This window comes from Vipera ursinii, assembly GCF_947247035.1.
Source record: "Vipera ursinii genome assembly, chromosome: 3".
Taxonomy (NCBI): domain Eukaryota; kingdom Metazoa; phylum Chordata; class Lepidosauria; order Squamata; family Viperidae; genus Vipera; species Vipera ursinii.
In genome coordinates, this window is record NC_139516.1 from 26,745,936 (window position 1) to 26,806,883 (window position 60,948).

Genomic DNA, 60,948 nt, shown 5'->3' on the forward strand with positions numbered 1-60,948 from the left:
TTACAATGTGTAAAGGTATTGGTGTGATTCAGTATTATTGCAAAGTATGATCATCCCGTTTTCTATACTAATAAAAGGTATTTAAAAATGGGGGGGAAAACCCCATAAAGATTCGATAGTATAGTCCATTCAGAAAATTAAGCAGCATATAAGTGAGTGAATGAATGAATGAATGAATGAATAAATAAATAAATAAATAAATAAATAGATCTCTACACACCAGGGAGCTCCAGATAAACTGCTCAACATCCATCTAATTATTGGGATTCGTCAGTTTATCCTTGACAGGCAAAGAGCTGCCAATGATGGATCTCCAATGGCATGCTATACCTGGCTTATACTGCAGCATGAAGCAGCTGTACAAGTCAAAGCAATGGCCAAATATATGTAACTAAGCATTCAAACCTTTTAATTGTTATGGTACAATTAGCTATTACACATTTGAAGAATCATTCATGTGATTCTCTGTGTGTGTGTGTGTGTGTATATGTGAGAATGAATGAATGAATGAATCAAGTAGATAGAAGGGGAGAAAGTTTGGTTTATATGAAAAGGGGCAATGCAGAGACATGAAAGAAAATATTTCAAAAAGTTCCACTCTAATTCTAACTAGGTGGAATCTACCTTTAGTTTTCAAGACTCTTTTTTTAACCCAGATCATCCTTAAAGATACATTCCTGAAATCTGTATTCTTGTTCCTTTCTTTGCCAGCTAGATAATTTCTCTGTCATTTCTCCATTTGTTTATGTCTCCATTTCCTCCTCCACCAGTGTGTGTGTGTGTGTGTGTGTGTGTGTGTGTGTGTGTGTGTGTAGATTCTCAGTGATCCAGGTCATGGTTATCCCAAAGATGCTTTTTCAAGAGGCAACTGGACTTTCTAATTTTTCTTTGAAGACAGCTCTTCCTTTTCTTCAGCTCTGTGACTGAGTTGATTCTGCAAACAATTGGCCTGAGTAGTGTTCCTTCTTTGTGGATTTTGAGCTGAAGAAGCTGCTTGAATGAGAAGCAAAACATCTTCAAAGAAAAACAAGAAAGTCCAGTTGCCTCGTGAAAAACCATCTTTGGGGTATGTGTGTGTGTTTGTATGTTTATGTTGCATAGCATGGATGTTTAGCCATCTAATGAAATGGGCTGAACTCCATGAAAATGTACATCATAATAAACTGAATATTTAAACTAGTTATGCAATAATCCAGAATTTTAAGCTACATCAAATTTGCAAGTCAATTCAACATTCTTAATATTAGAAATAAATGATAGTACAAAAGTGTGATACTCATGGTTGAAACTAAGGTTAATGTCTTTTCTAACTAGTTGACACCGACAAGAAGAAATATTTCAGTAAAGCATTAAAGTAATTCTTAGTGTCCTCATTAGTTGTTTTTTTGGGGGGGAGGAATTTACCTCTAGGATATCTCAGAGCCATCCATTCCTTGATGAATTTGGAGTGAGGGGATAGATTCACCAGAGAACATTTATTCTGCTACTTAACAAAGGCTTGAAGAGCTGAGAAACTTAATGCTATTTTTATGTCATTTTTCTGACATAGGCTTCTACGCCATACCCTAGCCTTCTTTTGAAACATTTGCCAGATGACACAAAGGGTTGTTGAATTAATCACACAATTTTCTGAATCTAGGCTTGTGCATTGAAGGAGAAGAAATCAACCAATGATTGCTAGACTGTGTTATTCCTGTCTAAGACCCCTTGGAAAGAACAAGAACTGCCCAGGAGCATGGATTGCATTCCACATGAAAAATTAGCCCCTTAACCTTAAACGTGTTAAGTGCAGACATGCATCTTGCATGTGCATGTAAATATAGAAAGTCTCTCTTTGGCTCCCTCTGTTTGTAGCTGGAGCTCAATAAGATAAATGTCCCCCTCTCAAAGACAAGATACCTATACTACAAATCACCACTCTCTTTCCTCTGCACCTTCCCTTCCCTCTAACCCTCCTCTATTACTCATCCCCTGGAAGAAAATGCAAAGAGTAATAATAATTAGACAAGTACAAATAGCCAGACAGCGATATGGATGGCATGTCCCACTAAATAAAGGGCCGTTACCATACCAACAGGCAGGCAGAGTGCTGATCTAACAGTGTTTGTTGGCGCTGAGGCAGTGGCACATCATCCGTTATCCGACAACTTAGGTCTGAGATACGAAACATTGTCCCATTCCATGTGCCCCTTCAGCATAAGGCACAGAAAACTACAGGGACAGAGAAAAGGACTGCCAAGATATATAAATAAATACCACTGATAGCAGATTTTCTTAGAACCATTTAGTCCAGTCAGGCCTGGAAACATGGGATGCTTAGAAGAACCTGCTTCATGTTAATATGGAAGAACAAAATACTAAAGAGCAACCAAGTAAAAAAGTTAGCTGATAAACAAAATGATATTTTATTGCCTGACTTGTTTTTAAATTGCTTAAAAATAAAGGTTTCTATAAGGTATAAAATGCAGAGCCAATCTTTTTTTTTAAAGAATTCTGCAAACTCATTAAATTAAATTCAAAATGCAAGCTAACATGTCAAGACAACATATTGTTACATCTCATCTTTGTTCATTTTCTTTTTTCTTTTCCTTGTTTAACTCACAAAACAGTGCCATAAATAGAAGACATAAAAAGGCTGAACCTGGGAACAATAATGCAGCATCTGAATTAACTATGGACTTTTGCTGAACTTAAATGGCATATTACAGAACAATTAGCTATAATGACAAGAACGGTTAGTTACCTGCCCTATTTAAAATGTTGCTGGTTCAGTAAAAAAATGTACTGATCTCCCCCCAATGCCACTTTCTGAAGGAAATTGGGAACACTAGAAATGGGCAAGGATCGAAGTACAGAAGGAACAAGGTGACAAGGAGCCAAAAAGGCCAATGCAGTGAATCTATCTCTTTACTCAAATTCATCAAGGAATTGACAGCTCTGAGTTATCCTAGAAGTAATTCCACCACCCCAGAAAATAATGAAGACATTAAGACTAATTTTAATAGTTTACTGTAATATTTCTTGTAGTGTGTCAACTAGTTGAAAAAGTAGTTAACTTTAGGTTTAACAATCACTCCTTTGTGCTATCGTGTGCATACTCTTTTTTAAAAATTATAAATACATTTTTATTTTTCAGCAATAGCATTGTTTTTGTATTGCTTAGGTCTGAGGTCTAAAATTACCTTGTTGCGCTTATACTGTCTTGCATCTTCGTTCCAACCATACTGAATCACTAATCCAAACCGGTCGACTGGGTAGCACTGCATTAAATACAGATTCATACATTACATAGAATCAGGGACAACAAAGAGGGTCCAGATGTCGTAGGACTTCTCTCTTTACAGTCTAGTCTGGAAAAAACTAAATTAAGGCATGACTCTTAAGAGCTGTGATTACAAGTATTTATTAGAAGAAAGGTTAAGTTACAATCCAAAAATTGTACAAGGTATTCTTTCCAGTGTCATCTTTATATAGACAATGTATGCCGGCAAATCCTGAGTCTGTCTTTTCCTGGGGTTTTTTGTCTGTTTGTTTGTTTGTTTTTGAGATGGCAAGAAGGTTGCCTCATATGTGAAGAGAAAGTATGTGGATGTCCTCAATGTTCGGATAGCTACTTTTCCTTTTGTCACTTGGAAAAACGACTAACTTTCACACATGAATGTAATCACAACAGAGATATGCCCTCTTTCAATCCTGATTGCTACTAGAAAATTGTAACATTCGGGCTGATTTTATATAGGTGCTTAATGCTGTTCCAGAAAGAGATTGGCTCAGAGACCAATCCCGTAAAAGAACTGTTCTCCTTCTTCACCTACCATCTCCCCCAGCCTCAGCATCTGGGACACACAGAGGGTAAAAGAATGGAGTGAATGTAGGAGAGTGATGAGTAAACCTGCAATCCTAGCCATCTGTCAACCATTGCCAAGTGCTATGAGTGGCAGATGATTTTCTGCCAGTTGGAATGTGAAGAAGACGGTCTTCCCTACATAGGAAAAGAGCATAAATCAGAACAGAACAATTTAAACTGGTAAACATCTAAAGTGCTATAGAACATTTTAACTGAGTCCTTTATGAGCTTCCATATAAAAGTATACCTCACTTCCTGGCATCTAATAAGATTAGTAAATGCAATCAAAAGATATTTTTTTTAAAAAAAATCTACTCAACTTGTGCACAGAGAGAAAATTGGGGGCATATGCTAAAATATTGATGATTGTGAGCATGCATTATTAACTTTATTATTAACAATTAACTTATATTGCTGCTGATTATAAGCATCTATGACTAGTAGGATGTTCTGATGAAGCTAGATATCTAGAAGGACAATATAGGCAGGTGATACTAATGTTGGGATTTGCTGGCTGTCCAACATACCTCTCATAACATTCCTCCCTCCCCACTGCAAATAATATTTTCTCCTCTGTTGGTATCTGATGCCACACCTGCATGGTATAAATGTCTTGTGAGGGTAGAATTTAGCAACATTTATGTGAGTGGAAAATGATGTGTAGGGACTTCTTCGTTCTGCAGTGCAACCTTATCTGACTCAAGCTTTGGAAGCAGATAGGATTGCAGAATAACAGAATATTGTCAGAGTTTGCAGATTGTATTTCCACATTTCCTGTCCGCTGAGTCAGGGCATCTTAACTGTGATAAAGAAAAAAAAATAGGTCTTCAATAAATGGTGGCCTTAATAAATAATGACTATAAAGCCAATTGTAAGGGAATCCAGAAAAAGGTGAGAAATAAGATGATGTTGCTTTCAGTTAATGTGCCTGAAAAACAGATGCTGCAAACTAGACTTGTGCAAATTACTTTTGGCCACCACTTGGCTTTTTACATTTCTGTTGAACAGAATAACAGAGTTGGAAGGGAGACCCTATACCATTCCAGACAAATGGCTATCAGTCTCTTTTTAAAAACCTCCAGTGATGAAGCGCCCACAACATCTGAAGGCAATTCATTCCACTGGTTAATTGTTCTCACTGTCAGGAAATTTCTCCCTAGTTCTAGGTTGGTCCTCTCTTTGATTAGTTTCCATCCATTGTTTATTGCCTTGCTTGGTGCTTTGGAAAATAGGTTGATCCCCACTTTGTGGCAGTCCCTTAAATATTGGAACACTGCTTTCCTAGATTCACTGATGGTTGTTAGGATTCATAATTTAAATAAGATTATGCATACTTAAATGAAGAATTGTAAAGTGAGAGCTCCTGGGTTCCTGACTTATTTTGTTACACTTTTTCTGAAAGTAAAGCTGGTAGCTTTACTACCAGCTGTATGTCTGGGTTAGCCCCAAGTAAGCATCAATGAGTAGTTCCTGCCTATGCCAACAATACAAGAATGAAAAGAAGCACTGACACATTAGTAATACATGAAGAAATCAAACTGGGACAGTTACAAGTCTACCAGCGTATTTTGAAATAAAGGCCTTAGATTTCAGGTCACTTAAATGGCAATTGCTCCAAGAAGGAGGAAAAACATTATCTGTCAAGCTCAAATAAATCTTCTGTCCACTTGACCTGTCAAATGGAGGTGGGAGGATGAAGGAACAGGACTGTTCCTGTGCAGTAGACAAGCTCACTTAATTGCTAATAAAACATAGTAAAGTCAAAGGGTATTTTAACCCTATGCAAACAACTTTAAAATATATATGCTTAAATTCTGTAATTCATTAACTTAAAAATTAATGGAAGGAAAAGCTTTCTGTTCTGTTTTCTCCTCCCTAACTTTGTATAAGCCAATACTTCAACCAGCAGAGTTGTTCCTGATCTTTGTCTGAGATACAGCCAAATTCTTAAGGAATGTTTTAGTAACAGAACAAGAAACTCAGAATAAGATTCTCAGAAGCAGGACTTTTTTTGTCATAGAACGCACCGGAACAGAGTTCTGGCACCTTTTTTTGAAGGATTTTCCAAGTTTTAAAAGTAACTTTTGAAAATTTGATGTTTGGTCCACATGGACCTGAATCGCCCTGTCGAGCGTAGCAGGTCGGCGGCAAAATCATTAAAACTGTGCACGTGGGCTATGTGTGCTGTGTGTGTGTCATGTACGATGCATGCATACTTCATCCACACTGGTTGTGATGGCGCTGCTCAGCTTGTGGCACTATTTGGCTTGTGATTGGTCGTGTGGTCGTGTGCTGAATGCTTAGTGCAGGCAACAACCGTTATCTTTCGTTACACAATTGACATGTGTGGGTGTGTATAAGGTGATTGACTACGTGCAAAAGGTTAATAATTTCTTTATTTTAAAAAAAATCATTGAATTGAAAATCTATTTTAAATTTTTAGTGTAAAAGTGTGACCCCAAATTTTAAAATAAAAAAAAATACTAATTACTTCTCAAGCACCGGTTCTGCTAAGAACTGAATATATAATTTTTAAAATAAATGATTAACAAGATGTGAATTCCAGCACCTTTTTTCTTACAAAAAAAGCACTGCTCAGAGGATAGATTGTATATCCTATAAGGCACAGAAGTCCTTGTAAATGCAACATTGAACACCATACAGCAGAATATTTAGCATTTAGGCTTTAAAGATTTAAATGTTGCAGGCATATAAGTGTTATCCTTATAAACAGAATATCTAATAATTTCATTAGAAGTTGTTTGGGTTCACAAAGAGGTTTGAAGAGTGAAGCTTCTAAGAAGATAATAATTGGAAATAAATGCCAAGATATTTGAAAGCCTTCAGCTACTAAGTTTGATAGTTATTGATCTTCCAGATATGGGAGTAGTTAGCATACCACTTTGTGAAATAAGACTATCTTGGTTTTTGTGTGGTGTGGTTGATTTCTAGCAGTAGGATTTTATTACATATTAATGTAAATATCAACTTAAATGCAATTATTGTAAGACCTAAACCTGATATGGGTCATTTTTTGCTTCACCTAGCATCCTGCCTAAATTCCATTGTTGAGGACAACCTCATTCTCTAGGTTGCTTATTCAAGGGCTTACTTACTCAGGAATAGGGGAAGACTTCTCTGAACTTCCTCTAGAACCCAATTCATAACAGCATTTCAGCTATGCGAATATTTGTATAATTATTTACAGAAAACAAAGCCATTTAATCTTTAAAATAGCTGCTGATTTCAGTTGCTGGCCTCACTGCATTTTCACAGAAAATGTCATCCTTGGTTTTCCATCTTGATATTGTAATGTGCAACTATCCAGAGATGGGTTACTCTCATGTAAACAATTAATACTGATGGTGCCATCAGACAAGGACTTCAGTGCAGAATTGGTAGGAATACCTCTAAATGCAGCAGGGATGGCTTACCCCACTTTGACAAAAATAACATTCCCATAAGAACACCTTCCTTAACCATTGCCCAGCAATTATTTCTGTAATTACAGAGTTCTGGAGCTATGAAAACACTTTCACACAGGTAACACCTTACTCGTTGCAACTGCTTCCATTTCTCCAAAATGCCGTCCAACTTTGAAAGCTAGGAAATAACACAGCTCCATGTGACAGGTGCTCTTCTGTGGTCAGACTACAAGTAGTCCTTGACTTACAACAGTTGATTTCGTGACCATTTGAAGTTACAAAGTGATTTATGACCGTATTTTACACTTATGACCATTGCAGTGTCCCGAAGGTCACGTGATCAAAATTCAGACACTTGGCAACTGATTCACATTTATGACAGTTGCAGTGTCCCAGTCATACAGTGTCCCAGTAACACCAGCTGCCTGCAATTAGTGCAGGTTCGAGTCCCACCAGGCTCAAGGTTGACTCAGCCTTCCATCCTTCCGAGGTAGGTAAAATGAGGACCCAGATTGTTGGGGGCAATTAAGCTGACTTTGTAATAATGCCGCTTGGGGGGTGTGTGTGAAAGCCCTAATAAGCAGGCATATACATAGAATGAAGGCTACTGCTAAGCTTGTAAGCCGCCCTGAGTCTTCGGAGAAGGGCGGGATATAAATGGAATTAAAATAAAATAAATAAATAAATATGCTTGCCTTTTGCCATCTTCTGACCAGCAAAGTCAATGGGGCAGCCAGATTCACTTTAACAGTGGTGTTGCTAACTTAACAACTGCAGTGATTCACTCAACAACTACGGCAAGAAAGGCAAGAAATCTTTCACTTAGTGTCCGAAATTTTGAGCTCAACTGTAGTAATAAGTCGAGAACTACCTGTTCTAGGAAGAAGGGTCCTTCTTACATTTGTGGACGCTTGGTTGTTTTTCATTTTGATACCCATAGATTTCTACACCCACACAAAGTCCTTTCACAGCTTTGCATTTAACCAGACAAAAAGAGACAGTTAACAGGATGGAACTCCCTCCCCTGACTTCGCTTCCCCCCCCCCCACAAAGACCTTCACAAACCAGCTCAATCTGCTTTCACAGACTTCTTGTTGATACGTCTCACTTTATTGGTGAGTTTGGCCTTGGGTGTCTCAGCTGTTTGATCAATATTGCAGAGGGTCAGTGATATTTTCTCCCTTTTAGTGGCTTGCTGTCTTTAACTTTGTCACCTGATGAACAGCACTACCCCTGCAACGCTTATCTTGTATCGATTTTCTCAGCTCTCCTTCTGCATTTCCAGCTGTCTCACCATTTCCTTTCCTGTCACCAGATGCCCATTTGATATGAACTTATCCTCTTCTATACAAACTCCTTGTTTTACAGGGACTTTCCCTAGCACCACCACCACAAACACCCAATTGTCAAAAAAACAATTTCCTCTTTTGGGAAGGAGGCTGGCTCCTTGATGTCCTTCACCATTTATTATTGGGATTTTTGCTTTTCTCCTTGTCCTCATCATTATCACTGCAATTTCAAAAGCAATAAAATGCTGCAAATTGAGGCTTTTCTTCTGTAGTTTCATTAACCCGTCCTTGGATAAACCGCTTGTAGGGAACTGAGAGCCTGTATTCTGCAGAGGATAAAATACATGCTAAGGTATATCAGAAATCCTGCTTTAGCAGCAGTTCCTATAACCAGTTTCCAAAAGGAGAAGCAAAAAGTACAGTCATACAACAATAATCACTACTAGGAGGTTTTTAATTCTCTTATGTATAAATGAATCAGGGTATTTTCACATAATACAGGTAAAACTCGAAAAATTAGAATATCGTGCAAAAGTTCATTTATTTCAGTAATGCAACTTAAAAGGGGAAACTAATATATGAGATAGACTCATTACATGCAAAGCAAGATAGTTCAAGCCGTGATTTGTCATAATTGTGATGATTATGGCGTACAGCTCATGAAAACCCCAAATCCACAATCTCAGAAAATTAGAATATTGTGAAAAGGTGCAATATTCTGGGCTCAAGTGTCCCACTCTAATCAGCTAATTAAGTCATAACACCTGCAAAGGGTTCCTGAGCCTTTAAATGGTCTCTCAGTCTGGTTCAGTAGGAATCACAATCATGGGGAAGACTGCTGACCTGACAGTTGTGCAGAAAACCATCACTGACACCCTCCATAAGGAGGGAAAGCCTCAAAAGGTAATTGCAAAAGACGTTGGATGTTCCCAAAGTGCTGTATTAAAGCACATTAATAGAAAGTTATGTGGAAGGGAAAAGTGTGGAAGAAAAAGGTGCACAAGCAGCAGGGATGACCGCAGCCTGGAGAGGATTGTCAGGAAAAGGCCATTCAAAAGTGTTGGGGACTTTCTCAAGGAGTGGACTGAGCCTGGAGTCAGTGCATCAAAAGCCACCACACACAGACGGATCCTGGACATGGGCTTCAAATGTCGTATTCCTCTTGTCAAGCCGCTCCTGAACAACAAACAACATCAGAAGCGTCTTACCTGGGCTAAAGAAAAACAGACCTGGTCTGTTGCTCAGTGGTCCAAAGTCCTCTTTTCTGATGAGAGCAACTTTTGCATCTCATTTGGAAACCAAGGACCCAGAATCTGGAGGAAGAATGGAGAGGCACACACTGCAAGATGCTTGAAGTCCAGTGTGAAGTTTCCACAGTCTGTGTTGATTTGGGGAGCCATGTCAACTGCTGGTGTTGGTCCACTGTGCTTCATTAAGTCCAGGGTGAACGCAGCCATCTACCAGGAGATTTTGGAGCACTTCATGCTGCCTTCCGCAGACGAGCTGTATAGGGATGCTGACTTCATTTTCCAGCAGGACTTGGCACCTGCCCACACTGCCAAAAGCACCAAAATCTGGTTCAATGACCGTGGGATTACTGTGCTTTATTGGCCAGCAAACTCGCCTGACCTGAACCCCATAGAGAATCTATGGGGCATTGCCAAGAAAAAGATGAGAGACATGAGACCGAACAATGCAGAAGAGCTGAAGGCCACTATTGAAGCATCCTGGTCTTCCATAACACCTCAGCAGTGCCACAGGCTGACAGCTTCCATGCCACGCCACATTGAGGCAGTAATTGCTGTAAAAGGGGCCCAAACCAAGTACTGAGAACATATGCATGCTTATACTTTTCAGAGGTCCGCTATTGTTCTATGTACACTCCTTGTTTTATTGATTGCATGTAATATTCTAATTTTCTGAGATTGTGGATTTGGGGTTTTCATGAGCTGTACGCCATAATCATCACAATTATGACAAATCATGGCTTGAACTATTTTGCTTTGCATGTAATGAATCTACCTCATATATTAGAAAATAGAAAAAAGTGTAAGAGGAAAGAAAGAAAAAGCAGGAATATTATAAAAAAGATATACCTTCCTCATACTGTAAGCATAAACAAATTTAATGGCTCTTCACCCCAAAAAAAGTTACAATCTTATTTCTTCAACCCATATTCTATCTCTTATCTATAAGCAAATCTATAAAACTTCAAAAGAAAACCACAAAAAACCATAAACATCAGGAGAATGTCCAGAAAGGGTTGTCAGAAATAACAACATATAACCAAGTTTATATTTCTGCATTTTACTTCTAAGAAGCCTAATTTTTAGTTCATTATAATATTATTATTAAATTTATATGCTACTCATCTCATTGTCAGGTGATTGCTGTAGGATTTGATTTCTCTACCTTTCTTCTTTGTCCCTGGGCATTGAATTGTTCAAGACTACAACAAGCCTCTTTTCTAAATCCAATAGAAAAAAATTATCTGGTTCACTCTCATGAATTACAATTAGTATTTCCCTTTTAAATTTTAAAACTCAGCTAGTTTCTTTTTTATATTTAAGTGAAGCATCCTATTCTAAGCCATTCTCTTGGTCTGTCAGTTGTAAGTTCACTTTCAATACCATGTCTGACTTGTCAGATAAAATTTGTTCTACATTTCTCATTTCTTCAATAATCTCTTTTGCACATAGTCTATTCATAAAAATAGACATCATCACTGATATCGCTGATATTTTCTAATTCCGTTCCTTATTCTCCTTCAATATTTTATTCTGATAACATTTCCTCTACCTAAAATCCACTAGTAGCCAGTTTTTGAAATCATGAAATTGCTTGTCTTTGTTATGTCTTGTAAAAAAACAAAACAGAATTTACTTTCCACAAGGAACTGTTTGTTCTTAAATATAAATAATTAAGAAGAAAATATTTTCTTTATTAATTATAAAGAAATTCCAAAATCTTATTTTAACAGTTTTAATATTTCAGTTTTATCTGACCATTAATCTATTATAACTTTCTAAGCACAAAATGTTAGCTTTTTGCTCTTTATTTCAGATTCTTTACATTCTTAAGCTCATAATTAGAGTTTCTTTTTGTTCAGGATTAAAGGCAGTTGGCATTTTCAAACTTGTTGTTCCAAAGGAATCCAATAGTTATACTTAATGAGCAAGTTTTGAAAGCGGTTAGAAAGTGAGTCTACTCACTTCCCTATTGTTCTTTGCTTCAGTCATCAACTACAATTCTCCAAACCTCCCCCAGAAATCAAGGAATGCCACAATTTGTGAGTGTGGCTAATGAAAGAGATGATGGAAGTTATAGTTTAAAACATCTGGAGAACATCATTTCGCCTATTCCTATTAGAGGGTAAGGTGCATTAGGCAGTAAGAATGGAGAATCTGCTGCGGACTTATCTTCTTTCAACAAACACCTTCATGATGAAATGGACAGCATTGTATTGACTCATCCAAGCTCACTGCTAGTATTTCTGAAGTCTGGCTGGGGAATTCTGGGAGTTGAAGTCCATTCTTCAAGTGTAGTACACTGCCCAGCAGTTCATTTAGCTTTGCTTTTCCATTGTAGGAACAATATTTAACCTTTCCTCTATTTCAGATAAGCCAGCTCATTCTGCTGGCTTATCTGAACATCCTTCCTTTTTCTGTAATAGTCTCTCTAGATTCTCACCATTATCACAACAGGAAATGTGGCTCATCAAACGTATTTCCTTCTCCTGTTGTATACTCATTTGTTTATATTATTGTCATGTTTACACTTATTACAGTGGGCTGTCCCAACCAAGATCTACCAATTAAATTATACAAATGTCAAAAGTAAACTAATTACGATGTGCTAGAGCAGGGGTAGGCAACCTCGGCTCTTTCATGACTCGTGGACTTCAACTCCCAGAATTCCTGAGTCAGCTATGCTGACTCAGGAATTCTGGGAGTTGAAGTCCATGAGTCATAAAAGAGCCAAGGTTGCCTACCCCTGTGGTAGAGGGACCTACTTCATAGGAATGTTGTAGTATTTAACTGAGGTGAGGTAAACAGAATATGCGTATTATTTTGGGTCTCGTCAAATTGATTTAGTAATTTAATTATTAAACATGTTATAGGCCTCTGGAAACATCCATGAGAGCTATTTTTATTAATTTTTTTTAATGTGCATTCATATAGAAAATGTACTATTTGTGGATAGCATAAGTACGGTAATAAATTGGGCTGTACTCTATTGATAATATATATATTCAGTATAAATGTTGTGCTTACTTTTATACATTTTACTTTCAAATATTAAAAATAGTGGGATATTTCTGGCAGTGCAATATATTGAGTATTTTTTCCCTTCCTGCTTTTATCCGAGTTTCAATTTTTTCTTTCCACGCAACCAGGCATAGAGCTGTGCTGTTAAAACCTATGATTTAACATACGTGGACTCTTTTATTCATCTAACAAGTTTATTCCTTTGTCAGGTACTGCCTCATATCAAAGGATTTAACTGAGGTGGGCACGCAGGGAATTTATTGCTGTAACAGGTTTATTCTCACAGCCTTTAATCATTTATGCAGACGCCCTTCCGTTTTGCAACTCCGAGTACACAAATGGGCAAAAGGTGAGAGATCGTGGGGCCACACTGCCCCCTTGTGGTCCAAAGCAGCGCCTGATAGCCAGAACATTAATCATAGCAGCAGGAGTGTAAAATTCAATTTTACCTCTCCATTCATTCTGAGATGAGTTGAAGGCCGGCCTTGTACATATAAACCGCACTTTACTTTATCAGAGTGCTGGTAACAAATGGTGTGTCTTCTTCAGGGAGTTTAACCATCAAAAAACAGTGCACCATTTAATTCCCCTCACACCTAGGGTCAGAGCAGGAGCTCTTGGCATCAGCAAATGCTTCAGTCCTCAGCTGTGCAGTAAACTATGTTTTAGAGATTGTTCCTCAATATGAAATGATCAGCCCATTTATCTGCTAAAGGAGCCCATCTCTTTGTTCAGCCTCCCAATATTTTTTTCTGCTGACCTGATCTGGACAATAAACCAGACCCGTCTTAAGATATTCTCTGTTCAATTTGTTATTTGAGTCTCTCCAAGCCCAGCAGTCTCCGTCAGCATCCAGATTTCCAATTTTCTTTTTCAGCCAGTTTGCCTAGGTTCTTGCCTGCAAGACCAAGAGGAGTCATGCTATCCCCCCCTCCCCCCCCAAAACAGGAAGATTAACTGCAAGAACGAGACCTTCAACCCAGATGAACTGAGAACAAATTGGCACTGTTCTCAAGTAATGTTGAGGTGAAATTTTCAACTCCAAGTAAAAGAGTCAAGGGAGAAGCAATGGCAGATCTTCCAAAGAGCCTTTACATTACATGTGGGGACAGCTGTAGGTCATTTTGCTCTCTCTTTGTAATTTTATGCTACATGCTAGAACTCTTCCTAAAAAGCAGAAGTCTCTGCCTTAAAATAATGCTGCCATCATTCTAAAGAGGTTTCTGGAGAGACATAGGAAATAGGAAATCTCCTATGGCTTCTTGTACTGACAACATGCCATTTTTATTAAGTGCTGTGAAGAACACCTGTCAAAATCCTCCCAACTGCCATCCAGAAAAAAATATGAAGGTTTACAGCATATTTTTTTGCTCAAGTTTTCTTTCCTTCTTTCCTTTCGTTTTTTCTTTCTTTCTCTTCCTTCTTTCCTTTTTCTTTCTTTCTCCACCTATCTTATATCGAACTCTGGGTGGCACTCAGTCAACAATTAAAACAACAATAAAGCAAAATAATACATATATTTATTAAAATCATAAACATTTAAAATCTGGCACCAAAGTTAAACTTCCACTTATTAAATCCTCTTATCCACTTCACCGTGTCCTAGCACTTGGGGGGAAAAGAAGTGCTATTTGACTAGGAGGGTAGAAGCCTGCCAAACTTCAAGGGGAAGCGTGCTCCATAAGGCAGAGGCTGCAACCGAAAGGGTACAGCTGCTACACTTCCTAAATCCCATAAGGTGGCAATATTTAAGGCAGGGGTAGGCAAACTCGGCTCATTTATGACTCATGGACTTCAACTCCCAGAATTGCTGACTCAGGAATTCTGGGAGTTGAAGTCCATGAGTCATAAAAGAGCCGAGGTTGCCTACCCCTGATTTAAGGGAAGGTACTAGGAGCATAGTCACCCCTCTGATCTGATAGGGAGAGCCTTTAAATTTACAGCCAAGTAATTAGCTGGTTAAAAAGAGAATTCCTAATTTGACATTGGCATCAAGATAGTGGAAACAAAGGAGGTTAGCAACATATCACTTTGATCTACTGATCAATGAAGTTGTAATACACTGGGCTGTGCATTGATTCAGTTTCTAATCTTGAAAACACTAAGTCCCATCAACCTTCAGGTCCTTTTATTATTTATTTAGTATATTCACATACCATTTCCTTTTGCCTTGCCATACCATGCCAAGCAGTTTACAGTCAGCAATTTTAACAATGGCTTAACAAATAAGCCGTAGGTTAAAATACAGTATAAATTTACATTCAATTTAAAAAGTAAAAAAAAAAACTACATACCAAACATTTTTATAGATGACCTGGGTGGGAAGGAGAACATTAACAATTACCTAAAAGATGTAATTGTAAAAATAGCAGGAGGGTGAGCATTCCAAGTATCTCCAGGGTAACTAATGGTGATGTAAGATGAAGCTCAAAATTTGAAGTCTTGGATTAATAGGTAAAATATTAAATAGCTAGAATCCACACAGAGAAAAAAAGGAACTATACAAATCAAGCAGACTATATATGGAAATTCAGCATTCACAATAATAAATCAAGATGGCATCATAGGAATTGTGCACATAAAAGAGCTCTGCCGATTGTAGACATAAACAGCAATGCTACATCTGCCTGGGCCATTGATTTCTGGCAATCTAACTTTAATGATGAATAATCAAGGATCCATGGTTAATACATTTAAATGTAAGCATGTAGTCTGCAATGTGTACAACAGGAACAGAAATCAAGGAAGGCAGAGTCTCCTCTGAATAGGCTAATCTGAACAAAATATTTTCCTATTGCTTTTCAAAGCACTTGATAGAGGAAGCTGACAGATAAATCAGTGCAGAAGTATATAATTACTGGCCACTTCTCAAATCACAAAATTTCTACAAAAACATTGTGCAAGAATTGCAGGTAGATTGCATCTGATGATTGTGCACATGGATATAATTTACCATTTGTATACAAATGCAATTCAGCCTTGGTTTTCTTAAGGACAATGATTATAACACGCCATCATTAAATGTCTACATACAAATTCCTTATTAGAAACAGGACCTGCAACAAAATATTGTAATGAAATTTTCTTTTATCAAGGTTTTAATAGATCAGGAACTTATTCTATTCTCTCTGCTCCTCTACTTGTACAGAATGGAATAAATTATCCTGGTTAGCTGAAACTCTGAGTTTGTATCTCAACAAAAGTTGCATATCTCAACAGCCAATCAATATTTTGAAATCCTGTCATCTAACTTTTAAAGCTAATTTATATCTCATTACTAAAAGTGCTCATTTAAAATTTGGAATCCATATTGTTGGCATGTCACATCTATATTGGTAGCAAAGCACCCTTCCCATTGTATTTTTTTTCCAATTAACAGTAAGTGTAACTCCCAAGAAGCAGGCAGCATTCCTACTTTTAAAGTCTCCTTACTCTATTCCTCTAACTGCAGTTGTTTATCAATTTTGAAGCAGGGCTATTTGTGGCATTAGTGAAGGACAGAGCTCTTCAAGCTTTCAAAGAAAATAGTGGTACCAGTCAGTGATATCTTTCATAACTGTTCCAGACTATTAGCATTGGAGATCTACTACACCAGTACTGCCCTGCAGGTAAGACTAATATTACGGTACCTATAGTCACTTTATGGTTATAGACAGGACTCTTGTTGCCTGGCTAAGAGCAATGCTATAAAACCAGCCATGTTTTTGTAATGGTGTTTTTGTGTGTATGTGTGATTTTTTAATCTTTCATTCCTAATCTGACTTGAAAATTCCAGCTACCTATAATTCATAGTTTATTTATTTATTTATTTATTTAGTTGCATTTGTATACTGCCCTTTCCCTGAGGACTCAGGGCGGTTTACAGGGAATTAAAAATCAAAACATACAAAAGTTAAAACCAGTTAAAAAGTTGTACCTTTCCTTAAAGTGGGAAGCTATAGGTAGTCCCAGTTCTCCTTTCCATTTCCCAAAATAGCCTAGACTGGCCTGGAAAAAAGCCTCTACACCAAGGGTGTCAAACTGCTGGCCCATGGGCCAGATACCTCATGCCAAAACCCTGCCCACTCTATTGCTGGCAATGGGAAAAAAGTCGCGATACATCACATGACGCCGCAGGTTTGACACCCATGCTCTACACTGTGCCACACATGGGTTCTGTATCAACATGGGCATCACTAAACACTACTAAAGGTAAAAGCCTCTAGATATCTGCACATGTCCAACAGGTTTGAGCTACGGTACTTCATTTTCCCAAGAATCAAGGCCAGCTCTTCAGCTCTTGTGAGTTCAGATTTAATTCTGAGATCATAATTCATATCAGAATGATAAGCAGACTGCAGATTAGGCCCCATTCAAGAGTTGTGAGACATACTTATTTTATCCTGTTCCTAAAGATAAAATGACAGTAATTGACAGATTAATTAAGGCATTGAACTGGCACTGGGAAGAATATTTAAGATTATTATTCTTAAACATGATCCCTTGATGTTCCCAAGGGAACATCCCAAGAACCTTGTCCTGACAAATGAAATATATGTAGGTGAGGTTGTGATCCCTTGGCATCTGATCACAGTACTCAACTTTCCTAATATCAAAGGTTTCTAAGTGACAATTCTTCTTTTAAAAAGAAAAAAAATAAATTAACCCCAATTCTGGTGCTATTTTGACATCACTAGAACTATGCAAAATAATTCACTTGTTTTGATGGACATAATTTAGAACATCCCTTATCTAAATCAAATTTAATAAAGAACAAATTTTATCATGACCTTTACCTAGCTCTGTCTTTGGTTACCAAACTGCAGATTTTATTCTTTCCAAAGCAACAGAAGGCGAGAAAGAAATTATGTGAAGTACACTGAATAAACTCTCCATGAGCAGGATAACTTTCTCAAAACAGAATGGAATGAGACCAGTTTGGTGTAGCAAAAGAAAGACTTGAGATTTGGAAGCCAGAAGAAGACTGAGGTAAAAAAAATGATCTGGATCAAGCCAAGGGCTGCAGAGAATAACACTCCAGGAAGAATTTCCCAAGTGCACCTCTATGGGAGAGGCAACTTGGATAAGCAGCTCAAAATGTTTCCAGCTGCCCCATTTTAAGCCTCTCATCATGTGACTAAAGTGGAGCAAATGCAACCAGCCCTATGCTTTCTAGTGCACACATGCACACCCCCCCCAATGAGAAGCAATATAAACTGAAAGTAGAATACATTTGCAGGCAGATCTAATATGCTACTTAGTTGTGCGGGAAAAATAGATGCCCCCCAGGACCATGCTGGTAAATACGTTGGAAAGAATTCCAGAAGCCTTGCCCTGTGCACTTTCTCTATTTTGTCTCTTGGATGGTCATTTTCCCTTAAGAAAAATGGTTTTGTTTCATTTCTATTACAAACCCAATAAAAGGCCAATGTATGGAATCTTCTCTCTCTCTCTCTCTCTCTCTCTCTCTGTGTGTGTGTGTGTAACACTGTTCAATGACAGAATAAAGGCAGAGAGAGAGGGTGTGCATGTCTGTGCAGCTCTTCATGTAATTCAGAGCACTGAAGGGTGGGGACAGAAATGTTGAGTTTATCTGCAACTTCTTAAAACAACTCTCTCATTTCTTTGGATCACAAGTACACCACAAACATAGTACAGAATTTCATTTTTCATGATAGAGAATTGGGTTTAAGGGGCAGACTATGTAAGTCTACATCAACATTCATCTAATATCATAGTAATCAACCTCAAATTATTTATTTATACTTACATTCAACTAGCTCTCCATAAAACTCATATCAAAATATAGATTTAATATTTATGATGTGATTATCAATTCTTAGTGACCACATAGACTTTCTCTATGATGAACTGGCCTTCATCTTATCTTTTAGGTCTTCTGCTAATGATACTTAGTCCACCGAACTTCCTTCCCCCAAAGTCTTGCTATGCTGCCTCATCATGGTGGAGAATTTCTGGGACGGATAACAAGAAATATTGGGAATATATACGTGTATATATTTCCAGTAGGATCACCCAAGGTCTACTGTCACTTCAATGACTGTCACTACTTCATCCTATTTATTCTGCATGGCAGAAGGCAATGGTAAGCCACTCCTGCATTTTTACCAAGAAGCCCACAGAGATAGAAAATACAAAATGATACTTCATTACCAAGAGGAACAACATTTCAAGAGTTATGGAAGACAGCTTTATTTTGTTTTTCTAAACTGTTTCAAGAAGACAAAGCAACATGAAAATTTACACACTTTGTATCCAGGACTTTACAAACTCTTTAAAGGAAGAGCTTTTTAGAGACTCATTTGGAGCATTAACACCATTCTTAATATCACATAGTGCGCAAAAAAATGAAAAATAAGCCTATGGAACTCACAAACAGGAGAGGGAGAGAAACCATGAATCCATAAATTGGAATTAAATTTTGTTAAGTTGCACATACAGCACAAAGACATTGTATGGATCACACATCGATGGATCAAGCTTCTCTGCAGACTTGTGAAAAGCAGAATGGAAAGAGGAGTTTGACAAAGTGACTCAGGATGCACATCCATATTCTGTGTAAAAATAATGCCACAATTTATGTGTATTTTCAAAAGAATAAAAAAGAAGAGAACAAGTCATACAACCAACTTAGGTTCTGGAAAGAAAGACAAATCCGTATCTCCAAAGTACATATATCTAAAATAAAGATTTCAAAATAAATATCAACATACTGAAGCAAAGAAGGAAATTACAAAAGAAAAACAGTCAATGCCCACTTTCAGCAGCGTACTCTAGACAAGCCATCCTTCCTCTCTGAGGAAAACAATCCCAGCACAACTGCAAAGTTCAGAATGTTTTATTTAAAAAAAAAATGTATGTCAAAAGATTTTTTTTTAAGATTCACTGAAAGTAATTTTTATCATTTGTTATATTTCACTATAAACAACACTGTCAAATGGATCTCAAGTTAACTGTAAAATGGAAACAGTACTCCATTTCTTGGGGGGAATTTAATTTCTTGAATTTGTTCTAATTGGCTGTTTCCCTAATATCTTTCCCTCCCCCAAGCTACAGTCATTTCCCCAAAAGTTCTTATTTACTGTACAAGGAGCATGCAACAGAAACCTATGGAGGTAGAACACTAGCAATTCTGTAGTGCCCTGTGTCCTGTTCCAAGGAAACCTTATATTCAACTGAGCCTCAGTTGGGGAAAAAGAGAATATCTTTTGGATGTGGTCCTTCTGGCTCTCTTAAAGTTGGATTCTTTATCCTCATTGCTATAATCAGCAATATCTGAATTTCAGCAGACTGGCATTGGATATAAACCACATGCCAAGAACCACAGATTTTTGTTAACTATAATACCAAAACTTTGAGAATGTGCAGATATTGCCTCCAAGTTCCTTATTTCTTAATTTTGAAATGAAAGGAAACAACAAACAATGTTGTTGTTGTTGTTAGTTGCGAAGTCGTGTCCGACCCATCGCGACCCTATGGACAATGTTCCTCCAGGCCTTCCTGTCCTCTACCATCTTCTGGAGTCCATTTAAGCTCACGCCTACTGCTTCAGGAGCTTCATTTAGTGACAATCTTGACATTACAGTTGTAAAGGAAGCTAATTGGAAAATCATGACCATTGTAAGAGAGAAAATGCAAGAAAGAACAAATGTAAAAACTGGTAAAAGATTAGAAATCTATTGCTTTACAAGAAAAAAGGCAGGGGGAAAAATCACAGCAGTTAGGCACAATCACAGTTTCAAGGTTTTCATTTCTACCCATTAAGGTACGTCGAGGCTTTGCTTGTGTTTCCAAATCTGCCTAATATTAGCAGGTAGTTCCAGGATGATCAAGTTTCTCACAGTGGTCTGAAGGATCCTGAGCATCTCTCTGAGGGCACTGTATCTGCCTCCTCCCTTTTCTGCTTCAAGAGTATAATGTATCCATGTATTGCAAATTTCCTTGAATTGCATCTCTCTCCTTTTGCACTGATAATTTTTCTACTTTATTTCAAAATGAGCATAATGCCCTGATGAACAGAAGTGGTCATCACAACTAGACTGCTGGATAAGATGTCCACAATACAAGCTCTATTTAAGTGTTACAATGTATTGGTCATGCATACATCCCTACAGAATCCTGGCAAGCAGGCATTTCAACATGAACAGTTGACATGAGGTCAGGTTGCTAATCAACTAATTGTTGGAAGGACAGTTGTACATTTTCAAATTGGCAACAATTTCAGCATCGCACATGTTGAATTCCAACAGCCAGAGAGAGTCAGTGGTCATCTACTTTAGCTCTTTTGGCTTTCAGGGAAAGATGCTGTAATGAAAAAAGATAGTATCTTTCAAAATTTATAATCCCATCAATGGTCTAATGAACTAACTCTTCATCAAGGAGTTAATTAAAACTGACAGCCTACTAGCATCAAATTGAACGTTGCTTTTGCAGCTCTTCTAAAACTCCACTTTGCCATTTGGCCAAAAGCATTAAAATGTACAACCATTTGCCAATATAGAAATACAGGTAGTCTTCAACTTATAACCACAATTGAGCCCAAAATTTCTGTTGCTAAGCGAGATGGTTGTTATATAACATTTGTCCCATTTTATGACTTTTCTTGCCACAGTTGTAAAGTGAATCACTGCAATTGTTAGTAACATGATTGCTATGTGAATCTGGCTTTCTCACTGACTTTGCTTGTCAGAAGTCACAAAACGTGATCTCATGGTTCTGGGATACTGCAACGGTCATAAATATGAGTCAGCTGCCAAGCATCTGAATTTGGATCATGTGACCATGGACGTGTTACAATGATTATAAGTCTTAAAAATGGTCATAAGTCAGTCATTAAACAAATTTTGGTAAGTCGAGGACTACCTGTAATTGCTGTTTTAAGGTTGTAAAAATGCTGGTGCCTGGTAATAAAAAATAAATAAAATGAGGAAAACACACCTTGTAAAGTTGCAGACTTTTGTAATTCCTTCATCAATAGAATTTATATTATAATGAAGCATTCCACTGTTAATCAGATGGAGTAATACAGTCATTCCAAGTAGAGTTGCACACCGTACTCACTGCTCTCTTGATGTGACCGATGGTGGTATAGAATAATTCACAGAGCTAACTTTTTTCTCCTTTCTACTTGTCTTCTAAAGAAAATATATGCCTTGCTTGCTGATACTCAGCTGACATCATCTCTCTTTTACATTTAAAAATCTAAGTGATCAACCTATTCATATAACACCATTTTGTTATCAATGGTCCCTCTCTCTTCTAAAGATTTGCTAGTTCATACTGCTTGCTGAAATAAGACTCAATTGTAATTAATGGCATTTCAAGAATAACGTGGGCTTTCATTTTGTGTTGACTATTTTGAAACACAGCTGCTCCTTATTTAACAACTATCTCATTTAGCAACCAATTTAAACTTTGAAGTATATTATAATCTAACAAGCACTTTAAAGGTGAAATACAAAACACAAGAAAATATAATAAGAGCTGCCAATGCAGCAGTGGTACCGTTTGGAGTCCATGCCGAGCCCGTACCGTTCCTTGCTGATAGAAATGAGGGGCCAGTTCCAATAACCAAGCAGATTTAATAGCTGTAACATCTCGCATGTAATACTTTGAAGTCTGTATAACTTCATTGTACACTACCCTAAAGATAAATGATAAAACAAAAATAAACAATATAGTGTATGAGACTTGACACCTGAGCTCATTAATGAGTTAATTATCTTCCAATATTTTACCCTGAGCATAACTTCTTGGCATGACATGGCATGGCAATAAGATTCACAGACACACTTTGGCCAGATTAGAATCTTAACTGCAGACAAGCACAAAGCCACATGAACAACAAACAGGTGAATTTTAATTACAATGCAAAGATTTTATGGATTTTTATATATTTTCATTTAAATTCAAGGCTTTTTCCTCCCACTCATTCATGCATCAAAGTCTGGTGGTTTTCTTACTACAATAAAGGCAAAGGTAAAGGTTCCCCCGCACATGCATGCTAGTCGTTTCCGACTCTAGGGGCCGGTGCTCATCTCTATTTCAAAGCCGAAGAGCCAGCGCTTGTCCGAGGACATGTGGCTGGCATGACTAGACACCAAAGGTGCAAGGAACGCTGTTACCTTCCCACCGTAGTGGTCCCTATTTTTCTACTTGCATTTTTACGTGCTTTCAAACTGCTAGGTTGGCAGAAGCTGGGACGAGTAACAGGCGCTCCCTTTGCTACGCGGCACTTGGGATTTGACCCGCCAAACTGCCGACCTTCTGATTGACAAGCTCAGCGTCCTAAACCACTGAGCCACCGCATCCCTCTTACTACAATAGGTTTCTCCAATTTAGGAAAGAGAATAACAGTTTGGAAATATTATAAACACAGAACTTCTACACATTCTTCCTTGCTCAGACAAAATATTAGCCAATTTCTTCATGAATCAAAGGACAGCTAGCAAGAGAATCAAGAAAAGTCCATCCTAACAAACTCTTCAGTAACCTAAACATTATAGACACACCAAATAATCAGCAAATATGATTAAATATAATGTATGCCTTCCATGAAGGCAAACTTCTAACATCTTCTAGCAGTCAATGCAAACAATTCCAAAAGCAATCACTATGAAGTCTGTAGTCAAAAATCAATGAGTAGTATCGGACAGCATTCACTCAAAATGAAATCATTCCATTTTGCATCTTGTAAATTAAAATATCTTTTAAATTACAATCTTTCAAATCTAATATTGGCTCTCCATAAATTACAATATCAAAATCATAGAAATAAAAAACGTAACTTACCAACGAGGAGGCTTCTCTGCATACAGCACTGAAGTGGGATGGATATAAAGTTCATGATCATCGCGAATAGTCCTTGAAATAACATTATTTCAGAAATATATTTATCAAAGCAACATGTCAACGTTTATGTACAGTACCATACAAGCCATTATCAATTTCCTCAAATACTGGTATGATCAGCACATTACTAATCAGCAACATTTCAGCTTTCCCAGCCTTCTATTGAATATTTTGAAATTTCCTGTTCATTTTTCAAATGACGATTTTGTCAAGAAAAACATCAAATGAATTCACTATCAGGATGACCAGTTTGCCAAAATGGAGCAAGCATACTAGAGACCAATTATTCCAACTGATGCCTATCAAAAAGAATTTTATGAACTCAAATAATAATTTTCTATATCATGTAAGTATTATGATATTTTATCGAGTATAATCTTGAACAAACTTCTTCATTTCAATTGTGACTAGCCTATGCTTCATTGGCTAGCTAAATGAAAGCAGTAGTATTTCTATTGGTTTTGGAAGAATTTGCTAGAATGAATACTTTGTGCTTATATCTTTTTGTAACTGCTTACTTTTTAATCACTACACTCTGTGTTTTATAGTAACGATGCCAACCATCTGCTAGGTAAAAATACATTTACCTGTAACACCCAGTAGAATGAAATCTGGCTGCATTAGCAAAAAATCCAGAAACAATACATCTTAGAACAGGGTCTGGATCACCTATAAGGAGGAGATGGATTTGTCATTTTACAGTGAGCAGGTATCAGAGATAGGTATCTTGGCATCCTCCAGATATTTTGACTTTCAAATCATAGCATCCAAGCATGGGATTACCGGAGCTGCCCTCCAAAATATACCGAGAGGCAAGGTTATCTTTTTCAATAGACCTGAAAGGCTCAAGTTAAAAAAGAAAAATAATAGCCAATAATTACAAATTAGTGGTGGAAGAAAAGAAGAGTAAGTTCTTCTCAAAAATACATATTCCTGACACAAATATGAGTTATAAGAGACAACACCTATAAATAAAGAAATGAGTACTATTACAGGCTAAACAAAACAGAAAAATTCCATTCTGCAGATCAAACATTAAAAGTACACAGGAAACACGTTGCTAAATTAGGCAGTTCATACCTTCACTAGATTTTTTTGGCACTTTGAACTTGACAAGAAGTTTTTTCAGCTGCTCCCTTACAACTGTGGCTCTTACAAGACCTTTATAATTCAGAAAGTGTTCCTGACACCACTGAGAACTTTTGTTGTGCTACAAATAAAAGGAAAAGATGAATCACACTAACAATATTTTTGTCAAAGTGTTAGTTAACACTTACTTCATATGCAATTTTGTTTCCTTAATGTCATGAGAATGAGAATGAAGATATACACAAACCTTCCCACTCTACACTACAATCTCAAAACCTTATGATCTTTTTCCAAATTAAAAGCAGTGCAATTTGAAAAATAGGTTCTACTATTTTGCTAAATCAGATAATAAAAGGCTTTAAACCCACAATATCCTTTTTGTAAATCTCACAAACTGAAACGTATTATTACAGTTTATCTCAGGGGTGTCAAACTCAATTTCATTGAGGGCCGCATCAGCACTGCGGTTGCCCTCGGGGGCCAGGTGGGCATGGCCTACTAGGTAGGTGTGGCTGGAATGTGTGTGGCCTACTAGGTGGGCATGGCCAGCTCTACATCGTTCGTTTCAAGGGTGCCTATGGGGGCCTGGGCAGGAGTGGGACAGATCTGAGGGTCTCTGGCAGAAGGAAATGGGACTGGGACAAGTGCCAAGGCATGGTCCACTGGAGGAGCCTCACTATTCCTCTCAGGCTATGCGGGGGGCTGGATGGTGGCGCAGAGATCAAATGCCCAGCCCCTCAAGCGCCCACGGCACTAAGCCCAGCCCCACTTCCCCAAGGGGGTGCCCAGCTGCAGTTACCTCCTCTTCAAGGCTGCTGCTGCTGTGCTTGCTCTCCTTAGCCAGGTTGCTCATGAGGGAGGCCCACTCCCTCTCCATGTGAGGAGACCTGGCTTTGTATCCAAAGCTTCCTTAGCAATAGGATGGGAGACACCCCCCCCAGGATAAGCCAGGGGGAAGGGGCAAGGGGATGGTGAAAGGGCATTAGGGCAGGACTAAGGCAGGACTTCCCTCAGACCTTCTCTCCTTCCTTCCTTCCTTCCTTCCTTCCTTCCTTCCTTCCTTCCTTCCTTCCTTCCTTCCTTCCTTCCTAGAACAGAGTGATGGGAAAATATTTGAGATGAGGGAGGGAATACAACAGGCAAGAAACGCAGCTGGGGAAGTGTCATCCTTCGTGAGGAATGAAGAAATGCACCATCGCCTGGAAGTGGCCAGCACATGGCCCTTGCCTACTTCACATATTCAGCTTGGTGGACTCTGGGGAAGGGGATGCCATGAGCAGCATGAGAGTTGATGTTATCTGGGCAATACTGCCCAGCCCCAGTCTACCTGGTTTTAGCAGGCAGCGGGGTGCTCTCCTCACAGTGCCGAGAGGCTGAGCCGGGTGGCATGAATCTGAAGAGAAGCGCAATGCTGCCCAGCCTCTTGCCTGCCCGAAGTAGACAGGGCCATGTGCTGGCCACTTCCAGGCGATGGTGCATTTCTTCATTCCTCACAAAGGATGATACCTCCCCAGGGTGTACCCAGGGGGCAGTGCCAACACGGCAGAGGCCGGTCCCTCGCTGTTTCCAGATGGCCTTGTAGAGCTAAGCCTAAATGTATTTCAGCATAGATGACCACCATGAAATTGTAACTAGCTCCTGGCCAGCCTGGGCTGGGGCCAAGGTAGCGGGGGCCGTTCCCTCACAGTTTCCAGGGTGGCTTCGCGGGCCACAAGAAACCACTTCGCGGGCCTCATCCGGCCCCCGGGCCTTGTGTTTGACATGTCTGGTTTATCTGCATCTTAAATCTTAATTTCTACTGAGAAAGCTATTGCACATGGCAGAATTCTGCAATAAAGACATTAACACTGACAAACAGACATACTTGAAAGATAAGTACAGTAAATATGCTCCAAGTTACACAACACAAATAAAGAGTAAGAATCTCAGCTTTAATTTTAAATATTACATGTTCCTATCTCTTGCTGTAAAAGAGATGATTGTTAAAGAAGTATGTCTACTAAACACACAACATGCTGTTAAATCTCTAAAATCACAATACTTTGGGGTTTTCAGTTATCTGTGCTGAGCTTCTTGCCTTCATTACAACTAAAATGGACTTTATAAACTTTAGAAAACTCATCCAATATTAATTATTGCAAATGATATTTTGGTATATATTGACATCAGTTGTAATCATGGCTGGAAAAGCCCAAAGATCATTTTGTATATTAGTTTAGCTGCTTACTTTTATAAAAGCTTCATAGACATTAAGCATCGTGAGATGGTCACCCTCCTCAACAGCAAATTTTCTATGTTCTCTAATCTGAAAAGGAGAAATCTTTTATATAGCAAACAACAGGAGCAGGAATAATTTTCTGCTAATTTTCAAGAACAGTACAATCCTAATAGGTTAAATCTGCACTTAAAAGTTTCAACTAACCCATGAACGCAATAGTCTTTTGTTCAAACAGTATTTCAATAGGTATAAGTACTCAGAAGTAAAAGCATATCAAAAACTACATCATTAAAACACAAGTCACACGTAATGTTTTTCATTAGATAGTTAATAAGGAGGCACAAAATATGAATGAAAACAAGGTAGTGAAGTGTACAAGTCAATTCAAACAGTCTAGAAGTGTTTCAGAGTTATGTCAGTGGGTGTAGACCAGCACTTACAGCTTGAACTTTTTTGTTTGGAGGAACTGTGAAGATATTTTGGATTTGCATCATGGATGCAATGCTCAGAATCTCTTGGGAGCAACCAAAATTTCCTGCAAAATGATTTAAGGAAAAATGGGGTGAGGAAAAGAAAATTCATTGTCATGGAGCAATGCTTCATTTGTTACATCTTTCCAATTAAAACAGCTATAACAGAATTATATCTGCTATACTGCTTTCTCCCTATGCCCAGCTCACTTTCATAACCCAGATGTCTATCATGCATCTACATCTAATAATACAGCAAATTATTTATTTTTAATGATAAATGCACATTAAACATTTTAATTACAAATTAAGAGGAATTAACAGTACAATTTATAATAGAATGTATTACCTGATTCTAGGAGCATCTTTGCAAACATGGGATTTAAAGGGAACTCTGCTATTCTAATTCCCAGAGGTTCGGTGAGACGACAATATTTATCCAGTCCTGCAGGAGAAAAAAATCAATGATACAGAATGTAAATACTGGTAATTCAGGATACCTTAAATGTAAAATGTTAAGAGTATAGAAAGACGTTATTGGCTGCATTATTTTCCAGAGCTAAAACCATATTCCTGGAAACTTTGCATTATATGAGTTGCTATATATTTAGCCTACCATTCGTATAATAAAAATGTAATCAGTTATGAAGGTTGAAATCTGCATATCTTTTTTTACAGAGAAATATAGTATCTCCTATTATTTTTATAGTCTGATATCTTAAAAGAATTTCTTAACAATAACCTTGTTGTATAAAATGTACTGCATCTTTATAATTATATTTTTTATTGAAAAGTTTTACAAAGTTTAAGAAACATATAAATTGAACCCCCCTCCCCATCACCCCTCCCCACTTCCCTCGCCCCCCGACTTCCCAAAGCAGAATACAGAATATTATGTATAACAATCTTATACAAACATATGCTAAATATGTTAAAACATTAACAAACCTTCCACTCTTTAACTCCCTTATAACAAAACTATAATAACTATAATAACACATCTTTTTAATTGCTAGAGATTATTCATAAGCTATTTGAAACTTTTCAGACCTGATCTAAAGATAGAAGCACATATACAGAATATATAAATATTACGACTATAAGTTCAAAATCCATATGAAAAATGCAATGACAACCAGAGGATTCTTCTAAAGTGCATTAAGTTATTAGTAAACAAATTTTGCAGCTTACTAAGGATTTTGTCAATCTTTCTAAATACTATAAACTATTCATTGGAAACATGTTTTTTTCTGTGCATAACTAAGCCTTTATGGAAGTACCTATTTTCAAAGCCAACGAATGAGAGCCCACTAGTTCAGATGCCATCACAAAAACAGAAAGCTAAGAATATAAAAGGCTCAATAAGATTGTAGTATCAGATCCAAAAACATAAATGCAGCACTGATAATCCAGCAAACAGCAGCCCTTTGAGCCAACTGAGCTGAATGAATGGGTGTTGCAATTGCTAAGGAAGAATAGGTTTAATTTCTGTAAGGAAGCTCCATTTCTTCTTTTACAATACCTATTTTACTACTCATATAGTTTATGTAAAGTAGTGTTTCTCAATCTCAACAACTTTAAGATGGGTGGACTTCAACTCCCAGAATTTCCCAACCTGCATACTGGGGAATTCTGGGAGTTAGTCTATTCATCTTAAAGTTGCTGAAATTGAAAAATATTGAAATAAAGTAATTTAAATTCTCAGGATCTGTTACCAAGGTATATTTTACTTCAATTTATTCCAGGCAAGGGTTCTGTTTTTTAGCCATCTTTCATTTTAGTACCCTGAACCTACTTAACAATCAATACATAAATATCTAAAAATGAGATTAATTGTCCAAAATGTATTACTCCTATAAATGATGGGTAGCATTCATTTGCAAAAAAATGTACAAGAAGCTCTGCAATGCATATTATACTAACTAAAAGCCATAAATATTCAATCTCAACATTTGGTCTGGAAAAAAAAAGAACGATTTACAGATCTTAAAAAAAAAATTGGCACACATTTGACACAGAACAAGTAAATCTTCAGAGTGTTCTGCATCAAAGGCAAAAATGTTTTTGTTCTTATAACTCTGGTACATTAAAAGCAATTGGTTAACTGATAAATAATACATAGGTGTAAAGGCAATAATGTGCATATCTTTCACCTACTCTAAAATTAAAAACAAACAAAGACACCATCTTACCTCCTAAGGCATACAACAGCTCCAGAGCTTGCACCATTGATTGAGCTGGTGGAGGCTAGAGAAAAAAACAGTAATATAATTTGCTCTATTTGTTATAGAAAGATATTTTCAATTTAGAAACCTGACTTTCTATGAATTTGAGAAGGAATCAGTAGTCTCTTATTGTAATCTACTTGGCTTCAAAAAGATTGACACAGATTAAAGAAGAGTTCAATTTGTGATTTATAAAACAATATTTGGGGGAAAAACCATGTCTTGGATCTGTGCTGGGAAGCTATTTTAAAGAGCTAATTCAGCCATTGTGAAGTCCTTCTTCCAACTTCCCATCAAATAACACCATTTAAGAGAGGGGAGCATGCTCACCCTATATAACCTAGTAAGACATGCTTCAGGAAGAATTATCTTCCTGATATCTTCAGAAAGAATTGGTCCCCAAAATAACCTGTCCCTGTGCTATATAGGGCTTTAAAAGTGCTTCAGAACCTTGAATTGCACCTGGATAGCAATTGGGAGCCAATGCAACTGACACAGCATTGATGTAACTTGGGTGAACTGTGGGGCACCCAAAACTGTGTGTGCCACTGCATTCTGGGTCAGTTGCAACTTCTGGATGGTCTTCAATGGCAGCCCCACATAGAGCATTGGAGCAATCCAAACAGGAAGTGATTAAGGCATGAGTGATTATGAACAAGGCCTCCCAATCCAGGAATGGCCTATTAGTGTACAAAATAAATTTATGCAAAGGCCGTCCTGACCACGGCTGCCACTTTCCACAGGAGTCAGGCATCCAGGAAGATACCTACACTAGATGACTTTATGAAATAAGTGAAACTATCACCAACCACTGATGCCATTTGTTCACTCAAACCTCTTTAATATTTAGAGAACCCAGCTGAAGCTTTGATAGCATTCAGATAAGCAAACATTTATAAAATCTGAAGAGAAATATTTTTTCATAGAATTCAAAATGTGTGTCTACTTACCTTCACATAATTTTAAATCCTGTTTAATGCAACCCACCTTGTAACCATGCAGTTTCTCTATTTGTAGAGCACTGCACCAAACACAAAAGAACTGGACATAGCTATGCTGGAGGCAAGGTTTTTGTGCAAACCTTACCGTAGTTATACTTGTACATGTAGTCTGAAGCAAAGTAATATTAAACTAATATATGAAAAGCAGGAAATGAAAACAGCTTTTGGGATCTACGCTGTTTTTGATTCATGCAATAACACACTGCAAAGTAAGTTGAGTGGCTGATCCAAAGGCCCTCAGTGAGCTTGACTGTGGGTCTTTATGGCCCAAGTCTAACATCCTTATCACTTTACATCACTCGTTTTCATACTGTGCTATACTTAGGGTTTACCATAACCCTTAGAGATACAGGTAGTCCTCGACTTACAACAGTTCTCTTAGTGACCATTCAAAATTACAACGGCAATAAAAGTGACTTATGACCATTTTTCACATTTATGATCATTGCAGCATCCCCATGGTCATGTGATTTACATTTATTTATTTTATTTTTATTTTATTTTATTAAATTTCTATACCGCCCTTCTCCCGAAGGACTCAGGGCGGTGTACAGGGCAATAAAATGCAACATACAAAAGTTAAAAGAAAATTAAATTAATTAGCCCTAACAATAGTTAAAATAAACCCAAACCCTTAGTCCAGGCCGGCCTATTCAAACAACCAAGTCTTCAGGTCACAGCGGAAAGAGCGAAGGTTGGGAGCCGTCCGGAGCTCAACAGGCAGTTGATTCCAAAGGGCTGGCGCACCCACAGAGAATGCTCTCCCCCTGGAGGCCGCCAGCCGGCAATCCCTGACCGACGGCACCCTGAGGAGGCCTTCTCTGTGGGAGCGCACAGGACGAAGGGAAGTTGACACCGGCAGCAGGAGCTCCCGTAGGTAATCCGGACCCATGCCATTTAGGGCTTTATAGGTCATCACCAGCACCATGAATCTCACCCGGAGGGCAACTGGAAGCCAATGCAGCTCGCAGAGGAGAGGTGTTACATGGGAGTATCGGGAAACCCCCATCACAACTCGCACGGCCGCATTCTGTACCAGTTGAAGACTCCGAGTGGTCCTCAAGGGCAGCCCCATGTAGAGAGCATTGCAGTAGTCTATCTGAGAGGTCACGAGCGCATGAGTGACTGTATGCAGGGCATCCCAGTCCAGATAGGGCCGCAACTGGCGCACCAGGCGAACCTGGGCAAAAGCCCCCCCTGGCCACAGCTCCTACATGGTCTTCCAAACTGAGCTGTGACTCAAGGAGGACACCCAAGTTGCGAGCCCTATCTACGGGCGGTAACACCTCACCCCCCATAGTTAAAGATGGAATAAACTGAATTTCCCAAGATGCCGGTACGTACAACCACTCAGTCTTGTCAGGATTAAGCTGAAGCCTGTTCCTCCCCATCCATAATTGACAACTTACATTCATTATGGTTGCAGTGTCCCAAGGTCATGTGATCACCTTCTGCGATCTTCTGACAAGCAAAGTCAATGTGGAAACAAGATTCACTTCACAACCGTGTTACTAATTTAGCAATTGCAGTGATTCACTTAACAAATGTGGCAAGAAAAGAAGACCATATAGGAGCCGTGACCAGGGGGGCTTTTGCCCAGGTTCGCCTGGTGCACCAGTTGCGACCCTATCTGGACCGAGATGCCCTACGCACAGTCACTCACGCGGTCGTGACCTCCCGTTTACACTACTACAACGCTCTCTACATGGGGCTGCCCTTGAGGACCACTCGGAGGCTTCAGCTGGTGCAGAATGCGGCCACGCGAGTTGTGATGGGGGTTTCCCGATACTCCCATGTAACACCTCTACTCTGCGAGCTGCATTGGCTCCCAGTTGCCCTCCGAGTGAGATTCAAGGTGCTGGTGATGACCTATAAAGCCCTAAATGGTGAGGGTCCAGAATATCTGAGGGAACACCTGCTGCCGGCATCAAGCTCCCTTCGTCCAGTGCGCTCCCACAGGGAGGGTCTTCTCAGGATACCACCAGTAAGAGATTGCCAGCGGACAACACCCAGGGATAGGGCCTTCTCAGTGGGTGCGCCTGCCCTTTGGAACCAGCTGCCAGTGGAGCTGAGGACTGCCCCCGACCTCCGTTCATTCCGCCGGGACCTGAAGACCTGGCTCTTTGAGCTCTCTGGCCCAGGCTGAGAATTTTAATTTTAATTTTAATTTTAACTGGGGTTTTATTTGTTCAGGGACGGATATAATTTTTTAAACTGTTTTTAACTTTTGTATTTTTTGTTTTAATCACCCTGTAAATCGCACTGAGTCCTTCGGGAAAGGGCGGTATATAAATATAATAAAATAAATAAATAAATAAAAGTCATAAAATGGGGCAAAACTCACTTAACAAATTTCTCACTGAGCAATACAAATTTTGGGCTCAATTGTGGTCATAAGTTAAGGACTACCTATATTATAAAAGGATAGCAGATCCTGTTTCTTATGATAATATGATAAAATATTAAATATTAAATAAGGTTCTTTTACTTACTGAGAGGAAGGGAAACCTAAGTACGTTGTCAATTCCTAATGCTTTAAGCTGCAATATAACTGGTGCCAGGTTACTGCGTTGCATTTCAGGAATGGTGGACTGTGGCAACTTCTCAAAGTCTTCCTCTATGGAGAAAATAAAGTTCTTTGTGATTAAGTTTTAAACATGAATCCTGTCCCATTATAAGATTCCACAACTCAATAATGCATGTTAAGTTCAAGTGTTCCAACTGAAAACAAAGCTGTGCAAATCTTTTAAAACTGGTGCTTTAGAATGCACAGAAACACATACAAAGCAGCTCTTTTTGAATCATTAAAGCATTTACATATTTTTTTCATACTTGTGCACTGCTATCTCCACATACTGAATGCAGGCAAAATCTTCATCTGTAATATAATTTTACAGAGCTGGAAGAATATGGTAAGAAATTATTCGAGGGGGGGGGTGTTTGCTGGTCTTCAAGTCAATGTTAATTCCTGGTGTCTGCCTGAAGAAGTTCCTGCAGGGTTTTTTTTTTTTTTTTTACAAGAAATGGTTTGCCACTGCCTAGGGCTGAGAGTGAGTGACTGGTTCAGGGTCAAACAACTGACTTTGTGCCTAAGGCAGGACTAGAACTCGGATCCTCCAGTTTCTTGCCTGATGTCTTAACTACTGCACCAAATTGGCTCTCAAGGAAGATTTATCTGGCTACAAAGAAATGTTTCCCTGGAGCATTCCATAGTACAAACTCTTGTGCAGCATTATGAAGATATGAAGGATTTCAAAAGAAGTAAATTACAGGAAAATCTGCTTCCATAACATACTGAGGAACATAGTAAGGAAGTGAGATTAAAAATTAACCATAAAATTCTATTTTGGGGTGGGAAGGTGGATTATCAACAAAATTCCCTCTTACAGAATTGTGAAATATTTTTTAACCATCTGCATAAGGAACAGTTTATTAAGTTTATTCTTTACTTATAAAATCTTCTCACAGACAATGAAGCTGAATTTATTATTATAATTCTAAGTTACAGGGCTCAATTGTGAAACTATTGACAATAGAGTAAAAACTCCACTAATAAGCGCTCGCCACCTGTGTAAAGTCTGTAACATTTTCCTGAGCGATTCCGACCAGCACGACCAGCTCTCTGATTAGCCGAGGCCTTCGAGATTGGGACAACCACAAGACATTCAATGGCTGTTTTGGGATTATATGCACGAAGCTTCACAAAGCCACAGTCAACGACAAATGAAATGCCATTGATTGTGACAGAGGTTTCTGCAATGTTAGTAGCCACTATCACCTGAAAGGACCAAAAAAAAATTAGTCCCCACCTCATAAACAACTAGGTAAGCTTGAGAAAATAACAACTGTGGCTTTTTTAGAAGATTGCTTTAAAATCCACAATATCATTAACACAACTAGAAATGTAAGAAATTATTTATTTATTTATTTGGATTTGTATAAGGTATGTAACAGCAATAGCCATTTCAAAATACTGAAAACTTTTCAGTAAAGCATTATTTTGTACATTAAATCTGTACAAACTGCAGATTACTAATGGATTTTTAAAGACAGAATAAATAGTCTAGCAGTTAGATGGAAAGCTACACTTCTACTTTCCTTCTTAAAAAATAAAATTAAGAACAAATGTTCTTTCATCTGACATTGAACAGGAAAGTTCATAATTAAGTAGGTTAAAATAGGGGGGAGAGCAAGGAAAAGGGACTGATGCAGATGAAGTGGTCATATTCTTAACAATATGCCACTGTAGCCAATCTGTCTGGTTTGCATTCAGCATTTGTAACAGCCAAATTATGGTCTGGAATGTCCTAGATGATGATACATTTTTGAACATGATATAAAGTATAATAATCTCTATATTTTTCAATGGTAATATAAAGCATCTCTATGCATATCCTATCCTAATAAATTAACTATGAAATTTCTACACACAAATACGCACACAGCAACCTTACCCAGCTTGGCACCTTCCAATGTACTGATACTGGAATGTTCTATAATTTCTGTCCAGAATGCTTATACTGGAAATACTGGGAGGTGCAGCCTCAATACAAGCAACAGGCTTGGCAAAGCTATTTAGGAACAATAAGTACATTACTTTACCTTTCTCACATTATGAGGCATCCTTTCAAAAATTTTCATCTGCTCACTAGCAGGCAATCCAGCATACATAGGAAGAACGCGCAGGTGCTTCTTCATGCCTGTGCGAGCGATGATTCGAGCTTGTTCTATCAACATAGAAACAACTGTTTCTACTTCTTCCTAGAAAAGCAGTTGAGTGATTGACAGATTAAATTATATTTATTGTACCTTCAAGAGCATATCATGGGGCTGAACTATTCTTAAAGGAGACATCTAATAGCTTCTCATAAAAAATTTGTTCCCTGTTCATGATCTTAAAAAGGCCAGTTAATTGTGTTAATAGGATGCCAAACATCAAAGTGATTTTCTTCCAATATGCCACAATACTTTGTAGTCCAATAGTACAGAGAACAGAATGGGAAAATTCATACTAGAGCCTTGTTACAATTATCTGGCTGTTTTAGATGACTTCATACAAAACAGATAAACAGAAAAGGAAGTATAAATTAAGGCCACACTTGGAATACTGCATCCAGTTTTGGTCACCACAATGTAAAAAAGATGTTGAGACTTTAGAAAGAGTGCAGAGAACAGCAACAAAGATGATTAGGGGACTGGAGGCTAAAACATATAAGGAACGGTTGCTGGAATTGGGTATGTCTAGTTTAATGAAGAGAAAGACTAGGGGTAACATGATAGCAGTGTTTCTTTTCATTTTTAGTTTAAATATAATTTTCCTGCAGTTTAATGGAAAGTATATATTTGTGGCCTTCGAAATCAGGTAAACTTTCTTTTTCAAGCTTCTTTAGATTTTTGCCACCTTTATTTAGATGTGCACAAATGTTTCAGTAGATGGCTGTCTTTTTTATTCTCATTTGTCAGAAAAATAGTTCACAGCGGTAGAATATGCCTTATCTCTTATTTTTCATCTCATTCCAAATTATGATTTCTGGTCTTTTGCACAAAACAATCCCCAAATTTTCATTTATTTGATACATCATACATACTTCAGGACATTTTAATAGTGCTATTCTGTTCCTCAGTAATAAAGGCATATGTCACTAACATGTGAAAACAGCTGCTAGGGCTTATTCCATCTATTAAAAGTGTGGACAACTTCATGAACTTCACATGCTACTCTTTTGGAACAACAGAAATGGCCTCTTCAAATGCTCTGAAATAAGCTGGCAGGCAGTGTTTACATACCTAGCAGGTTAGGTAAGTAGAATTTTCCTCTGAACTAATAACGTGACAATTATGTGTTGTCATAAATCAATCTAAATGCAAAGGAATATATTTCCTCATATAATAGAAACTGCTAAAAGTGAGTTCACCCAATTGATTGTTAAAATATCTTTTTGTGTGAAGCAGGCCTATAATATTCATAATTATATTTCTAATTATTAAACACATTTTAACTATGCATTAAGCACATTCCAATTGCTCTCCTCATTCCCAGTCCATGTTATATCATATCCTACAATTTTTTCAGATATAAAAATATGTGGTAACGTCACATACGTCTTCACTTTAGATCCCCACTTCTACTGTATATGCTGTTGCCTTGATCCATTAAAGCTAGAAGTGAAGAACTTGCTTAAGTTTCAAAAAGCAATAAACACCATGAGTAAAGATTAGAAGTATAAATTTATTTTATTTATTCAATTTCTGTAGCCACCCATCTCGGACAAGTGATTCTGGGTAGCAAGCAATCATAAAATATTCATGCACAAACCATTCTGTGCATAAAACAGCTGGTACTGAATTGGCACACGTATTTCTTGTGCTTTGTTCCACACACATTTAAATAGGGTTGCTTTTGTTCCAGGAAGAAATGTTGAGGGAGAGTTTGGGAAACTGCTAAAGACATTGGCAAATAAGATTATATGAAAAGAAAAAGACTACAGAGGGCAGACTCGTGCAAGATACCAAGAAGGAAAAAGAATGAACAACACACATCAGCCTTACTCAATTCAATCTGTTTCATCTAAACCGGTGTCCCTCAACTTTATCAACTTTAAAAAGTGTGGACTTCAACTGGCTTGGGAATTCTAGAACTTGAAACACATGCCTCTTAAAGTTGCTGAGGTTGAGATACACTTATCCAAACCAGAACAGCTTAAAATTTTCTACATATGTTTCCGCTGACTGATGGCCATTTCAAAACAGTTTGGCAAAATCTTTGAAAATGCCTTGCTTTATTCCAGGTTCAGAACTAAACTGGTTTCCTGTATCATGCACATCTCCATATTATCTGATACCCACTGGAAGCCAAAGGGAAGTTCTGGAGAACTGAAACTTAATTTATTGCACCCTAGGCAGGGAAGAAATATTCATAGATTACTCACTCTTCTAAATTATTATTCTAAAATAGGCAAATAAAAGAAAATGCCTAAATATTTACATTTGATATTTGCACTACCTCAAGTGTGTATGTGCCTCTCATGTGCATACACACATACATACACTTTCCTTGTCTCATATCCTCCTGATATAACCACAAATCACAACATTCTAGGCCAATAGAGTCTAATACTATAATTCACTAGCCTCCTCTCAGAATCACTAGATTCTGGCAATCTTAATATAACCAATATTTTAAGCTAGATGTGATCAGCAATTTTGCATGAAATAAAGTCAACATGTTATCTTATATCAAACCAATACTTTCAAGAAGGCAAAGTTTATTTTGCATCTACCTGGCCAGTTAAAAATGCCAGTATATCTCCATCACCTTCTGAATTATGAATTTTCATGACCGTTTCCACAGTTGACTTCACATAATCTGGAACAGGACTGTTAGGGGAAAGGGAAAAAAACATAATAAATTTCTCAATAAAGGGAAATACAATTTCTACTTATCACCAGGATTAAAGGAAATACAAATAGATTTGATCCTTTGAGCAGGATCAAAAAATTAACTCTAACTATTCTTTTCAGTTTTCTTCATAAAACATTTAATACTACTATACATTCTATAATTCAATTTATATGCACATGCTTAAAATGTTATTTCACACTGGTGGGGAAAAACAGTTCAACAAAAAGTAAATATCCTTTAGCATATTATTACAAATCTAATCTTTAAACAATGCAAAATCAATATACGCTCAAATACAGCATATGTGAGTAATCTATATCGAGTTTCAAAATCTGGTTCTAATGGCCTTCAGTAACTATTAGTCCACAAGCCACTTTTATACTTTCAACAAGAAAGCAGGAATTAAAACTGCTGTTATCTTATGTAGGGAATCTTACCCAACCATACGTCTGTATCATAGAATTGGAATGGGCAGGATCATACAAGGAAATATTTTAAAAATATTTGAAATAGAATGTGGTGGAAAATCTAGATTCCAGTGCCTAATATGTGTCATTCCACATAGCATTCAAAGTAAAAAAGAACTCACTAAATTACAGTATATTTGTATATGCATATCAATTTACAAAGCTAATGAAATAAGCACTAACCAACAGAATGTATTACCTCAAACAGAAATAATACATTTGCTTCAAGAAGGCTGCAGAATATGTTTTATCTATGATAGATTAATATGGCTACTCTTCCAGAACTTTTTATCACAGTTAACTTGAACACTTCTCACTTTAGTCAGTTGTAAAAGTAGCGATGTTACAAGAACATAAAGGGACAAGCAAAAGATTATCCACCTATGACATCCACATTTCTTGCTCAGCACCAAGTGCAAAAGCAAGCATGCGGATGCATAGGTAAAGAACAAGCCCACTTCTGCCACCGGACCTTTCCATCTCCTTCTGTGGAGGAGGAGGGAGGGCATGAAGGTGCTGCCAAGCTTGCCCATAGCCCTTCTGTGGAGGGGGAAGGGGAGAATTAAGGTTCCAGGGGAGGAAAAGCATGAAGATTCCACCGAGCCCCCGTAGCACTTGTCTGAAGTCTGCTCCAGCTGGCCGGTGCAGAAGGGGACGGGGGAAGGTTCCTGAAGCCCTCCTCCACTCAAGTCTGCGCCTGCTGCTCACAAAATAGGAGAGAGATACAGTCAATTGGAAAACAGGATTTAGGTTTATATCCTAAATGTGTTGGTAACAAAGCCCAAGAATACCTAAAGGATCCATTTAATCGTCCTTTCTCAACCAGACTTCTCTTCTAACCACCACTTAAGCATTAAACAGGAACCGACCTCTGAATGTAGAAGACATCCACAGGAAACGTCCTTCCTTCCACAGTGAGGATCATGCTGGTATCTTTGCTTGGATCACTGCTCTCATTTTGGTTAAAGAAATCCCTAAATTTCTAAAGGACAGTAAAATGATCACCATCGACACCAGCTAAAGGAAACACACTTATCAAATACTGGAAATCCAAGGACAAATATATAAGTATAAAATAAAAACATGGATTTTTTGTGCAAACCAAATCCTTCTAGCAGCATATTTTCAAAATAACATCAAATAGTTAATAAAGCATATATAACTCGCATATATGATCTATCTATCTATCTATCTATCTATCTATCTATCTATCTATCTATCTATCTATCTGCAATCTTAGTAACATTTTAAATTTCATTTTTGGTAAATTTAAAAATAACAATTTGTTTATAAAAATGTAGTTACCAGTTACAATTACAATTAACTGGAAGCAAATTTATACGTATATATAAATTTTATGAGATATTATTTGCATACTTGACACATATTAAATATGCAGTTAAGCTACTTTCTACATTCTATGTAGACACATAATGTATTATAAAACACAAGCATATAAAATACTAACCATATGAAATACAACTCAAATTTTTCAAATTAGCAGTGTGGTCTGTATTTCTTTTTTAGATTTACTCAGTCCAATAATTAATGTTCTGAAGACATTTACTGTGATTAATAACAGAAATTTATTTACTACTTACATTACTAATGGATAATTATTTTCCATCAATTATCACTGGCAAACAAAAATTGCAGCCTTTTAATTTTTAATGAGTAGAAAAATTAGACAGAACTGAAAGAACATAAAAGCAGCCATTTATTCAATAACTCACTCACACACAAAGGATCTAATTTATATTAAAGTAAACTAAAATGCAATTTTGCAGGTTTTCTGAAAAGGAATTCTTGTGCGCAGTTCAGCCAAGTAGAGATAACTCAAATCTTTAAGCTTTATACAAGATAACCATTGCCAATTAAATACTTTTGAGGTTAATTGTGGCTTTCAGTACCTAGCTAGGAGAAAAAAGTCATCCACACATTTTTTTTTTACTGAGAAACATGACGTCCATCGTACAAAGCTTATTTTTTCCCCCCTGGGCTGGCATAATGCTTTGACTACATTTCCAAAACAAAGATCACTGGGAAATGGATCTTGTTATGGCAAACACTTTTTATCAATCGTATTTATAGAACTATGGTTTTTTTAAAGAAAAAAATACTATGTTTGGAAAGAAGAGTTGTGAGCGCTGGAGGAAGATCTCCATCCCTCTTTCTATTACCAGGGAAGCAGGGAAGAGGGGAAGAATTCAGACAGTGATTTGGAATGGGAATGACTAGAAATGAATGGAATGCTCCCAAATCAAAATAGTGTGTCTTCTCAAATGACTTTATCAACTGTGAACTAAAATCCAAATTCAGAACAAATTTTCCAAGTGCATCAAATGGTCCATTTATTTTCATAAGCTTAAAATAGTTTCTATTACAAAATTAATCATTTGAACAAAATCACTGCTTTTAAACAATCACCATTTACTCTGGTGGGGCTTAAGCTCACAGCATTATGTTTATAGAAGACTATGCCTTTGTACTCAAATATACTGATGAAACCGTTACACTTGGCATCCTAGAGGATAGATCGCAACTCAATATATATATATTGCCTTGTCTTTCTAACATACTTTTCTGGAGCGTCACCTACCTCAGCATCCAGTGTAGCAGATGCTATAATCAAGCGAAGATCTCCTCGTTTTTTCTGAACCTATAGTGAAAAATATTAAAGATTGTTCAAATATCATAAAAATCTAAAATTAACATTGATGTGAACTACTGGCACTATATTTTACATTTACATATTAATATTATAAGTTAATATATTCTCATTTTCTCATAGAAGGTTCCATTCAGCTAAACTTCTGAGAAGAGCATGTTTTCATGCATTAGTTTTTAATGCCATAGATTCTCCTCTTCTGAACGATCAATTAAATATCTCAATTTAACCCTAGAAGTATGTACCGTATTTTCCGGCGTATAAGACGACTGGGCGTATAAGACGACCCCCAACTTTTGAGATGATTTTCATGGGTTAAAGTCTTATATGCCGGAAAATACGGGTAAGTAGGAAGTCAGGGCTGCTTCTCAATTAGGTGAAGGTTTATCAAGAGCTTTTGGCCTCGAGTTCAGCTTTGCTCTGCCTCGCCTAAACCTCGTCTCCTCTCGCCTTGGCGCCCCCTTCTACTTCAGCCACACACGCTGGCTGTTTCGGCCAGGAGCGACGAGCATTGTGGCCCAACACTTTGGGGAGGCACCAGGTCTGAAAGAATGCAGTTCTTTCCATAGGTTAGTTAATGAACAGGGCGGCGGAGTGGGGGAGGAAAGAAACGGGCTCAGCCCTGCGCTGCAAGTTTACGATTCACACACACAACCTCCCCAAGGCCGCCTTCTACTTCAGGGCGGAGGGGCGACCCCGGGCTGCTGAAGCCCCAGCGCCAGCTTTCCACTGCAGTCTGCCTGTCGCAATTCCCCAGCTGTGCTTTCCTGGGCGGGTGTTGCTGTAGGTTTGCCGCGGCACCACACCCTGAAGTCAAACTCCCAGGGTCAGGTCAGGTCGGCCTCCGCCTGGCTTCCCGCACTCCCTTGAGCTCTTGTGCTCGCGGAACGCCAGCGTCTCGGCACACGCTTAACTTCCGCTCCCTTCCAAAAAAAAAGGGCTGCTGCCATAGGACGCCGGTAAGCTGGAGCCTCAGCCTCGGTTGGGCTGGTCGATTTATTTATGAGGAGGCCGTCTTTCGCCATTCTCGAGCGCTGGATTTGTCCGTTTCCACTAACGTCTCTGCTCCCGAGGATTTACTATTTTCCGGCATATAAGGCGACTCGGCGTATAAGACGACCCCCAACTTTTGAGAAGATTTTCATGCGTTAAAAAGTCATCTTATACGCCGGAAAATACAGTAATCTTTACAATAACCCTCATCCTTGATATATCTTGCCCAAAAATTACTAAGCAACATTACACAGTGAAACAGGATACACTATGCTATTTTCTCCATAGCACTCATATTCTTGAAGAGAATGATGCTGGAAAATGATAACAACATACCAGAAGGGAAGTACACACAGCTCTCCAAATACAGAACTATATTCCACAGCATCTCCATTGGCCATGCTGGGTGGATTTACTGGGAACAGTAGTTCAGCGACTTCTATTAGGACCACAAATTCTCATTCTTAATGTAGATTGAATATAAGGACCTTAAAAATGATTGGAACTGACAAGGTATAAGCAAGATTGCAGGCCAACAGCAACATAGTAATTGTAAATATTTGCTTTGTTCCCAACTCAATGGTTGCAAAAGGAGGTATTAAAAATATATAGTCAGAATTCTAACCTTTTTTAATAAGCCAATAGCAATATCTGTATATAAAGTCCTTTCGTGAGCTTCATCCAACATGATGACACTAAACAAAAGCCAAAATATTTTTTTTAAATATCCCAATCATGAAATTTTCATCACAATATTAAACATGCTTGGTAGCACAAGTTAATAAATATAATTCATGATTTAATAGCCACAGTTAATATATTATGGAAATCATATAACCAAACTGATGTTACACACTTGTGACTCCCTAACTTTAAAAACTTCAAGTTGCAATAAAGCATAATGAATTATACATAAATTCTCAGAAATACAACTCAAAATAATTAATAGAAGGTCAAGAATAGCTTTTTATCTAAACCATGTCCTTTGAACAAAATATTCAAGAATTGCAATCTGAAATACTTTTCTTGGGCTACATCTAGCTATTTTATTCCACTGGCAAAATCTGGTCAATTAACCAAATGGATACTTAATTTCCATCTGACCTACTAAATAACATGAACCTTCAAAACATATTTGGAGCACACAGAAGGACAGAAAAATAGAAGATGTTCTTGTTCTGGGAGTTAATGTTTACTTATATAATAGATTATTTTAATACAAATGAATAAATATGTGGTATGTATTGTAGCAAAACTCAGAAAGACAAATAAAAACAGAAGGAATGAAAAAAACAATCTGCTTAATATTCTAATATCTCTTATGAACTCTATGTTTGTATTTGTGTGTGTACAGATAGTTGGTAGATAAGTATGTCGACAGTGAGTCAGTCAGTATCATTATAGTATCTGATTTATTGAAATGAAGAAAACCCAGAATAAAAAAACCCCTAGAATACGAGATTACTCCCCATTTACAGTCTATATTCAACAAAAATAAGAAAATAAAGTAACAAAGAGAGGTAGAAATGAATACAGAAAAAGGAAAATTTCACCATTTATAGCTTTACAACAATCAGCGTGTTTACCTATATCTGGTTAGTAATGGGTCAGCCATCATTTCCCTGACCAGCATTCCATCTGTCAGAAACTGTAACAAACAAACAAAAAACATCTATGTTTGTTCTGAAACAAGATTCATGCCCCCAAATTGCAGCAGTTGGTAAGTAATTTCATCTACTTCCATGGGTTCAAAGATTATTTATTTATTTATTTATTATTTTATTTTATTGGATTTGTATACCGCCCTATTCCCGTAGGACTCAGGGCGGTTTACAGGGCAGTTAAAACCATGAATACAAAAAATTAAAAACAAATAAAACAATTAAATTAAATTAGTGTGGCTCTTTTATATAGGCAAAGTAGTAGCATGTTTGCAGAAGACAAGGAATACTTGGAAGAAACTGAAAGTTTGGAGAACGACAAACAACATAAAGAAAAACTGGGCTCTGCGACCATTCAAGCCAGTTATCAAGTGTCTCAATTGCAATCATGTGACCGTGGAGACGGTGAATTATAAGTGTGAGTAAAGGTTACAAGGCACTTTTTCCAACCATCATTAAATAAATGGTTGTAAATCAAGGACTAACTGTATTTGACTCTGAAATACATTAGAACCTATTCAAAACAGTCAATCAGTATTGATCTCCATTGTTCTCCTCCCCAGAAAGTACTGTTTCACTTGATCCTCACTGACTGGAAATATTTGTAAACACTTTCAGGCATTTTGCTCAAATATATTACCTTAATTCTTGTAGCCTGTGGGTCAGTACAATCATCAAATCGAATGCAATATCCAACTTCATGGCCCAGCAAGGCACCCCTCTCCTCAGCTACCCGCTCTGCAATCTAGGTAAAAGAATAACATTAATATTGCAAAAAATAAACACATTTGATTTGTGAATATGTGCTGTTTGTTTATCTTGCACAACTAGGGAAAAATAATTAAAAAATCAGTGAGGTAAAATTTGGTTAACTTGAGCTAATTCTGTTAGATCATTATGTAGTAGTTAAGTATAACCAATCTTTATATGGCAAGACCCAGTTTTCATTAATAAATACTGGCAATGCAATTATTCTGCTTTTACAAGGATGAGGAAAACTAAAATAAAATTTTCTGTACTTAAAGGTTGCACCAGCACAAGAACTTCAACACAAGAAAGCCGGAGGTCCTCCAAAACTTTCTTCCACCAGAAAATTGCCAGATTGTTGACGATTTTCCCTTCATCAACAGAAATTTGGTGGCGGCATTCCAGTTGTAAAATGCTCTCACTACTAAAGAGGTGTACCTGGTGCCAAAAAGATCATGTAATAGAAGCAACTAGACATATTTTTGGATCCAAATTAAGACTATACAAAGGAAACTACAACTTGAGAAATGACATTGTCTGCTCTATGTTTCTGTATGAAAAGGCACCAGAGAGAGGAATTATTTGTTAGCATTCATTAGCTTTCTAAAGAGATGACATTATGGGAAAGAAATAAAACGTCTGCAATGATTTGACACTCAATTAATTAAAATATTTTATTTTAAAGCTTTCTTATGGCTGTTTCCCCTGTCACAGTTTTATGTCTTCAACACTATTTCACAATATTCCATCAGTGTACAGATAAGCAGTTTCATTCTAATAATAAATTTCAATTAGTTATAAAGCTAAATAAACAAAAGCATAATCTATATCAACTAATACTTGCTGCACCAAAGATAGAAATGTCCAAGTGTGTTTAACACTTGTTCTTCAAAATGGGCCATGTGATAAATTTCAACAAGCTAGAAAAGAACCAAAGTTTAAATGACACATTATAATCATATTTATGCAATGTGTCATTTTAATAAATATAGAATATCTTTCAAATACAATGCCTATAATTCAAGAAAAATATAGCAAACTTTTGCAAAGTTCCAAAATGTTAAGTATTTTGTGTAGTGCATTTCATGCCCTTCAAGTAAATGTGGTTATGAAATAAAAGCAACTATTTAGTGCTATTTACTAATTTTCCTAATTTTACAGATTAAACTAGTCTTTATCACTCTGGGGAATCAACAGAATAAATGGATGAAATCTTAGGAACACCAAATCTTCAATGCATTTGGCATTCTCACAGGGTAGTGACTATTTTAAAATTTTATTTTTTATTTTTTAGAAATTAATAAACTATTTTGTAAATCATGCAGCAGAACCCAGGGAATGAAATTCCAGCTCCAGGCATAGTCTGAGCATTCTGCTATTGGGACATTTCATTGAATCCAACCCTTCCCTAAGGATGAAAATGAAGGAGTAACATACAACATCTTTCCTATAAGTAGCACTTGTTGCTATAATCATCTCTTCCATTATAAGCAACAGGAGAAAATTGAACTAATGGCTCCTTTAAAGTTCCTCCCCAGACAGAAAATAGGAGGACTTAGGATGTTTCACATCCATAAGACCGACTGATATCTCAGGTTTAATCACACATATATCCCCAGCACCAGACTTTATTGATATGGAAGGGTCTCAACTTGGGAAGTGGAAAGGAAATTCCAATGCCAGATTCTCCCTCTAAAATTAAGAATCAAAATTGATTAATCTTATTAGAAAGAACCCTCTTGGAGACATAGCTTTTGGCAGTGTCCAAAGAAATATAAAACTAAGCAGAATCAATTTATCTTGTGTACTATTTAATTCCATTAAATGGCAACTTATTGCTGAAACCAAGATGACTTTCAATTTAGCAGATTTAATAAAATATCAAATATCTCATTAACCATGTATAAGCCCTTTAGCATTCCTAAAATAGCTCTTTGGATCCTAGCTTTAATGCCATAGTTATCCACTGCAAGATCGGTTTGCGCCCTGTGTCAAAAAGTTTCAACCTATGCAATGAATTATAATGAAATATACCGATTAATCTAAATGTACTGTCAAAGACTTTCCAGATTTTTACCTGTCTGCTGCATAGGCAGAGTTATACAAAACAGATAGCTCTGGATAGCCCAAGTCTAATCCCAAAGTGTACTTTTCAAATGTTTGGGTCTATATGGAATGAAGCAGAACGGTTTTGTTTCATATGTAAACAGAAAGCTGATTGTTCTCGACAGAAATGGTTTGGGGCAGTCCAGGAACAGTAGGAAAAAGCAAATGAAAATGGTTTTTGTTTGTGATGACATCAGCAGCAGTCACTGAAGGGAGGCAGATGAAGAAGGGAAGAAAGGTGCTTAGAAATGGGGAACAAATTAGCCTACGGGTTATGCAGGAGAGATTGTAAGAGAGAATAATGGACACCAAGTTGGCTCTACCTGTCCTATAACATTTCTCCAGAATTTTTTTGTCTTGTAGCATGTGGGTCTTGGTCAGAACTAAAATATTTCAAATTTTGTTTCTGTCAAGCCAAGATAGTACAGCGGAACTAAATATGATGATTTGTTTTAATTTGAAAACAATATATGTGTGTGTGTGTGTGTGTATGTATGTATGTATGTATACACACACACACATACAGTGTGTGTGTGTGTGTGTGTGTGTGTATATATATATATATATATATATATATATATATATATATATATATATATATATATATATATATATATATATATATACACATAAAAACAATTGTGGTTTCCCAGATTTGGAATGGAAAATTAGTGTCTGCCGTAAGTGAAATTAAAGGAAATTGTTATCAAAACCTATATTCAATTGTGAAAAGCATTCAGAGTGTGCTGCAAATATGCACAGGTCATAACTGCAAATTACTGACCTCACATCAAATACAAAAATAAAAGAAAATATACATTATAAGATGCTATTGCAAAAATTTTCAATGATAACCTATGGAAAGTATTTATCTGTATCTTCATAGTAACCCATAGATATTGACAAATATCTCAACTGCTTAATTTATTTTCAAAGACAGACTTTATAAATTTAATTAAACTATCTAACATTCTACAAAAAGATATATACAGAATTTGGAATCCAGGACACTCACTGAAATACAAGCAACTCTCCGAGGTTGTGTTACTCCCACTATCCGGCCTTCAGCAGTCCAGCCAGCTTCTGTTAGATACTGTCACAGGAAAAAAATATTTATTAGAACTGATGTATAAATTCTATATTAATCTTGGTTTCTAATTATTTTCATTCCTCATTTTACATTTATATTTTCCTCCAAATACAATGTCTCACTGGAAAAATAATTGTAGATCTAATTCAATGTACAAGTAGGCCTTGAGTTGCAATTGGGATTGGGATTGCCACAGCTAAACAATGCAGTCATAACAATGTCGTGATGATCCCATTACTTAGTGATGACAATCCTGGCAATCACATGGTGCTATGGCACTACAACCATAAGTGCAAGCCAGTTGCCAAGTGTTTGAATCACACTCGAGAACCATTTATAAGTAACCCTTGATCAGTGCTGTCACAACCTTGAACAGTCAATGAATGAGTGGTTGGTAAGTGAGGACTATCTGTATAATAAAGTAGCAAAATGAAGACAATAAACCACTCCTGTTCTTTTTGAAAAATCAAGTGAACTAATTTAAACTATTAAACTATTATGCTATTATATTAAATTACAATTCTTAAAAGAATCTAGAAAACATTTAACAGACATCAGTAAAATGTGTAATCCATTTTCTTACTTTATCAATTAACTTAGTTGGACAGTTACCAGCTATCAAACTAATATATTTGAAAGGGGTTGGATCTATATCTTGGTTTCTGTAAATGGAAAGTGTGTCATTATCAGCAAGAACTTTTAATCTAAAGGAAGGTTTTTGAGGCTAAATCAAGGAAAATATTTTCATAGTCTTCCTCTTCAGCTCCTTGAAAATCTGTCCTGGAAAGTTGAAGGGTTTTCTGGAGTTTTATGGAAGACGTTACTGGTGATTATACAGGGAAAAAGGAACTGGTAGCAAATCATTTATTTTCTCATTTTCCAGAAAGTCTTGAATAGAGCTCATCTCAGAGAGTGCCTTATTGGCAAAAACAAATTCTAGACCTAAATTAGTTATTGTGAGATATAATAGTAAAGAATTAGAGCTAATGTGAAAATTGTAAAATATTTTTAATTAGATCAATAATTATCCAGAAAAAGTATGAAATAATTAACCATGGAGTTAATGCAATTATTTTCAAATATTAATTTGAAAGTGGAGAATATCTGAGTATGCTTCTCTGCTACAAATAGCTGACTTCAACTCCAATAAAAAAGGTAGATCCAAGTTCAATCATTCTGAGATTCACTAGATCTAGTGAATCCAACTGGACCATTTGGACGAATTAGATGTGATTATTTAGAACTAGGCCTATCAATTCAATGATTTCTGCTCGGCATTTGTGAATTAAAAACTAGCCACAGTTACAAAGTCTATAGCATACAAGCAGAAATTTTTTTATAAGCGATACACATATGTTTATTTAACTTATCAAAGGCCATTACAGGTAGTCCTTGAATTACGACAGCCATTGGGGTCAGAATTTCCATCACTAAGCAATGTGATCATAAAGTACAATATCACATTGCTTAGTGACAGCAATCTGGGTTGCTAACCAAATCCAACCTGTTGCTAAACAAGGACACAATACGACCCACTCCTGGCTTGGTCTCTCCCAGCCTCAAGCCTTGGTGAGGCAAAGGACTGTCTCCTCTTCAACTCCCCACACTCATCTATCCTCCCATCTCTGCTTTTTTAACGACCTTGTACTCCACCATCTGTGCCAATCTTGCTGTCCTGTGTTCACTGGCCCTATCATCCCACCAGCCTTACCATCCTGTGCTAGCTGGCCCTATAATGGCAAAGGGAGCTTGTTGGTGCTTGCTGATATCCGCCATTTTATTCCAGCCACTGCAGATGAAGCACGCTGCATGTACCTTGTCCAAATTGTATGCCCCCTTCTTCTGAAGAGTGACAGGGCCAGCAAGTGCAGGGCGGAAAGGCCTACAGGAACAGCAAGGCCAATAAGCACAGAATGGCAGGGGCAGCAAGCACAGGGCAAAACAGACTAACCCAGCTAGCACAAAGTTGCAAGGCTGGCAGCAGCAGCAGGGCCAGCAAGGGTCAGCCAGTGGGCAGAGGCGAGCAGCGCTAGCAAACAAAAAGACAGAGATAGTGATACATCCATCCATGGAAAATGACTGAAAATCAGACCAAGTATTCCATTAATAAACAAATAAATAAAGATTATTAATACTCACTTGGGGAATCTGAGTACTTTTCCCACATCCTGTTTCTCCAACAATCACTAATGTCTGATAATTTTCTACCAGATAAAGGATATGATTTCTAAGCTGGAAGAGAAATAGATGTTCAGACATGAATTAAAGCACCTCATAAAAGAAATTTTAATAAAGGGTAAGGATGGAATCCACTCTTTGATGACAGTATGGAAAGATTTATGTACAGTGCTTTATTGCATACATTCTTAAACAAATCATAAAACAAATTTATTTGTATTATATATAATTTATTTTAAAAGGTTACACTAACAATAAAATATATAAAATATCACACAATGACACAAGGAGGCGCATAATCTTTAACAATCAAGCTACAAGCTAGCACAAAATTTTTATACCCATGCAATTCAACTCGTGTTTACATCAACAGTTAATAGTGGCAGGCTTGTATTGCTGTCATAATGTTCCCATACATTGAGATAGGAAAAATTATTCTGTCTCAGAGTTATGAGACCTACATGTGTTAAAAACACATTTATTTTCTATTTTGCAAAATCAGTATAAAATATGAAATGGTAGAACATTCCTACATGGCAATGCATGCAATTCTGCAGTTCAAAGTAATAAAAGTAATTCATACCTTAAAAACAGGCAGCTTTTGCCTCTGTTGCTCAATAGAAAGGGAAATATAGGGATTATAGATAACCGAAACACTTGAACTTTCAGCAGCATTCTGTCTTTCCTCGGAGAGGCTGACACCAGGTCCTTCTGTTCCTACACACACAAGCAAATTATTATTAATTTGATGTGACTTTTACAAAAATACAAAAAAGCTAAGGAGATATTTTTGCTTGTAATTTTACTTGCAATTTGACATACATATTTAAGAGGAAATTACGGTAATCCTCACAAATTCAGAGCTTTTCAGTTTAGTATTTTAAAATATTTTTTTTAAAAAAGTACCAATTTGCTGGCCCACCAGTCACGTCCATATCTGCTAAGGACAGACTATTCCTCAGGTATGTATCTTCCATTAGTCTCCAAGCTGAGTTTTCTAATGCACTATGTATAGGGCAGTTTTATAAATAATGGTTCAGAAATTAATACAAGAATTACCATTACAGGTAGTAGACTGAAACATAAGCATTTGTGTAATACCAAATACCATGATTATAAGGAATTAAAATGCTGGATTTTAAAAACCTAAACAGTTTAAGCTTCTGGCAAAGTCCTGGTTGTGCTTTTGGATGGCCTCTGGTGTGGGCAGGATGGGCATAGTGTCTCCATCCTTGCTCTGCATGACCACTTGCTGACTCAGAGAGTTGGAGGTAGATGGCATATTGTTGCACCAGTTCACCTACTTCATTCAGGGTCATTTCAAGTTGAAGGTGATAGGGAAGGAGAAATCTCACCATTGGCCTGGTGCTTTCTCTTCTGCTTTCCAAAATCTACATGAGGCCACTGACTGAGCTCATCCATTACATGGAATGAGGTATCATCACTGACGATACCCAATGATATATTTCCTTCCCTGGTAAAATGTCTCATCCCAGTTCCTCAAGGTTGTGAGAGTCTGGATAGGGAACAACGTCTTCAGCTGAACCCTGACAAGACAGAATGGTTTTTCATTCTGGAGGCCCATTGATTCCAGGATCATGTCATCTTTCATGCTGGATGATGTTGCACTACCAGAAGCTTCAGATGGTACAGAATGCACAGGCAATTACATATGTTTCTAAGGCAGCACAGGTTATACTTCTGCTTCGTAGGCTGTATTGGTTGCTAATTTCCCTCTAAGTCCAATGTAAGGTGCTGGTACTGGTTTTAACCTTTAAAGTCACTCACGGCAAGGGACTGGGTTATCTGAGGAGCTGTCTCTGCCTAATAACTTGCCCTATCATAGAGAAAACATGCTATGGGTACCATCAGCTAGGGATTTATGTCTGATGGGTCCCAAGAGTTGGGCACAAAACATCGTGGGCTGTCCCCTGACACCACTGGATGACATCGCCAGGGCTCGCTGCCTTGGAAAAGTGAGGAAAATTCTCAGGGACGACTCACACCCTGGTCGGTACCTCTTTACTCTCCTACCATCGGGTAGGAGATACAGAAGTATAGCCAGCCATACAAACAGGGTGAAGAACAGCTGCTATCCATGGGTTGTCAGGCTCCTGAATGGGAAATAATTCTATGTATGATTGACTTGCGAGACCGGTGTGTTCTGCAATTAGCTCACATGGTGTAACAAGATGGTGGGTTTGTTGTCATGTGAGTTGGGGGAGCACGAAGGGAGGCTCAGCCAATCTCACTGTACACATGTTGTACTTTTATAATAAAGGTTCATTTGTTCCTCTGGTGTGGCATCTGCCTTAAGGAACATTCTTTCCCCTGAAATTAGAATGGCCCTTTTGAATTTTGTTAAGGCCCTCAACATCTGGTTATGCTTTCAGGTCTGGGGCTCCTAAGGGACTGGAGATCTGTCCTGATGGTTCCATTGTTGTTTTATTTTGATGCTATTTATTACTATTACCAGATTTACATTAGCAGTTTTATTGTTGTGCAGTGCTCCTCCTTTGGAGAGACAGGAAGCTATATAAACTTGATTGATTGAGACAGCTGGACAGATTTCCTCCTGTTTTACCTAGCCCTTCATAGCTCAAGCAACCAACTAGATTGGTAGCTAGAGCTTTTCAAGTAATTCCACACAAACCCACAAACATGCTTATATATACAAGTAATTAGGACTGGAATCTCAATTGTTGAGCAAAGCGGTCATTAAGCAAGATGCCCACATGACTGTTTCACTTAACAACCTCATTCAATGGCACTCCTGGTTGTAGTGATTCACAATTAACAAGCAGTGAAAAAGCTTCTTGCTAAAACATTTCAGCTCTGCACAGATCTGAAATCCTCCTGGCAGCTGCTTTGGAAGGTGCTCCTGATTGTCTCTGCATGCTTTGAGTAAAGTGGTTGTGCGTGTATATCGCAATGTACTGTTTTCTTAATGTAAGGCATCTCTTGAAGACTGTGCATAATCTTACTGTTACTTTACACTCTTGTAATTGTATTCTTTAATTGCAGTATTTTAGAGGCATATACATAATAAACAAATTATGATTTTAATTGTGATTTCTGAGTAATATGAATACAGTCTATCTACTGTACATTAATTGTACTTAATATAGATATATTGGCAGTAATTATATGAATATTTAAAATAAATTTCTACTATATATCTTATTTCTGTATGAAATGGACATGGGCTATGCAACCTGTCTCACTGAACTCCAAGTATTTAAATTCAAACACTTGTAACAAACAACTGGCCTAAGTACAACCACAGCAACTGACAATTGCACATGCTAAATCATAGAACAGATACAAATAGGTTAAAAAATTGAATACAGGTAATCCTTGTCTTATAATCACAATTGAGCCCAAAATTTCTCTTAAGTGAGTTTTGCCCCATTTTACGACTTTTTTGACACAGTTATGTGAATTACTGCAGTTAAGTCAGTAGAAATAGCACTTTGACTTATATTCCGCTCTATAGTGCTTTACAGCCCTAAGCAGTTTACAGAATCAGCATAGTGCCCCCAACAATCTGGGTCCTCATTTTACCAAACTTGGAAGAATGGAAGGCTGAGTCAACCTTGAGCAGTGAGAATCGAACTGCTGGCAGTCAGCAGAATTAGCCTACAATACTGCATTCTAACCACTGCATCACAGTGGCCAGTAACATGGTTGTTAAGTGAATGTGGCTTCCCTATTGACTTTCCTTGTCAGAAAACCGCAGGTGATTAATCATATAACCCCAGAATACTACAACCATAATAAATATAAACCAGTTGCCAAGTCTCTGAATTTTGTCACATGATCATGGGGATGCTGCAAAATTGTCATAAATCTGTTTTTTCAATGCCGTTATAACTTTGAATGGTCACTAAATGAATTGTTGTAAGTCAAGGACCACCTTTATATGTAAGCTGCAGTTTCCCAAAAGTAGGCTCTTCAGTTTACAGAAGAAAAAAAATCATTCCAACTTGATTACATAATTAATTGCTGTTCTTATGATCCATCAAATCAACCCTGACTCTTGCTGACTCAGAAACAAGTCCATGTACTTTTCTTGGGAACATTTTTGGAAGTGGTTTGCCTTTGCCTTCTTCCTACAGCTGAAAGTAACTAGTCCAAACTCATCTAGCTGGTTTTGGTGCCTAAGGCAGGCCTAAAACTCCTGGTCTCCCAGTTGCTAGTCTGGTGGTTGTACCTCAAATTGGCTCATCTACCATAAACAGCATATTACAATTTTAAGATACTATCAGCAATATCAAGCAGCATGCTTATACACATCTTCACAGGTTGCAATTCAAAAAGCTGCTATAAATTCAGGTTTGCCAAAAAATTATTATTGGCTACAATTTATACCACATAAATGCTTTCTTAATTATGAAACGTGAATGCATTGCTATCAATTCAATGTAATAGCTTGCCCAGAAACCATATTATTGAAGTCTGAACACATCTCATAGTAACAGTTTTGGAAAAAAATTCTTTAACATGTTGTGGGGAAATCCAGAGAAATATTTTGGGAAATATTAAAAAGGCAGAATATATTTCTCCAAAGGAATAATGGAGATGATCTTTAAAGGGAGAAGATCTCCCTCCCCCAAACCAGAAAATTCAGCAGAAACCAGCTTTTAGAAATGCAGATGTAATAACCCATTCAGGGAGGTTGGGGCCAGGAAGCTAGAAGCTATGAGATTAGGAAGACAAAGACCTCTAAAATCTACATACCCCACCCAAACTCTAAAAGACATGACCTTTTGGGACATAATAGGATTAACCCACCAATACCAAATGGGCACACTCAGACTCAGGTCAAAGTACATGACACAGGAAACAGGAAATAACCTCAAGAGCCCCAGAAGGTATAAAAACCCACGACTCCCAGCAACATGTGGTCAGCTTTCCCAGAGCCATGCTTCTGTCTGACTATGCCTTTTAATAAACTACAACCTTCTTTCTAAAGCAGTCTCCATTTTGTTTATTCCCAGCTTGGACTAGACCAGGGGTCAGCAACCTGAAACAGTGAAAGAGCCACTCGGAACCGGTTCCCTCACAAAAGGAAAAACTGGGAGCCGCAAAAAATGTGTGCGCATGTGCGTACATGCATGCATGTGCAGAACGGGGTTTGACTGAAGAGTGGAGCCAAGGCGAGATATGCACCTATCCTGCATATTTGAATTGATTGGTTGAACTTTTTTAGTCCCACATTTTTTGGGGGGACTGCGCATGGCAGAGAACTGGGAGCCGCAGGAGACGGCTGAAAGAGCTACATGCGGCTCCGGAGCCGCGGGTTGCAGACCTGTGGCCTAGACCCTGATGAAGATTTTTTTTTCTTTCTATAACTTGTATACCACTTCATAGTACTTTACACCCCTCTCTAAGTAGTTTACAGAGTCAGTATATTGCCAAAAATCTGGGTCCTCATTTTACTGACTGCTGAAGGATGGAAGGCTGATCCTGATGAAGATTTTTCATTCAACAATATCATGGCTGTTTTCAAAATTATGCAGCACAGGAAAGAACTTAATTTATGCATTCATTGCACTATTGAAAAAAAAGTTGGTTTTGTTCTTTATGTTATTTAAACCCAGTTACTATATTTATTCAACAAGCACATGATTAAACAAGAGATGTTTCACCGTGGGAGAATTTCTAAGTTATCATTTGTGTGATTGACATGGCTCTGAAGAATGTTACAAATAAACTATCATGGACATTAAGGATATTGGGTTTATGTTCTTAAGTAGATAAAAGAACTGGGATGAATCTAACTTTAAAAACATTGAGAAGACAGCTGTGGTAGTCATGTGTTTTCTCTTTAATAATCTTTTTATTTGTTGTTCAAAAATTTGCAGCCTATTTCTAAATTTTAATTTTTTGTATATAATACTTACATATAAAGAACTGCATATAAGTTATCATATTCATACTAAATAGCACTGCCCATCAAAACTGACTACTAATTGTAGATGTCATTTGATATAAAATATTTTAATAACTATATTAAATTAAATAGAACTTTCTTGCAAGTAAATAATCATAGAATTATTCAAAAACCTATGATTCAAAGATCATATTACAAATTGGCAGCCATCAAGGTTTTTTCCCTCTACTCTACTCTTTAATAACTTAAGAAAAGGATGCAGAGATAAAGTGGGTTAATGAAAATGTGATGAAAAATTAGGTTGTATGTAGAACAATGTAGGCTTATACAGAATTATCAAATTGCTACAGGTTTTTCCTAGAAGAAAATATATCAAACTTTGCAATCTATTCAAAACCATTGTTTAAAAAAGGCTGCAAATACTGTTAAAATCTTGATATAGAAGGACCACAATGAATTACAAGGCTGTGTCTTCTTTCTAGAAATCAGTTCAAGGGCGAATTATTTTTTTCACTGAAATATAAAATATTCATTAATAATCTCAGAAAGAAGTGGCTATATTAATAAATCAGTGAAAAGTACTGATAGAATAAAATCTATGACATGCTCATGCGCTACAATCTTCCTTAGAACCCAAAAGTGTAAATGACTACAGCATTGAAGACATTGGCATTAATAGTTGAACACAATGGCATTAATAGTTCAACATAAATATATACATAATATTAAAAGCTATTATGTGAATTTTTGTTGTATTAATGTGAAGGCAAAGTTCTCTAAATTCCACATACTCTTTTGTAACTGCAAACAAAATACCAGAAACAATCTGTATACTTACACAAATAATTATATAAGGGAAACTACAGCTGCAAGCACAGCCTCAACTGTTAAGGAGGTTAACTCCATGTCTAAAAGTGAGCAGTAATTTAATTTAAATATTAATAGCTCTATAAAATTAAGTTTCAGCATTGGAAAACTGTTTTCTAATTATCCTTCACGCCAGAAAAATCACCTCATGCAAACAGATAAAAGCTACTATGTAAACTGCTTAGCACTGCAGAAGATCCTGTTATCACAGTACTTGACTACCATTGCATTTACATATAACGAGCTAGCAAGAACAGCATCTAGTTTCACCACTGAGAATTTTTACCTTACTACTTTTTAGTGGAGTGGAAGTTTTTCCTCAATTCCACAATGCCCCTTTAAAATTTAAAATTATACCCTTTCAGTTCAGATGACAGTTATCTTAAAATCATTTCAAGTTATTACTGCTTTATACACAACAAAAGCAGATTCATTTAGCCATTGTGCTAGTTAGCATTCATTGCCTATTAAAATAGGTGAATTTCTTTTTTAAAAAATTCACGGAAGAGACTAGTGCACCTCTCACAATTTATTTTAAATGTAAATATCTGTGTGACTTGTCTCTAAGGAGGTTCACTGGAGCAAGAAAAGAAGGGTGTATTTACGAGTATGTTAATTTTGAAAATTCTACAACTAGAATTAGACTGGTCATATATTCAGCGATAAACCCCATGACCTAAAAAGAGTCTTCACTTAAAGAACTTGAAAGTGGCATCTTATGGGATATTTTTGTATATCACGCAGCTTAATCTCAATCCAATGCACTTATTTAACACCACCTGAACGAGGTAAATAGGTCCACTCCATAGCACTAAATGGCATTGGGGAGGGGGGAGAGAGAGCAGGACGACCGCCAATGAAGAAGCACAATTTTCTTAATTCAGAATTCACAAGCTTTTAAGTCAAAAGAACGGCATGTTCAAAGGTTAAATATTAGGATTTGAGCAGGTGCAGAATAACTTCTCTTCTACCCTTGTTCATTTGTGACCGGCCACTTTTTAATTTTTTACTTATTTAATGATTCACAAGAGTCGCGCGTCCGTCCTCCAAAACAGAGTATCGCTACATGCCCAATCTCCTATCCCGCCGGTGTCCTTTCACAAACTGAAATACATTTCCACCAAAACTAGAGAAAAGCAGCCTTCACCTTTCCACTTCTTATTCCCTCCCATGACATTTATATTCCCGTCCCTTACAAAAAATTCAAGGCTTACCCGGTTTCCAAAACTTCAACGGACCCACGGGCGCCGCCATCTTGGGGTGAAAGGTCAACGAAGGAAAGGAACGAACCCTCTCGCCGTTGCAAGGATCATGTGATCGTGACGAGTTTGGTGATTGGCTGACGGTTACCATGGTTTCTTTCCCCCTCCTGCATTTGCCAAGCAGCTGTCTCTCCTCCAATCTACTGTCCAAGGGCAGAGCTTTAGCTGGGTAGGGGGTTGTTTTTCGCTCCGTAGTATTGCGTCCCAGGAGGCCAACCTTTGGGATATTTTAGATGAGGGTAAAGGCTTCGGCAGAAACGCAGAAGTGGTTTGCCATGACCTTCTTTGAGAACAGCGTTTTTCAACCTTGGCAACTTTTTAAGATGTGTGGATTTCAACTCCCACAATTCCACATGATCTTATTTCGGAATTATATCTGAAACTAATTCTCTTACCAACGTCACAGGTCCAAAATAACCATACCTTTTCAAAAATAGCTGGATTCCAAAGTTTTGGAATATAATGTGACATTATTAAAATTTTAAAAACATTCCCATAGAACTTCTTACATTAAAATATTACAGTCCATTGGGTAAAAGAGTAGACGTAGCTAGTAACAGCATTCCCCATGGCAAAATTTTGTTTCAGATTCCATTTATATTCTGTATCTAGATGTATTATACTGCCTTGCTCAATTTGGCATATTCCAGATGAGCTGGGCCAGAGGATCCTGCTTGCTGGGAATTCTAAGAATTTCAGTCTCGCTACATCCACTACAAAATCTCACTGAGGGCATTCTGTACTCAATGTATAAACCCATCATTCTTTGATGATAAGTAATCCTTCATGAACAGGGACGCGGTGGCTCAGTGGGCTAGGACGCTGAGCTTGTCGATCAGGTCGGCAGTTTGGCGGGTCAAATCCCGAGTGCTGTGTAAGTGAGCGCCTGTTACTCGTCCCAGCTTCTGCCAACCTAGCAGTTCGAAAGCACGTAAAAATGCAAGTAGAAAAATAGGGACCACTACACTGGGAAGGTAACAGCGTTCCATGCGCCTTTGGCGTCTAGTCATGCCGGCCATATGACCACAGAGACGTCCTCGGACAAGCGCTGGCTCTTCGGCTTTGAAACAGAGATGAGCACCAGCCCCTAGAGTTGGAAACGTCTAGCACGCATGTGCGGGGGAACCTTTACCTTTTTAATCCTTCATGAATTATGTTAGTAGCATAGAGATGATTATTTCAAGTGGTTGGTTCCTGCTGAAGACAGAGGATTTATTTATTTGTTTGTTGGATTTCTGTCCCACTTTCTATTCAGGTATTCAAGGCACCATATGTAGCAAATTCTATTTTCCCCACAAGAACCCTGTGAGGTAGGCTGGATTGAGACAGAAAATGACTACCTCAAACTCACCCAGTAAATTTCTGATTGAAAATATTCTTCTGTGTTTGAATTTTGAGAAACACAGTCATTTATAACCCCTCAGTAACTGAAATTAGAGGAAACAATATCCATTAGGAAAACCTCTTGCCTTAGTAAGTCTGTGGTCACTCTTTTACCATCAACTCATATGAATTTTTCATGAGCTTTTCCAACTAAACTGGTTCCTGATGTGTAGAAAAAATTTCACATGCTAAGAAAATAATCCAAAGTGATGGAGGAGGAAAGAATAATTATTAAAACATATCTCATATTAACTAAGATCATATTTGTAGATTAAAATAAGTATCTTTATCTTTAATCACTCCTATGGTATTTTATCCTTATTTTGTGTTTATCTTTTGTAAACCATTTGACAGTTTCAGATAAACAGCATATTAAATATAGCACATAAACATAAATATGTAATATAGGTGGAGACAATAAAAAGGCTTAATTAGTGCCTAAGGGATATGCATCCTCTTCTCTCTGTCCAGAGGTAGAGATCATACTCAGTTTTATACAAATGCAGTTTGATCAAGGGAAGCAACATATGTTGATTGAATGTTTTGATCTAATACAAACATATACAGTATTAGATAAAGGTAGTAAGCAAACTATTTAAAACAATGTATCATCATATTTGATTCTATAATAGTCCAGTGATTAAGCATCAGTGTGCTGTGCAAAGGGCAGACCACATGATGCTTCCAATAATTTTGAAGCTGTTGCTGGAGATGCCTTTGTTACTCAAGGTTGCCATTTATCCCTTAACTGAATCCCCTGAAGATGGCATCACTTTCACAGAAACCAGAATAGCCATAAATAAATAATCACACATGAAGTGGGAATTCATACAAATAGCAACTTTATAGGAGTCAGTTTGCTAGAAGACCATCGGTGATCTTGCATCTTTCCTTGGAAATGTAGAAATTTACAAACTTCTTGTCTATATGTACAGTAACATCTGATTTTTGATTATCATCATCAAGTGATGATAGATGTTGCTTCCTCTCTCAGAACCTGAAGTAGAGCTCTTTCAGAAAAAGAAACAGATCTTAGTCAACTTCAGCATACACACCCATAAATATCAATTCTAATCCAACTAGAATATGGGATTCCTGATTTAACTGGTCTGAAAAATTAACTTTTTTCAAACATTTCTAAGTTAAATTACCTCTGAATATTTAAAATTGAAGTTACAGCCTTGTCATATTCCAAAAGAGAGCATTCTTTAAAAATCATATAGTCAAAACAAAAATTCTTATAAATGAGTACAAGGCAGAAGTATAAAGAAAAACATAAGAGGAAAAAGAAACGTGAAAGCACATAAAATAGTCAAATAAGAACTGAATCTGTTCACTGAATATGAAAATATGTCAGTGATGAGGAAGCAAAACAAAGCAGGTTGATAAATACGAGTGGAACAAAGTATCCAGGAAGAAAAAAAATAGCAGTGAATACATGACCTTGTGGCAGTACTCTACTGTGTAGTGTTCGGTGGATCCATGCTGTTATTGCAGATAGTTGACTTTTTCCTGTTTCCAGATCAATTCTGATTTTCAAAAAAT

At 37.4% G+C, this 60,948-nt stretch overlaps 1 protein-coding gene across 2 annotated transcripts; it reads right to left on the bottom strand.

Annotated features, from left to right (window-relative positions):
* Positions 1-19,005: 19,005 nt before the first annotated feature.
* Positions 19,006-58,045, bottom strand: DHX35 (DEAH-box helicase 35). Of its 2 annotated transcripts, XM_083358026.1 has the most exons (23): positions 57,973-58,045; positions 50,579-50,712; positions 49,957-50,049; positions 47,743-47,820; positions 44,515-44,619; positions 43,800-43,861; positions 42,839-42,908; positions 41,152-41,211; positions 39,422-39,534; positions 39,025-39,252; positions 37,964-38,060; positions 35,286-35,444; positions 34,251-34,461; positions 33,176-33,300; positions 29,650-29,704; positions 27,807-27,902; positions 27,428-27,522; positions 26,997-27,074; positions 24,761-24,890; positions 24,268-24,349; positions 23,621-23,692; positions 22,334-22,472; positions 19,006-21,133 (listed from the first exon to the last, which is right to left on the bottom strand). In XM_083358026.1, the coding sequence occupies exons 1-23, from the start codon at positions 58,010-58,012 to the stop codon at positions 21,089-21,091; spliced, it is 2,367 nt and encodes a 788-aa protein (XP_083214152.1). In that variant the 5' UTR covers positions 58,013-58,045; the 3' UTR covers positions 19,006-21,088. The 2 variants fall into 2 exon arrangements, with proteins under 2 accessions (XP_083214152.1, XP_083214153.1); XM_083358027.1 differs by lacking the exon at positions 39,025-39,252 and having other exon boundaries at positions 57,973-58,021.
* Positions 58,046-60,948: the final 2,903 nt, after the last annotated feature.

Coding starts and splice junctions, on each gene's coding strand:
- DHX35 (XM_083358026.1), bottom strand. CDS start 58,012: ATGGCGGCGCCCGTGGGTCCGTTGAAGTTTTGGAAACCGG. Junction 39,253..39,421: donor GATGTCTTCTACATTCAGAG/GTCGGTTCCTGT, acceptor TTTTGTGAGCAG/CAGGCGCAGACTTGAGTGGA. Junction 24,891..26,996: donor TCTATGAAGCTTTTATAAAA/GTAAGCAGCTAA, acceptor TTTTATTTGTAG/CACAACAAAAGTTCTCAGTG.